We start from the raw sequence: 54,749 nt of genomic DNA on the forward strand, positions 1-54,749 counted from the left end.
CCAAATAATAAGAGAATGAATATAATAAAATAGTACGTACATCGATAAACATAGATCAATAAATAAATAAAAGAATAATAAATTAATAAATAATAATAATTGATTTGTAAAAAAAACGTGGAAGAAAATTTAAATCAACCTTTTTTTTTTTTGGAGGAAAACGGTATTTCGTTTTTGGAGGTAAATGGCTACGGATGATTTTAATACTGTATTACTAGATTTTTTTTTAATATTTTAGATTCTCAACGAAGTGATGAATGTATTAATTTTACAATGATGTATGTTTTTATTTTTATATATATATTTTTTTTGTGTCTTTGTCATTACGTTTTGGAGTAGTAATAATGCTTTGATTTTTGACTTCAGCCCCTATCTGAAAAGTAAAATGAATCTAATTGAAACTTTAGGGGGTCAAACGTTTTGGGTGAAAATCTGTAACATTTTTGTGATTTATACCTAAGTTTAAAAACTCGATACAAAGTTATCCATAACTATAAAAAAAACTCCAGTGTCAATATAGAAAACATTTTATGAGCGCATGAAATTTAATTTTGTCCGAAATGGCGAAAAATAACGATTTATAATCCTAAAACGATTTCAAATATTTGTTGTAGTTAAAAATAATAAGCCGTGGAAACATTAATCATTCACCAGTAGTTGAGAAAAATAAATTACAATTTAAATATTGGTGATAATATAATATAAGATTGACAAATCACCTCCGTTCAGAATTGTTTTTCGTATACAATAATACCTGTCATTGCATTCAAATTTCATACACATCCATTATAGTGACCTACCCTACTCCTCTACTATAAAGCAGAGCAATAGCCACTTGACCACATTTTTTTTTCATATATTAAAGTAAATTTTACTTTAAATTATTAAATATTAAAAATGTAGCTATTATTTGGAGTAGTAAGAAATCATTATTATGAAATAATATAAAGCGAATATATATTTGTAATATACGATTACTCTGTAGTGACTACTACTAATATTATAAACAATAAAATACTCAGAATGAATCGGAAATTCGGAATTTTTTTGATGATACTAATTATAAAATATAAATAATAGTAAATCATGAAATGTAACAATTAAGGTGAAATATTATAGTAATAAGTTAGTATAAAATATTAATAATAGTAAATAAAAAAATACATAATGAAATTAATAATTGATGTTAATGCTGGAAAAACTTTTCTTTGAACAGTTTCATAATAACTGCTTGCGCCTCCCCAACAACGTGTATAAGCCCCCAAGAGCGACGCGCCCTCCAGTGGGAGAACCTGTTCTTTAATCTGTAAGTAGTAAGATATACAGGCTTTTCCAACAATACAGTTGAATTTTAAAAACCATAAACCAATAATTATGTTAAAAATGTTTGAATAGCTTAGTCTTTAATAAGTTGGTAATTATAGTTAAGCGAAATAATGAAGGATGTACATAGAAAAAGTAATACATAGTGCATACTACTTTATCTCTGTAATTTCATTAAACGGACAAGCCACACTTACAAATTGTTTTATTAATGTAAAATAGTAGAAATAAATAAAAAAAAAGTGATTTATTTGACGGAAGAGACTGATTTATTTTTCAATGTCAAAACATATTATTATAATTAACAAATTATAAAATTATGTACAGTTTGGGCTATGGCATTTTTGAATTTGAGATTGATGTCGACGTCATGAATTAACAGTTCTAGAACAAAACAAAAAATATTCGGTTAATACAGTTATATAATATTATACAAATTAAAATAACAAATTAGCACAATTAGATTATAAAGATTATCGAGGCAATAAAATGAAAATAATTTTCCACTGTATAATAAAAATGTTATGACTTTTTAGAACTTAAACGTTTACAAAAATATATGTCCTTGAAATTATTGTGAATTAATTTGAAAGATTACATTAATCATTTAGTTATTTATGTATACAAATATTTGAATATATGGGTTATCTCTAGCCAATATAAAATTTACAAGTAACGTAACAATAAACTAAAACAAAAAAAATAAATATATTAATTATTATTTAATTATAATATATTATATCATTAACAATATATAATAAAAACAATACGTTATATTGTGTATACTTTTATGTTACATTTGTACGAAACATATGAAACAATAATTAATTGATTTATCGATTTTATTTATATTAGAACACGCGCACACACAATTGTTAAAAAAAAAGTTACAATGCAAATTGAAAAAATAAAAAATAAAATATTAATCAATATTCTAATAAAAATATCTTATATTATATGAAATAAATTCACCATTAACTGGCTGGTGGCTGGGGTGGCTTTGGCGACCGATTTGATGGCCTTGGCAGATTGGACTTGTCCGACGACAATGATGTTCATTGTTACTTTTTCAGCACCCATTTTTGGATTTTGATTTGTTTTCGTTGAATGAAGTGAAAACTAAAAGTATAGACAAAATATATAAATTATAAATGATTTAAATTAATTAAAACTAATGTTATTATTAAGTTAGTTTTATAATATACTCACTGAGGATTAAATTTGCACAAAAATTGTGTTATGCCTTAAAGAAGCAACATCTCTTCCTTATATACTCTGTCGGCGTATGGTCAATATAGAGCAACGTCCAGTGGCGTGATTGTCACAAGCGCGCGTAGTTGGTTTATAGCTGATAAGGATCTTGAAAACGATTTGTTTATATTCCCATCATGCGTCAAGTAATATTATGATTTAAAATTTTAACATGATATGTCTTCCATGTATTTAGTTAGATATGTAAATATGTAAATTTACTTAGTTGTTCTCACAAACAATACATTTTTAGTAAATAAATGGAAAAAATAAGAAAATACGATAATTTTTTGCATAACACATAGGGCATAAATATTTTTTTAAAAATTTTTATCGACTTTTGATTTTAAGTATAAATTATTTTCACAATATATTTTTTAGTGTCTCCTTTTTTTTTAAGACCCTGTATAGATCGAATGTAATAATGTATGTATTTTTTCGTATTTGTATACACGACAAGTGATTAAAAATGTATTCTATTTTTAACTATAATGGTAATGTCAAGTAATAAATTTAATTTTTTTTCATTTTATAGCGGTAAACATTTTTCTGATCGAACGAAATTACGTTTTATGTACCTCGAAAATCAACAATTGCAGTTATTTGAATGTTATGATCATATGCTATATAAAAAAATGTTGAATAAAAAATCTTCTTCAAATGTTTATAAACATTTTTTCCTTGTTTAAAAACTTGAAATTTTAATACAAGATCTCACATAATTTAGTCAAGATCTAACATAGTAAAACAAGTAAACAAGTAAACAATTAACATATTTAAAATGCAAAGGTATAGTTTATTTTAATATACATTCGAAGTAAAAATGTTCACAAGTATTAAGTGAACTTATGTATAAGATTGGTGTATTTTTTATTATATGTTTTTATAACAATATTTATATATGTGAACTTGAGATAAAATCGATTGATTGTGTAATACATTTTTATTGTATGATGAATTACATTTTTAGATATTATTATAAACTTAAAATTAACATCGATTTTTTTTGTATTTGTGTTAACTACATTGTTATTATTTCATTATCGTTTATCAATAATACATTTGAAATAAATATTATTGAGTGCATTGAACATACACAATTTTTGTGAAGGACAAAAAACATATACTTAAGTGTGAGACTAAATAAAATCAATGTACGTTAATATTATTATGCCTAACATTTAATGCATCACACATATAAACAAAGAGTAACTCAGAGATATATTAATAAATCTATTATGCATATCCTTATATCGTACTAACTTCATTTTGGACACCTATTACACACTTTTAATATGACAAACCATACTCACACTTACTATCAAGTAGACCTACAACCTGGTTTTATAATATTTCTAAAAAAACTTTCTTATAACATGTGTAATATATACAGAATACAATGTCTGTTCAATGACTAAAATTTAACCGATTATGTATTTATATTTATTGATAATTTATTCAATTTGAAAAGATTTTGAATAAATAAATAAGCACATACTTTGCGAGCGATTGCGAGCAGCGTAGGACTGGATCGTGGACCATAATATAATATTAAAATTAGTAGTCTAATGTATATTATACAAAATAATATTATTATTAGTGTGCTATTAGTCATTGATGGGCATCAGAGATATTTTTACAAAATTGGTGGTCCGTACAACTATAAAGATTAGGAATCGTTGCTATAAAGGAATTATAAAATAATTTTAGGAAATATTTAAACTATGTTAACTCATCTGGTCCAAAGATTGAGATAATATCGAACCTTATTATAATATGGTTAGTAATGTCTTTTATAAATATTACAAATTGGATCATGGTTTTCCATCAGCAGAGATTTCGAATCTACCAAGACTTCACCTTGAGTAAGAAACGGATTAATGGTCAAAAGAGGGCTAAATACATAAGGTAAATAAACTATGTCCTTATAGTGAGGTATATATTGGTTTGAAAAAACAGAATTTTTGTATTTTTATAGTCTAGTTTTGGTGACAACAGGGGTGATAAAAATGACGATAAATTGAATTTTGATTAGTTAATAACGGGCGTGATATATTGGTATAATATTTATTTAATGTTTAAACCTATTATGTATATACTAAAAAAAAAAATAAATTATATATAATACAATTGTGTTTTGTGTGAGTCAATAGATATTGTTACGTTAGTGCTAAACAGTGTCGACTGCATTAATTATGATTTTATTATATTTAAGTGTATTTATAATATTATTTAAATTCAATTCAATATACTGATTACCCATTTGTTGGAGTCGTATATTACTACAAAACTAATATAAATTATACAATATCGCAAGAATTAAAACAAAATAGTTGACTTAAAATTGCCCTGGTTGTAGTTTATACTACCAATACTACATAACAAAAAACTCCTGTTAAAATGATTTAATACTGATCTCACAGTCATAATTATGTAGGTCAATTTTATTTAAAAATTAAGTAAAAATTAAATGGTAATGATAAGTTTTTTAGGTATTTTATGGAAGCGTCACTGAATTCAACTAAATTAAAACTATTATTTTTAAGTGTTTGGCTACTTAAATTCATAAAAATTACTAAATATAACAAATACATGGCCACAATTTTTTGTGAGCATTAAATGTTTAATTTTTGATAGAATTTCTGAAAGTAAATTAAAAAATTATCTTGTGGTTTAAAATGTATTAAGATTTCAATTTATATAGATAAATAATGAAAATTTAATACTTAGTTCTTCATAATATGTAATTTATACTAGAACCAAAAATTCTAGAAAAAAAAATGAATTTTATTTTATTTTTTTTTATACATTTTGAAATCCGATTGGGGCACAATTTGATAGGTAAACGATAAAATATTGATTTTTATTATTTTGCTTTAATTAAAAAATATTTTCATGACGATTTCATTAAATTTCATATTTTATTTCATATATTGTTATATACAACAATGCCATTTATTAGTTATGTTTTTATTTTAAAATGTACGCTGTTTATTTCATTATGATAGACAATTTGTTATACCTAAGTAGAATACAATTAATTATAAGTACCATAAATTTTAGTTTTCTCATAATAAATAAATTCATAAATTCTAAAAAAAAATGGGGGGGAGTACGCTACTGAATTCAACATACTAATTACAATGACATATTCAATGATAAGGTACATTCCAATCCAATGGTATAGTAGATTAATTACATACTTTCTCACTTTTTTTTTAGTTAACGATAAATTATGTATTAATGTATACATTTCTTTGTAGTTTTTACAGAATAAATGGTTTAAAAATGGTTCCATTTTCTATTCTAAATAGTAGTATCGACTAATAAATTAGATTTATTTTGTATTTTAAAGTAGTTAACGATGATGATTCGTTTAATGTAACTAGACAATGAACAACCATAGATTTTTGAAATTATCACGATGCATAATAATTCTCTATATTATATTATTTTTTTAGATATTTTGTGTCTTTTTGAGTTGTACATATTTTAATTTTTATAATTTTTATATCTAAATAAAAATTTCAAATTCACTTATTAAATATCTATTTCCCTTGAACTGATTTTTGAAGTATTATATTAATTAAAAAGAAGAATTATATATTGTTGAAATTACGAGTAGCAACAAATAATTATATGATAATATAATAATATTTGACTAATTTATTAAAATTGGAATTTGGATATATTTTTTTTATCTTCAAATAAAGATAACATTTTTTTCTTCTATTAAAAAACTTAAAATTTTAATACAAGATCTCATATCAATTATTTTAATAGATATGTAAACATATTTAAAATACAAAGGTTTAATTTATTTTTATAAGTATTTTAAATTCATCGAAATTGAAACCTTGAAACCTAAAACTCTAAAAATATTTTTACATTATTTTATTTTATTTTTCTAAATTTTAGATGAAATTATCAAAGGTTTAATTAACACAACTATTACGTATATAATATTTCATTCACACAATGGTATTTTAAAATGCAATATTTACTAAAGAAATTAATTCAATAATATACTGCATATTATTAAAAGTAACATGAATTACTTTAATAACAATATCAAAAAAACATATTATTAAATACAATAAGTGATATGGATTATTGACCAAACACTGCTCAAAATCATTTTTGTATACAATGACTTTTTCATCATTAGATTCAAATTAAATACATTCATCAGAAGCAATTGCCTCCTATTTAGTATTTCTATGATCCGATCATATTTTAAATCATTAGATTTTTACATAATATTATGACGTGATATTAATCGCCTTTAAGCATTGTATCAACCAATAAGGCAATAACCAACGATGAGTGTTATCAAATAAATCTATCACGCCATTATAATACCACCCCACATTTAATTTTCGTATGTGTATAAAAAGATATCCAAATGCTCGATTCTGACATAACACATTTTTTGTGAATTTTTATACTCTGGTAAGTACCTATTAAACAACATTTTTTGTTCGTTGATGTTTTGAAATTCATAACAACATTTTTATATTATATATTAATTGTTTCATAGTTCTCACTTTCATTCTCAAAAACTAATCAACAAAACAAAAATGGGCGCTGAAAAAGTATCCATGAACATCATTGTCGTCGGACAAATCCATTCTGCCAAGGCCGTCAAGACCGTCGCCAAGGTCAGCACAGCCACCAGTCAATTGATGGTAAGTTCACAAACTAAATAAAAAATTCGATTTTTGAATAGTTACAATAAGTTTTATCATATAATTTATATTAAAATATTCCTATTTATATTATACAAGTACAAATTTGTGTACCATACAATATTGGTATATAATTAAATGTTTCTATAACAGTTTCTTATATGTAGGTATATATACAGCATGTAAATTAATTGGAAAATCAGTAACTGAAATATGAAAAATAATATAAATATTAAAGTGCAGTTTTTTTCATTGTAGGCAATATAGTACGACTAATAGCTTACATTTTACAATGGTCTAAAATAAAAAAAAGTCAAAAACCACTTAACTTTTTTATTTTAAATTCAAAAATAACTATTTAATTACTTATATAATTTTAGTTATTTTGTTTCTAAACGGAATTCTCATTAATTAATTTTTTTAGTAAAATATTTTATACTATGTACTTATATATATATATATATATATATATATATATATAAGGATTGCGTAAAACCTTATATAAACATTTTTTATGGAATTTTTAAATGCATAACAATAAGACGTTGGTTTTATAAGAAATAATAATAATTATATAATAATTGTATTGACATGTGACGTTACACCGTCGTACTATACCTAGCTGTTTGTTATCTGGTGAGGATCTTTTTACGATTAGCCTATTTTCAATTTATGTTATATTTCTAATATTTCTAATACTAAAAATAAGTTTTAATTTGTATTATTTTAATATAATTTCTAGCATATAATATGTGAAGTATAAACTACTTATTATCAATCGGCAATATACATTATTTTAAACAAAAAAACAATATTTTTATAATATTGATTATTTTGAAGCTATAATAGTGGTACCTATCGGTGGGTCTAGGATCGTAAATATAATACAATATAAAAATATTAAATATTATGCTATTTAATAATTTATTTTAATATACCTAAATAGTAATTGTTTTTTTTTTACATTAGTTGACAAATGAAAACTAATCATTAATTACATATTATTATTTGTTTTGTTTCAGAACTGTTAACTTATGTAGTTAATCCGCAACAAATTCAAAAATGTCATAGCCTAAACCAACATATGTTTTTATAATATGTATTATATCATGTAATTTAATATATATTATATGTATTGCCAAAACAAAATAAATAAGACTTTTCTGATATTTAACTTGTTTGATTCATTATTTATTATCATAAATATTAAAATCATAGTTGAATATATATTTTATTGTTATATTAAATTAAATGTTTTTATCAATTTTAAGTATAAACACTATAAATAAATTAATCATGAAATAAGAAAAAAATAAATCAAATGCACACGACTATTACAGTACAGAAAACACAAATATTGAAACTAAAAAAAATGTCGATACCCAAAACTATTTCTTATTGTGTATTAAATTGCGTAAAAACTTAATAAATTATAACAAACTGTAAAATGAACTAAAACTCAAAATAGTTAAAACTTACAAGCTATGGTTTCCCAATAAGTTAATAATGTTACATAGTCAGTGTTCGACTTGGAAAAATTAAAGTAGGGGTACTTTGTTTACTTTTAAAAAAGAGTTTTCCCATCAATTGTTAAACATAACTGAGCAGTACCCCTTAATAACTGTCTTTAAATTATAAAAAAAAGATTTATAAATAATCAATTTATTTAAAAAATAAGAAAAAATACCAGTTAATATAAAACAGGTAATTATAGTATATATCACGTTTAATAATAATAAAAAAAAAATCATGTTTCATAATATTATCATTTACACCATGTATGTTTTTTTTCTTTATCTCTTTCTTCTTTGCCCTATCAATTAAGTTTTTCAGATTAGTAATATTATTGTTAGTATAAGTAAAGCATCTTATAATATGTTGCTATATGTTTTTATCTGTTATCTATGTATTTTTTGTCTGTATAATTTTGTAAAAGCCGTCTGGCGTTGATTATAAAATAATAAAATAAATAAAAAAACATCCATTTTTAGCTACTTATTTAAATAGTTCCATAAACTAGTATTAGTTTAGTATAATGTTGATTTTTATCATCATCCTAGTGTGTACTTTTTGGATAAAAATGTTCTTCTAAACTCTTTTGCCACTTATTATCCAACATTTTACATATCTACTGGGTATAAATCTATTGGTATGTGAACATTAAAGTAGATTGTAATGATCGTATTAATTAATTACAATGATGATAATGAAAATTAAATTAAAAAATAACAATATTTTAATCGATGATAATTGATAACAAATATTAGTGGATAATTTAACTGTGGTAAACTGGTAACTAATGATATATTATATAAGTGGGTATTTTAAATTTTAGATCCGTGATTATGAAATAATCCAGCAGTATGACTTGTCAGGTTTTTTTTTTAATATGCATATATACCTACTCAGATTCACAAATTTTTTCAAAATTCAAAAAATAACTACGACCAAAAAATAATGCTTATTGTACAAATAAAAATGTGTCTATCGTATATTAATACGATTTTAAGAATAAAACAAATATTAACAGTGTATTTATATTTATATTAAAATTATTGACGAAGAGATATATGTATAGATTGTAACATTATGACGTGAATATAATTTAATGGTGTATTATTGTACCCAACAATATAATTTTTTTCGAAGAACAAAATAAATAATCATTTTTACTAAAAACTACAAATCTACCAATTGGTTTATAGTTTGAACTTTCCATAGTAATATTGTTTACTACATATTATATAGGTATAATTTTTATAATTGATATGAATCACTATTAAACATATTATACATATAAAACAATTTAGTAAATATTAACCAAATATTTTATTCAAAAGTAGTATTAAAAAAAAAAAATTAATTTACATTTAATAAAAACGATCTTGTAAACTTAATATTACTAAGTATATTTTATTTACATTGTTATTATAGTAATTTATTTTACTATAAGTAATATTTATCGAAGGTTGAATCATATTTATTAGAAAATATTTAATTTATTACATTATTATTTTTTAATTATTATAACAGTATGTATATTTATATCGTAGTATACTACAATTATAAACTTTTGAGTCAATACCAGCATACCAATTGAATAGCATCATTGTTTAAATAAGTGCAATAACTTAAAATTAATTTAAGCCTTTGTCGCTATGTGTATAAAACATAATAATTTATGTAATAGTTTAAAATTAACATAAAAATATTTTTGAAATAAGTACAAATTTTATCCAATATAAATATATATAAATGCGTTTTGAATACGTCAATTATGAGATTATTATTTTAAATTCAAGTTTAATAAGTTTAAATTATTAACTTTTTTTACACAGATATTATTTGTTTTGTATATTAAATTGGTTTCACAAAGGTTGTAATATGATATTATTAAATAAGGTAACGCAGATAAAATTTAAAAAATTTTTATGGTCTAAATTAAACCACAAATAATAATAACAAATAAATAATAAATAATATATTAAATTGTTATGTGAATATTTAAATGTTCTATAGATTTGTGGTATTTGTTTTCATGGACTTTGAAGTATTTACTGATTACTAATAATTATAATTTGTTATCGAAAATGTGCTGAAATTTTTAATTGATAGATAATGTTTCATAATGTGACAAAAAATAAATACGTTTGGGAACTACTTAATTAGTAGAAACATCTAAAATCGTTTGATAAATGAGGCACAAGGAAAAATAACTATTAGTGAGTTTATTATTAAATAATACGTATTAATTAATTGTTGAATAATTGATAATTGATGTTATCAAACGAAAGAAAATGTATCAATTAGAGATATAATATGTACACATAATATAGTTTAATAATTATTAATGGATCACTGTACTTATATAAATATAGCCAGATCAAATTAAGGTTTATGGTATGAGGTTTATAGGTAAAATAAAAAAGTCACTATTAAATATCGGAAGAGACTGTTTTATTTTATGGTGTCAACATCAAAGTGGTTGTTACATATTGTATTGTTCGGGCTATGGCATTTTTGAGTTTGAGATGTATGAACTACATAAATTAACAGCTCTGAAACAAAACAAAAGAAATTCAAATCAACTATAACGTTTATTAACTTTGTACTAGAATAATAATATCAATATAAACCATATAATTATAATTTAAATTAGATAGTAAGTGTAATAAAGTAACATAATTTCTGCGTTAAAATAATAAATAAATAAAATGAATAGAATGTAATTGTTGTATTCAACATTTTTAAATTTCGATTAAATAGAAATTCCATAAAAAACAGAATTTTTAAATAATATTATTTAAATAACTAAAATGTTTTTTTTTAAATATATATTTTTTAAAATAATTTAATCAACTTTTTTTTGTACAGAATAAATTGATAAAATAGTAATAATTGTAATTATCTTAGTTAAAAAAAAAAGTATACAATTCATTTAAATAAATATCATTAAAAAAGAGCAATAAATAAGTAAATGAATTCTTGAATTATTAATTAAAAAATAAAAATAATGAAAATATATTCTAAAACGAAAAAGTTTACCTTTTAACAATGAAATTAATAATATTGGTCACTATAATATACATAAAGATGGTATTGACAAAATATATATAAATTGAAAATTAATATATCCAATCATTTTAAATGATAAATATAGGTATCAAACTGAATTTTAAAATTATATAAAGATACTTATCATATTATTATGTATTTACCATGAGTTGGTTGGTGGCTGGTGTGGCCTTGGCGACGATTTTGACGGCCTTGGCAGATTGGACTTGTCCAACGACAACGATGTTCATTGATACTTTTTCAGCACCCATTTTTGATTTGTTGGTTGGTTTTTGAGAATTAAAGTGAAAACTGCAAGTTAAAAATATAAAATAAAATGTTATTAGTTTTAAATGAAAACAAAACTATTATTGTTATTTCGTACTCACCAAAGAATAAATCTGCACAAAAAGATGTGTTATGTCGGAATTGAGGTCTCGGACGCCTTTATATACACTCACGCCGACCTGCAGTTTAAAGTGGGGTAGCAGCGTGGCGTGATCATAGTAATATTTTGTCGATCATTTATTTGAAAATGGATGTATGATAATATACACTGTACAGATTAAAACATGAATTGTACATAGTTTTTGAGTTTCATGAAGTACGTGTAGGTAATTTAAATTTTTAAATTTCCCACACATCCTGTATATAATATATAATATAATTCCTTTTTTATACGCAGCGTTACTTAAAATGAAACATTATTAGTAAAATAAGTGTGTACACAAAATGAGATAAATACAATTTGTAAAAGTACTTATTTTCAGTGATTTTGAATCTTATAATTTCTTTTATTAAATAATTTTTATTTGTGTTAATAAAACACTTATCATTTTTAGCAAATACTATTCAATGTACAACCATGATTATGAATAAAATTATGATGCTCGTATGCTCTACATAAAATAGCCTAGTTATGTGGACTGCGGCATCGTAGAACTTGGCAATGTACCATATAATGATATAATATTAACATTAATAACGTATTTATTTAAAATAATATTATTGTATATTTTAATTGTATACCTAATAATATTTTAAATATCATATATACAGTATAGATGTGTTTTTAATCATTATTGGGCCTAAGAGATGTTTTTAGAAAATTAGTGGTCCTCACAACTAAGGTTGGGAACCGCTGGCCTAATACAATATCAATAAGTATACATTAAATCAAAACGACAAATAAAAATTATTGTGCCCTTAGTTATCGAATTTTTTTTGTACAACTTACTCTATAATTATTATAAAAAAAATAATTAAAATGATAACCAAACTTGATTTATTTAGAACTGACAAATGTTCTTTATTTATAAATAATTGAAGATTTTAGTATAAGGTTCCTCATAAGTCCTTATTATTGAAAAAAAAATATTTATTATAAATCCACGGTCATTTTGCAGGAGAGTTTGAAATTTAATTATTGGTTAAAACATTTTTTAAAAATAGCGAAAATTAACAAGTAATTCTGAAGTTAGACATTTATAAAATGTTTAATATTTACATTTAAGATTTAAAAATAGTCTAATTTTAAAATAATCCTTTTAAGTTTTTTTTAAAGGTATTAAAAGAAGAGTGGTATGTAGTACTTCCTCAAACATTTTTATGAGTGTTTAAATTTTGATAAAATTAAATATCCATTCGTTTATTAACTATTTCTTATCAAACGATTTTTGGTATTATTTAAATGTAGTCATCCATGACTTATAAATTTTTTACATAAAAAAATTTGATAATTAACAAAATTAATTTTCCCAGCCTTGAAACAACATATTTTATCATATTGCAGTTTCAAAAATTCTATTATTATCTACAATGATTATTTACATTGGATTTTGAAATACCTAATGATAGTTTGCTTTATTGAAATATGAGTACATATTCGCCATTAATTGCAGGCAATATGAGAAACATAATCATATAATAAATATTAAAATATTAATAATAGTTATCAATATTATTATTATACATAGTAAATTATCATAATGATCTGGTCACGCCACGGCCTCAATTTGAATTTTTTAGTAAAATAATTCATTTTGTAAAGTAATCTTGAAGTCAATTTATATTATATTATATTAAGATGAAATAACATTTGAAATTTGAAAATAATAATTTTATAATTTCTATGCATTTTAAAAAATATAAACACAATTCATACACTTTTTATAAATAATCGTCATCGGAATCGTCATAATATATCGACGATCACGCCACGCTGCTACCCCACTTTAAACTGCAGGTCGGCGTGAGTGTATATAAAGGCGTCCGAGACATCAAATCCGACATAACACATCTTTTTGTGCAGATTTATTCTTTGGTGAGTACGAAATAACAATAATAGTTTTATTTTCATTTAAAACTAATAACATTTTATTTTATATTTTTAACTTGTAGTTTTCACTTTAATCCTCAAAAACCAACCAACAAATCAAAAATGGGTGCTGAAAAAGTATCAATGAACATCGTTGTCGTTGGACAAGTCCAATCTGCCAAGGCCGTCAAAATCGTCGCCAAGGCCACACCAGCCACCAGCCAATTGATGGTGAGTACATTATTTTATAAGTAGGTTATTCAACTATAAAATTTGGTTAAATATCTATATTTAATGTTTAAAATTATTGAATATATTTTAAAAATACAGTTTAATAATTTTTTTTCAACTGTTTTGAATCATACGTTTCAAATTTTTTTTGGAAATATAGACACAATAATTTATATTATACACGTACGATAATAATTTATTTTAAGTCTAATAAATTTAATGACTAAAATTATTATCAAATATCTAGGTAATAATTTATTATATTTTCATAGTGTTTTTTGTTTTATAATAATTATGCAGTAGTAAATGATAAATTATTATCACGATTAATAAAATAATAATTTTAATTGGTTTGTTTATTTTTTTTTGTTTCAGAACTGTTAATTCATGTACTACACCCATCCTAAACTTAAAAATGTCATAGCCCAAACAGTACAATAATATGTAATTTATATATGTATTGACACCGTAAAATAAATCAGTCCTTTCCGATATACTAACTGTTTTGTTTAATTTTTTTAAACTTTACCTATTTCAATGCCTTTGGTATTGAATTATGATATTTTAATTATATGATGGTGCCATATATATTATATCATTATTCTTAATATACATTTCTTGTGGTATTAATATGATCATGAATACTTGAGTAACAAGTTTATTACATACTTGATATCACACGATATCATTTTTTAATATTTTTTAGTTTGTGGATTATTATAATAGTGATGCAAAAAGGTTTTATACATTCATGATAAATAGATTTGACTATGAAGTATTTCTAACCAAAATGTTTATATCACATTATTAAAATTTCGAAAATTGTATTGATTTTACATAGTATTTGGTCATTAACCACCTTGGTCTTCAAAGTCATGTTAAGACAATATTTGTTCGAGATCGATTAACTTTATCCTTCAATTAAAAAGAGTAAACATTATTGTATTATGTATTATGAGTTACATAAAGTTAGATTTTGACAGTTAGTATTCACCTATAGTGGAAAAAATATATAATATTGTTTCATAATAATATTTTTCTTTGAAAAGTTCAATTTTGGGAACATATGAAATCATTTATTTTGAAACATAAGACAGGATTAAAATATCAGAATGATCATTTTTTTTTTTTTTTTTTAATTAATATTTTTCATTACAATATTAGTATGTTAATATAATATGTACGACGACTAAATGAAAATATTTCTCATAGCAAATTTGTATGTTAATAATGATAATATAGATAAATATATAAAAACTGTAAAGTATAGTATAATATTATATTATATTTATTCTTATATCAAGTTATAAATAAACCTAACAATACTATTTTAGTAGACACAAATACTTTGTATTATCAATAATATATTACATTTTTGGAAATTATTGATATGCAAATGATTGTAATTGAAGACAAAACATCATTTTAGAGCTGTATATTTCATTCAAAACACCTATGTTATGTTAACCTAAGCAAATTCGCCAAGTGCGATATAAATGAGAAGTCAATAATCTATACATCGTAACAATAGACACAACGATTATTAATATATGATGTGACTTTTTTGTAGTCCTTAAATAGTGAGACATTTTACATGCGTATAAACATAAATTATTGATACAATAGTTCTAAACATTTATAGTTACTATAGACTAAGACATTTTTTTCAGAAGTTTCAATCAGACATATCACTGATGTTTAGTGGCTGTAAAGAGATAGATTCAACCAACATTTAAAATATATTTTGGTCAGGCTCTGTAACAGTAATAAATTTATTTAAAAGAAAAAAAAACAATAATCGTAAGTGTGTAAAGCATATAATCTAATAAGTATAGCAATATAAACGCTTACTACATAATAGAAAAGATACAATTTCTTGATTTTATATTTATTTGTATTTTTTTAAACAAATTTTCTTAAAATAATAATAATTGAAAGTGAAACTATTGGCTGTGTTAACAGATTACTAATAATACGATTAAAGGATAATATTTTTGTTTATTGTTTATTTAATTTGAACAGAATTTGAATTATTATATAAGCAAAAGGTTTGTTTAATAAAATAATTAGATGTATCAGATTAATCTGACATAATCCATATAATTCAAAACGATAGTGTTCATACAATCTTCGTAATATAAAAATCTTGATCTTTATAAAAATAATTATCGTATATATTAAACAAAAATCTAAAAAAAAATAAAATTTAGCAATCACATTAATAATACCTGACGTTTTATTCTAGGGTTTCTTTCTATTACGGATCGTTGATGTAAGACATAACTCATTCGGTTGACCTAAAAACCAAGAAGAATAATTTTAAATAAGATCAACACACAAATCAAACACAATATTTAATGTTTAAAGCTCTGATCTAATATGTGATCACTTTTTGTTATTGTTAATGTTTAAATATTTTCAAAATGATTGAATGAGATGAAAATCATATTGTTATTATGTAAGTCATACTTAGCATATATTTGATAAATGAAAATACAAGGATCGAGACAGAGGATTGATGAACTATTTACTACAAATCAGCTATCTAGTTATTTGAAAAATCAAACAATATATTTAGTTATTAATGATTACCATATCTTTTATTTCTACTTTTCCAACAAGGATTTTCACCCATAATAATGGAGTTATAATATTTACTATAACATGTACAATTAATCCAATAATGAAAAACCAATCCATTTTCATCGGGACAACCAAACGTATCATTTTTTCACGAATTTTTTCAAGTCTATACAATATCATAGATAGTTGATTATCGAAAAATACTCGCCATATAATCGATATGAATTTTCCGATCATTGTTAATTCAAAACGAATAATTATTATTAAAGACGATACTTCAGACATTTCCAAATCATTTTTTTTTACTTATAAAATAAAATTACATACATAAATTGTACAGTTGTCACATTACAATATTATATACGTTTTTATATTTAATTATACATTTCATAGACGATCATTAAATTATATGCAAACAGCTATTATATAAATATAAACAAAGATATTTTTGTCATTTATATTTGGTTCAACATATAGTAAAATTATTAGGAAGTTCACGTCTATTGACAAATTCAATTTTTAAATCTTATAATTAAATGTACCATAAAGTCGTCCGTAATTATTATAAATACATAAATAATATATCTATTATTAAATAAATTTATTTAAATAAAATTAAAAACAGTCATTATCCATTGTTTGGAATGGGTACAATATAAATAAACCTTCACAAATTAATAAATATCGCAGAAAGTGTAACATTAAATTTGTCTTAAAATTTCTTTGCCCATACTTTATGCAACCATTACCGCATATCAAAAAAACACTATTAAAATTATTTAACACTGATATCAGATTGTATTTATTTATATTTTCAAATAATGTAAAAAAAAATAACTAGTATTAAGATTAATATGCTTTTTGGTTTGTAACCGTTGCTGATATTAACTGAATTTATACTATTTTAATTGTTTTAGTGAATGGATTTTGACACGGAAATGAAAATGACCACTATGTAAACTCATTGAAATAAAAATCAAATATTGTTGAGTGGAAAATGTTCATTATAGATAGCTATTATTCTTAGAATGGTTATTTCACAAGTGGTTTCACACTATATTATAATATGTTATTATCATTATATGTTATAAGTAAAAAAAAAAAATTGTCATTCTTAGGTTACTCATCTAATATGCTATCTGCCGCGCGTTTGATGGTTTAGTATGCTATCTACCGTAAATATTGTATCTAAATGATTGACACACTTTTATTGTACATTGTTTTCAAAATATCACGTTCAGAATCACGTTTTATATGTTCGACACGACTTACAAACACACAGTATTTTTTTTTTTTGTATGAAGTCTATGATCAATAATTATTAAGAGGTATAAATATAATACAATTTTGGATTTCGATAAAAATTTAATTTTAATTGCAAAATGATTAAGTACATATAATATATCCAAGTATATTATACTATAAGATTATGGTAGATAGTATATTGGACGAGTACCAAATTCATAATATTAAATAGCCACTAATAATTTTTTGTATGCAAATTTATTTTTTAATTTTAAATATTTTAATTAAGTTTTTCATTTAATGAAAATTTTTTTACTGTTAGGTGTAATTTATTTATCTCTATTATGGCTAATTATTAAAATAATTGCAGTTATTAGCCAATATTTAATTTTACAGTCATAACAATATTGTGGTTTATTGTAATCCACGTCTGACGACCAATTTAATTTAAACTTTTGTAGGAAATTACGGAGGCCTTTAAAATATAAAATGTATGTATTAATATCTCAAGCTATTTGAATAAAATTAGTTTGAGTTATTACTCATTTGCTAAAGTTATAAAGTATAGAAAAAAAAACCCAAAAAAAAAAGTGGTTTGAAAATAAAATAGTATAAACATTGTCATAAATATGATAATCTCCACGAGGTATATTTCTATCTATATCACGTCATGCAAGACCATTGTTTGCCTACTACCCAAAGTGTATAAAAAGGCGTCTAATAAAGATCTCTATTTCAGCATAACGCAACTTTTTCGACTGATTTTTTTTTTTTATTATTTTACCAAAGAACAATAAATGCAATTTTCTTGACACTTCAATTTTGTAAAAAAATTTTTCTACTTGATGTTTTACTTAAAAATAATAATGCATATTAAGTGTAAAATTATTAATGCTGAGTTAATTATAAATATATATGTCATGCATATATTATAATTTATTTTAATTTTACTCATTCACCATACGTATTACTTAGCATGTTAAATTATATTATGAAGTATTTATAATTGATCATATTATAAATCAAAAGGTATTTTTTTAGTTAATAACAATGTTTTATATTTATGTTCTAATATACAGACTTTACCATAAGTTTTCATCCTATTACAAATTTATATGGCTCAGCAATCGTTAACCGTAGGTAAACGACCCATAATTACTAATGGAAAGATAAGATAATCACGTTTATTTTAAGATATCTAAATATGATGAGCCAATGTAAATATACGACATAAACAAAATAATTTAACCTTATAATTATTATAACCAAATATGAATAGTGTTAAAATTACAAATTAAAAAATGTCTTGATAATTTCCTTAAACAAAACAAAAAGTTGGGTAAGTGACTACCGTTCAGTTACACATTAGAAATAATTAAACTATACATATAGTATTTTTTATGTCGAAAATATTCAATATGGTAATAATTATTTTGTAACAAAAATATAAACAGAGTATTATGCATTTAATTGTAATAAATAAATTGAATACATTTAAAATGTTCGTGATTTTGATTAAATTATCAAAATTTCAATTTCAAACAATCATACAAAATAAATATGTGATTATTTTTTTATTCTTATAGGTAAAAAAACTTATGAGGAAACTTACGTTAAACTTAAAAATCTTGGATATATTAGAAAAGTAAATATTTCTATATTGTTGTAACCATTAGATTGGCCATTAGGTATATTTGTTACATCTACGATAGGATTTTTTTATTTATTGATTTTTTTATGTTGGTAAGTTTATTATCGTCACAAAGCCTGACCCAAATTTTGTTTGAAATCTAGTTGGAACTGTTAGTTTAAATTCACTAAATTTCAATAACGTGTTTGAATAAAACTTCAGAAACGACGTCCAAGTTGGGCATGAGGCTGTCACGTTGTTAATATTAGTAAATGTTAATTTTTCTATTTGCCATTGCCCCTAAAACTAAGACAATTTTAGCCGAGTATAATTTCATGTAAATTACCATTGATCATTAAACTGTATTAAATACACAAAAATTTGCAATATACATAACACATTAAACTTAAGATTCAAAATAATTATATTTATAATTTATATATATAGGTATACGAAAGTATATTATGTCACTATTTTAGTTATACAAAAAAGGCACGTCATGTATCGCTATGTGTATTTAAATATTTTAGAATTTTATTCCTACATTCAAGAATGCACATTTCTAATTGATATTGTATTCCGTATTTGTATCAATATTAACCAAAATTTGTACGAAAATACATCTTAAATGAATGTGAAGTGTTTATTGGACATTAAAATATAATTTTGTGATTTTCATAATGATTTGACAAACTTTGTCTTAATTGAATTAAATACAAACTTGAAGAAATTTGGAATATTTTATCATAACACATATACATATTTTAATTATACAACAACTAATTCAAACTAATAAAGACAATTTAAAGATATTATACAATGGAAAACAGTAGGTAGTAACTTAACTTAGAAGTGCATTTTTAGTAATAAACAATAATAATTTATGAGATATAAATATATAATTAAATTACATGTGATGTTTTTAACATAATATTTTAAACAATTCTAAACCTTCTTTAGGGATTGTAATATCATTGTATAGGTATACTTTGAAATAAAGAAACACTGACCCAGCAATAGTTAAATGAAAATACCTGTTAAATATATTCTAAAAAATAAGAGATTAAGCATAGACCTAGATCAGAATTATTTTTAAACATTATAACTAAATTAACACATTATTTAAACTGATATACAAAAGGACAAGCTACACTTAGATACAGAGCAGATATAAACAAATAAGTGATAATAATTTAAAATGATTACTATGACTATTTTTTAATTTTTAGCTATACCTATAATTATATATATATATATATATATATATATATATATATATATATATGTATACTGATTATTTATTCAATTTAAATAGAATTTGAATAAACAAGTAGGCACATACTTTGTTAGATAAAATAAGTAGTTTTTTCGAATTAATCTGACATATTCCATACAACTCAAAATTATAGTGTTGATGCAATCTTCGTAGCATAAAATACTTGATCTTAATAAAAATAAAAATATTTAAGCCGTATTTATTATTTATTTAACACATATCAAATGTATTGAACATATCGAATTCATTGACAATACCTGGCGTTTAATTCTAGGGTTTCTTTCTATCACGGATCGATGATGTAAGACAAACCTCATCCGATTAATCTGAAAACCAAAACAAAAAAAAAAATAAGATGAACTTACAAATTAAACACGATATTAAATATTTAAACTCGAATATAATGTAAAATTTATTGTTAAATGATATTATATCGATTGTTTATATAAATTGTATGTTATAATTATACATGATATGTTGTGTATGAAAATATTTTTTTAGATTAATTTTATGCATAAATACTATATACAATTACATAAGTATAAGAGTATTCGATTTTAATATAATTTAAAAACCTCATTTTCCGTGATATCTCCAATCTTGTAGAAAATTATAACATTGAATATCTTCATAGATAATATTATTAAAGCATATACAGTATAATCATCATTGATATAATTTCCAGGGAAAATTATATAACGGTACAATATGGTAATAACTTGAACAACATTTGTCCCGATAAGACCAACTATGCCCGACAAACCATATATTGATCTATTGATATCGTTTAAGCATTCTATAACTTCTAAATACAAATCTCTAAGTGTGCTTATTGTTGAATATTTTTCCAAGATTTGTTCATTTATTTTGTTCACCAACCACTTTATGTACAATATAAGTAGTATGTATTCACAAAACGAAACACACTCGCATACATTTGAGATCAACCATAGAACCTAAAAATATATTTTTTTTTGACAAGGGTAAAATAATTGTCTTAACCATACTATCTTAAAATCATAACGAATTTTGATTTAACAGAAAAAATTGTGTGCAATTTACTTTAAAAGAAGAGTGCGTTGACTTATTATCAAACAAGAGTTTATTCGTGACTTGATGCGCCAAATGTTTAAAGTATTTCAATTTGTGTACATTTTTTAAATTGAAAATTTTCTTAACACGATTAAAAACAATATAATATGTCGTAAAGCATACATGCATTATTCTTCCCTTTAAGTTTGCTAATAGTTAAATGTTAAAATATTCCAATATTTACGTTAAAAGCACGAAATCTACTTCATCTACATGGTATGTAACAATGAGACAACGCGGATAAATATGATCACAAGATAAAAAAAAGAGTGAATTTAGGTCATTTAAACTGTTTACTATAAATATTTAATCTATGTGTTGCTTAAAAATAATAAATTGTGCACACGTATTTAAGAAACTAAAATACAAAGATATAACAGGATAGAAACAACTAATAATATACTCTTGAACATCTATAAATTATTAAAATGTGTGATAAAATATTTTCAGATTATAATAGTTACCAATTGTCTTAAAATACTTTTTATATTTGTGTTATCATAGTTGCAAATAAGCCAATATATCATACGTATATTATATGTTAAGAAATATAAATTAAATCCAATTATGATAAACCAATTTATTTTTATTTTTATTTTTATCGGCCTGACCACATTCAGTTGTATCAACTTTTCGTGAATTTTTTCGAGTTTAGTTAATACCGTCGATAGTTTTTTATCGAAAAATACTCGACAGATATTAGATATGAATTTTCCAATCATCAACAATTCAAAACAACAAATTATTATTAACGACGTTAATTCCAATATTTCCGAATCACCATTTATTACCTAAAAAATAAAAGTTTATAACATGCATATTATACTATTTTGTTTTGTGCGAGCCATTCGATACTGTTACAATAATGCAAAACGGGATCAAATACATTTATAAGATTAATTATGATTTTATTATATTTGATAATAGTTACATAATTATTTAAATAAATTTAAATATATACATATTAATTACCCATATGTTGGCGTTGTAAAATGTTAGAAAGCCAACACAAATTATTAAATATCGCAAGACATACAACATCATTGTAGTCTTAAAATCTCCCTGGTTGTAATTTATACTACCAATGCCACAAATCAAAAAACACCTGTTAAAATTATTTAATACTGATCTCACAGTCATAATTATGAATGCTAGTTTTATTTACAAATTGAGTACAAAAATAAATGATTATGATTAGTGTTTTAGGAATTATATGTGATTGTTGCTGAATTAAAACTACTATTTTGTAAATGGATTTAGAAACAATAAAATTAACATATTTCTTGTGAAAAAATATTGAAGTGAAAAAGAATTATTGTTGGTAATTGATGTCTATCCTTTATATCCATTACTATTGCACTTGACATATATTAGGCTTAATCATATAATGCACATGTAATATATAAGTGCTATTATGTTTAATAATTTTAAAATGCATTTTCATAAATTCACTTGACGTGTATTCACTTTAACGAGTATTGAATGTATTTGATTTTTTTTTATTCTGTTATAAATTAAAAATACTTTATATTTCATAGGTTAAAATTTAAATAATTATTAATTATAATTATTATTAGACCGGTTTATTGAACAGTAGGTATCATCAATTCATGTGGATTACTTAAACGAACGTATTAAATTTAAATTGGGTATATGTAATTTTGATATTACTATACTTATATAAGAAAAAGTAATGTGGGATTTTGTATTTAATTTTTAAGCATTTTGACGAAGTGAATATTTCTTAATTAATATTTAAACAAAAAAATTAAATTAAATATTTTTAAAGTACTATATTTGAATGTTCACAGTATTTTTGAGTTTAAAGAGAGAATATTTCCATCAAATCAAATTTTTTTTTTTTTTTTAAAAATGGAGCGAAGAAGTATGTACTATATACATTATATTTATTTATTTATTTTTAACGTTTCCGCGATTGCGCATTTGTAGTTGATATTGTATTCCGCGTTTTCATCAATAGTGATAAAATAATAAAATGGTACAAAAAAATTTAATTTTGATTATAAACTATTAATTGTAACTATAAATATATTTTAAGTAAAATCTAAATAAAATTAATTATCGGAAATTAAAACATTATATTGTGATTATTATAATGCTCGGAAAAATTGTGTCTTAATTCAATAAAATACTACTTAATATTAAAAAAATTGAAATATCTTGTTATTTGTAATTAACATATTTTATGTGTACATGATGTTTATATTAAACTGTTTTAAATATTTTTCAATATTCTTGTATACTTAGTTATTGAAATAGAGATACATTTTCACTGCCATAATAATAGTAATATATTAATTATCATCATATAAGATAGTAACTCATATTTTTAAGATAGCTAGCACAAAATACGATATTTCTGTATTTTAAAATAAAATAATCTGTGTATTTAGGTATAATTTGTATCCTAAATAATTATTCAAGTACAAAACTATTGAATAATTTTCAAGGACCACTTTACCGCTGATATGGGTACTGGAACAGATATAAGATCAAGGTATAAATAAATGAAAAAAAAATACTATCATAATTTAAAAATATCGGAAATGACTGTTTTATTTCATGGTATCAATATCAATCTGAATTACATATCGCATTGTTTGGGTTATGGCATTTTTGTGTTTGCGATGGATGAACAACATAAATTAACAGTTCTGAAACAAAAAAATATATTATATACTAATCAAAACATTGTTAATACAGATTGTAAAATACGATATGTGCATTAAAGGTTTATAATTTAAATTTTATTTCATAATCTTACATTTTCGTAATGAAAATAATAAATAATAATAACAAAAATGAATTAATAATAAAATAATAATAATTTGAATTAAATACTCAATTAAAACGAAATTTATAATTTATTATAATTTATTTTTAAACAATTAATATATAAAAAAAGGTTTAAAATAAAGTTAAAAATTTTGTGTCTTATACATTGTTAAGTTAATTTAAAAATTGTTTGATTTAAATGCCTAATCATTAAAAAAGAATGCACTTTCATCTAACGTTTATTAAGTTAATGATGAGCATAGAAAACATTTGACGTTTATTGATTCAAAAATAATTTAAAATTGTGTAAACCACAGTAAACAGTTATTAATTAACGGTACCTAGTTGTTAAATATTGTTTTATTCTTTTTATTTATTTAATTCTAGAATATATTTAAAAGTTTAATAATAATAAAATATTGAATTAAATCAAGTATAGTTTAGATCAGGAATCAATAAAAAAAAAATCGATGAATATGGAGCAGTTATTCTAACTCTAACAAATCTATATAAAATATATATCTAAATAATTATTAATTGCATATGAACCATTCGGAGTAAACAATAAGTTAATATCAATAAATAAAAAAAAAAAAATAGCTATATTCATAGATTGCATTTAACTACAACTTAATATATACTTAACTAAGTAAAATATTAGATTTTTAAACGTAAAACGTTATATTATAATATTTTAATTATATTTCAAAGAGTATTAAATCGTATGAATCAAAATTATAAATCTATCATATTTTTAAGTCACATAATATAGATTTATTATAATATACTCACCATCAATTGGCTAGAGGCTGGGGTAGCTTTGGCGACCGATTTGATGGCCTTGGCAGATTGGACTTGTCCGACGACAACGATGTTCATGGTTACTTTTTCAGCGCCCATTTTTGATTTGTAGGTTGGTTTTTGAGGATTAAAGTGAAAACTGTGAGGAGAAAAAAATTGTTATTAATTTAATATCAATATAAACTATAATTACTTCGAACTTACCAAAGAATTTACTCGCACAAAAAGATGTGTTATACCGGAATCGACGTCTCATAAGCCTTTATATACACTCCTTTCAATCAATTGAAAGTGGGGAGTGTGGCGTGATCGTCGTAATTGTGTGGTGATTGATTTCTTACAAATCAGTAACATAGATAAAAATTGTTATGTGAATATCATAACAATTTATTTGGAAATGAGAAATTTTTTTTATGTTAGGTCATTTTTTTAGATTCTGAACAATGTGTAAATTTATTTTTTCATTTTTTTTGTGACAGTAAAAATGCTTCGATTTTCAAAAATTGAGGGTGTTTCGGTTAAAAAATAAAAAATAAAAAAAAATGGAAATTTTTGCGTTAATCTGAAAATATTTTGAGTGTTTTTGAAGAATTTATAGGCTCATGCCTATAAATGAACATATTGCCTAGGTTGCATATTTTATATGAAATAAAATAATAATAAAATTATCAAAAATCTTTAATCACAATATGTTTTTATAAAAAAAATCAGAGTTTTCTAAAATTCGTCATAATCTCAAAAACGTGTAAAAAATTTCGCAGTTATAAATTTATAAAAATGTTTTTTTGTACACTTGAAATTAAAAAATTGAATAAATGATTATTTATAATTTCTCAAATCTATATAAAAAAATAATACTACAAGAAAGCCAAATTAATTTTTAAGAACATTTGAAATTCTATTTGGTGTGATAACGGATATTTATCTGTAAAATATAATTATTTCTCCTCGAAAATTTTTAATATTTTGTTGTATTTCAAAAAGGAAAAAAAATGATAATATATCATTACTTTACATTTATATTAACTATGAATTAATGCTGTTAATTTTTATTTTTAAATTCTTAAACATTTTTTGATAAAAACTTGTACGTATATTATGTATTTTACAATACGTGAATTGACATTTTTAAAATAATATGATGATTAATTAAAATATATTATTTAATATAATTGTATCAACTTATTCACAGTTTACAGTATGCAACCCCAAAAGTTAATAAAAATAAAATTATATAGTAACAACTAAATAGGTAAGTACTAAAAATATAATGATTTAGATATATTCTGCAAAAATTCAATAAACACTAATAAAAATATCAAAAAACATATCTTAAAATATATTTATATGATAACAGACCATTTCCATTCAAAATAGTTATTCGTATACACTGATTTATAAATTAATTCAAATTAAAAACACCCATTTTAGTGACACATTCGATATTTAATGTTCAGCAGAGAAATACTACCCACTAACCTACATTTTTAACAATATAATTACAACATATGTCATATTATAATCATTAATTTGCTTAATGTACAACTTAATCATAAATCATAAAATCTTATTTTGTATAATTTATTATGCAGAATTATTTACTAAATATTTTACTGCATTTTATTGTTTAATTATTAAAATAAAAATCAAATTTTAAAAATCTTAGATACCTATTCATACTGTTTAAAGGAATAAACTAATATCGTATATTACATTTACCGTTTACTACATTTTTAAAAACGCAAATCACCATTTAGTATGAATCTTAATTTATTAATAAGATGGGTTTTTTTTTATTAATTTTGAATATCATTAAAAATAGCACAAAATAATTTGCTAAATAATTTTACAGTAAAAAGGGGAATTCACATTAAAAAAAATCGTATAGTCATAATACAAGTTTCAATAAAATAAATAATATTTAAAAATGTAATTTTTAAGTATACTTAAAAATTATTTATTATAAAATAGCTAAAACCGTTTCGAAAATAAGTAACTTTGAAATAAAGCCCATATATTTAAATAATTGCGAACCAAAAATATTCGCCTCACAACTTTAAATCGACTTTTCACAAATTAATTTTTAATAAAATCATTTGATGTTAGTATTTTTGTTTTATTCTTAGTTTAGTTAGAATATAAAAAATATCAGTAGGTAGTTAGGATTTTGAATCTGGATAATATCAAATTTACGATGTCAGTTAAATACTTTTACATGTTATTTATAAGTCGTATCAATGTAGATATTTCATATAATATTAATTATGTACAATGATTTAAAAGTATGTAAATAATAAATATTATGAATAATTATAATGCTATGTGTATTAAATTAATTTTGAGAGATAATCCAGAGTATAATTTATATTATGTACATGATGAGTATAACTACATATTTCAAGGTTTAAAAATTTTAATTTAACAATTTCTATGAAGTATGATAGATATATACAATTTTTGAAATATTATAATGATCACGCCACACCGTCGCCCCACTTTCAGTGATTATACACGGAAGTGTATAAAAGAGCAACCGAGATCCTGATCTCGGCATAACACATCTATTTGTGCAATTATATTCTTTGGTGAGTACAAAACGATAAAAATAATATTTTCTATTTATTTAAAACTAATAACATTTTATTTTTATTTTCAACTTGCAGTTTTCACTTTAATCCTCAAAAACCAACCTACAAATCAAAAATGGGCGCTGAAAAAGTAACCATGAACATCGTTGTCGTCGGAGAAGTCCAATCTGCTAAGGCCGTCAAATCAGTCGCCAAAGCCACCCCAGCCTCCAGCCAATTGATGGTGAGTACACATGTTTATTTATATGACAGTTAGATAGCCGATTTCGTACAATTTAGATTTATATATGATTGGAAATATAATCACAACAATTTATGCCAATTATAAACAATATCTAATATTTTTTTTTTTTTTTTTTGAAATTTGATGAATTTAATGACTAAAAAGTTATTGTGATTATAATTTTAATTTTTTTTTATCAAATAATTAAATTTGCAAGGGAAACGATAGTCAATTTTAATTAAATATTTATAGGTACCATTTTTTTATTGCACTTTAAAACACAATGAAAATTATTTGAAACGTTTGAATAAAAATTATCAACTATTAATTAATGTATTTATTTTCGTTTTGTTTCAGAACTGTTAATTCATGTAGCACATGCATTGCAAAATTTAAAAATGCCATAGTCCAAACAATACTTAATAATATATGTCATTTATATCAGTATTGACAAAATAAAACTTTCCGACATGCATAACTATTTTATATATTTTTTTAATTTTTACCTATTTCATTACCCAAAATACTGATCAGTGATTTTTTAATCACCAAGTTGTTTTACATACAAAAATATTATTTATATTTTAGTATTTATTATCTTTTTTGTATCATATTAAAATGTTGATATGTACTTGGATAACAATTAATAACAGATACTTCAATACCTGATAATACACTATATCATATGTTTATTTTTTTATGTATGTATATTATTATAATATCCGTTAAAGAAAGATTTTAGAATAGAATAATGACAAATCTTTAGTTATTTTGAACTTAATTAAAGCATATCTATCCAAATTGTTAATGTTATAGTATTATGGATTTAAACTATTATAGATTGGTCGTATTCAGAATAATCAGATAATTTGCTCTTCATATTGTTAAATTGTTTAGTCATTGACCTTGGTGAACTTACACTCGTCGAGTGTTTTATTAATAACAATATATCAGTTAAATAATATTAGATCGAAATCAAAAAAAAAAACATAAAAAATAGTTTAAATTGGAACATAATATTAGTTATACATAATAATATTATGCTTGATGGTTTCGTTTACGATATTCTATGGTGTATTAACATATAAAATTATTTTCTTTAACAGTAAAATTAGTCTAGATTAAATGTTTTAATTGATGAAAAAAAAATAATTAAAAACAATCCACGATTAATATTGATTAGATTAAATAATTTATATGTGTATAAAAGATAAATATAACAATACTTAATGATATATATATCTGAAAAATAATTTATGATTTATGATTAATGTAATATAATATATTCCGTATTTTTATAAGAAGTGTTATAGAATTGGGGTTTATCATTCAATTATCAAAAGGTTTTTGCGTTGATTTTTTTTACATCTGATATTTACTGTTTTTTTTTTTATATACTTGTATTTAAAATATATCTTATGAATTATCAACAATATCAACGAAAAAATTCTCTAAAAATAGCCAAAAATTTCATAAAAAAAGTCATATAATGCTGAAATTAAAATAAATAAAACAATAATGAAGTACATTTTATTTTTATTTTTAATAGGTAGGTTATAGGTACATATTATTAAATTTATGGAAATTTTATTATTCTATTGAAACAATTACAAAATCAGTTATTTTTACTTTTAGTCATCTTCGTCTTAGAGTTATTCTTATTTTTATTTATAAAATATAAAATTAAGATTATGTTAAATTGTACTGTAAATTATTAGAAGTATGTTAAATAAAGACATATTTGCATAAACTAACAATGTTTTGATATCATATTTTAAATTATTTAATGTTACTAATCGAATTTGAAAAAATTATAAATATATGCTCTAAAATAAATAAAATAACCTGAAAAAGCTAAATAAATTTATATATCATTTTTGAAATATCTGTAAGACTATAATAGAATCGAATCAAATTATGAGCTTGAAATACATATTTATAGAACAATAAAAAAAAATTATCTTGCCATTATAATCTATAGATATAATTAAAGTATTCAAGATTCGTTGACAGCAAATTTATGTATAAGTTAAGCTCAGGTAAAATTATTGAACTTTTGTTGTAAAAAATCACAATATTAATTTGAACTAAATATTATACATTTTAAAAAAAGAACAAATTAAATCAAGAAAACGAAAGTACAAATGTTTGCATATGAAACACTGAATTATGAAATGATAAGAATAATGTTTTTATTTTTTAGCAAGTAAATAAAAAGAAAAATATCTAATAAATACAAGCATATCAATATAATTTATAATACGTTTGCAACTGTTTCTATTAGATTCTAAGCTGAGCAACTGCATTTTTTGATTTTATAAGGATGTATTTTTTTTTTTTTTATGTACTCGATAGGGAATCAATAAAATTATTCAATTTTTAACTTTGAGTTATATAAATAATAATAAAAATATATATTGTGCATAAATATAAATTAGTGATATTCATAATTTTATATATTACACTATATCTTATGATGACCTGTGTATAAGTACTAAACATTAAACAAAAATTGTGAAATTTATAAAATTATTTTATTTTATAGTTTATAATCATTAATCGCTAGGTGTCAGAATAACGATAATTAATTTTAATATTAATTAATTGTTTTAAATTAATTAGAATTGATTAGAAAACTAATTTTCCGTACATTATTTATTTAATGTACACAGTGATACAATTAAAATATTTAATCTAATTAAAATATTAAATGTAATACAATCACATAAGACAGTAAAGTGATAGTGGTTTATTAATTAGCAACATAATTATTTTTAATGCCATGATTTTACTAAAAATTATTTCAATCAGCATTAACACAAATATATTAATAATATATAAATAAATCTATTATTATGAATATCCTTAAAAAAAAAATGATAAAACATCTCAACAAAGCTTATAAATTGTAAACATTTAATTTAATATATAACTTTAACTGATTTACATATTAATGACATACACTCAACAGTAACTATAAAATATAGCAGATAAAATGTCCTGGTTTTATATTTATTTATGTATTTATGAATAATTACTTAAAATAATAATAACTGAAAGTGAAATCAGTGGCTGTTAATAGACAGCTACTACAATTGAAAAAAATCTTTGTTTATTTATTTATTTAATTTAAACATAATTTGAATTATTAAATAGGCAAGTATTTTGTTTATTAAAATAAGTAGTTTTCTTAGATTTGTATTCCATACAGCTCAAAACGATAGTATTCGTGCAATCATCGTAGTATAAAAATCTTAATCTTAGAAAAATAATTATCCCATATTAATAAAAATTTAAAAAAAATCATTAAAATATTATACCTGTCATTTTATTCTAGGGTTTTTTCTATTACGGACCGTTGATGTAGGACAAAAGTCATCCGGTTAATCTAAAAACCAAAAAAATTATTTAATACTATATTTAATACATTTTTAAAGCTCTGATCTAATATATGATCAATTTTTTACTGTTGATGTTTAAATAACATCAAAAATGACTGTATAAGATGCAAATTATAGTGCTATAAAATGAGTTACATGTAATAAAACATTATGGTACCCATGGAAAAATTTACTATTAATTTATAACTATTTACATAGTAAGTATTGAACTAATATAAAAAAAATATACTAACTAACCATTCTTAATAATAATTCTATGCTAGCCAATTCAAAAGAATACCGATCATTAATATACTTTCTAGGAAATAACAAATGATTGTACGTCCATTTAATGATTTCACAAATATTTCCGACAATAAATATAACAATGACCGACAAACCATAAATTGATCTGTTTATATGGTTTAAGCATTCTACTTCTTCCAAGTACATATCTCTGAATGTACTTAAACTTGTATTTCTTTCTGAAATGTTTTCATTTATCATGTACACCATTCCCTGTATGTATAATATTAGTAGTATGTATTCATAAAATGAACCACATTCGTAAGCACTTAAACATATCCATTTAACCTAAAAATATATAATATTTGGAATGACATTACAGCTTCTTGTATAGTATAATATACTATCTATCTACTATTATCTATCTTACATACGTACTAAAAATAAATTCGCAGTATTTTTAAATTAAGTTGTTTATGAACATTTTGTTTAATACACATTTGATAAAAGAGAATTCCAGGATCAAGGCAAAGGATTAACGAAATATTAACTTCAAAACAACTATACAGTTTTTTAAAATTAAATAATAATTTAGATATTAATGATAACCATATCTATTATTTTAACATTTCTGATATTAATGTTCAACCATAATAATAGAGTTATAATACTTGATACAACATGTAAAATAAATTCCAATAATAAAAACCAATTGATCTTTATTTCTATCATTTCAACCGTATTCAAGCAAATCAATTTTTCATGAATTTTTTCAAGCTTTGACAATATTATGGATAACTGATTATCGAAAAATACACGCCAAATAATCGATACGAATTTTCCAACTATCATCAATTCATAATAACAGATAATTATTAACGACATAATTTCAAACATTTCATTATCACAAAATAAAATTGCGTAAATATATTTTAGATAGATTATAGACTTTAGATTATAATATTATTTAAGTATTATAAATTAATTTTCAACATTCTACAATCGGTCACCAATTATAATTATAATTATTATTATAATCATACAACTATATTATATATTTACCGTTGGGTAAAGTAAAATTTTATAGCAATCTTTTGAAATTGAATTAGTTATTTGTATATGTCCACTTGCATATTCTTCTAAATGATATTGTGTCACATAAATTGTGTAAAAACAATTAACACATATTGAAAATAAAGTTATTTAAAATTCAGCTATAAAAATTATTAATTTATAACAAATACTCTAAAAATAATGAATATAATATCATAATATTAATTTTATTAGATATTGATATTATAGTAATATACGAATATACATAGTCTAGAACGTATTAGGAAATTCACGTATATTTACTATTCAATTTTAAATCATAATTGAAATTAAAAACTCTTTTTAAACGTTTCCTAAAATTTGTATTATCTATCATATAAAGTTATTTAAATAAAATTAAGTATAGTCATTACCCATATATTAGTCAGGTAAAACACAGATAAACTAACGTATATTAATGTACATCACAAGAAGTAAAATATCAAATTTGTCTTAAAATGTCTTTGACCGTAATTTATACAACCAATACCGATATCAAAAAAATACTATTTGAGTTATTTAATACTGGTATCCCACTCATAATCGCTTGTATTTATTTTTATTTTTAAGTTAAGTAAAAAAATAACAAGTGTCTTAGGATTTATGGTTTAAGACCGTTGCTGATATTAACTGAATTCAAACTACTATTTTAATTGTTTAAATAGATAGATTTGCTAATATTTTGACAAGGAAATTAAAATTACCATTACCAAAAGTCATTGGAGTGGAAATCAAATATTTTTGAGTGCACAATAGTCATTTCGTATAGCTTTTACTTAGAATGGTTATTTTACAGGTAGTTTCACACTCATACCTAATCTGTATTATAATTATTTAAAATAAAAATAAAATAAAAAAATTACATTTTTAGTGCTTTTGGTTTGTAATTTGTAACCGTTGATGATTTAAACTAAATTAAAACTATTGTTTTAAATGGATCAACAAATTAATTTACATAATTTCACTTGAATATGATATTGAATATTATTATTTATTCGCAAAACAAATATTGATGTTTATTTATTTATATAATTGACACATATCCATTATACTTATTAGTTGTTTCTCAATATGTTATAATATATTATGCATAGTCCTGCTCACTAAAAAATGAGCGCAAATATTGTCGGGACCAGCGGTTCTCATTTTTGTGGTGGTTGTTTTATGGCCACAAGACACCATAATAACATGGCAATTTACGCCTATGATTTTTGTCCATAAAGCCAGACGTTTACCGGCACGATGTGCATCATTGCATTTGCGATTGGTTTGTCGTATATATAAAAAAAATATATTAAGATAGTTTGAACATTTTTATCGTTACAACATACCCAAACAATGTGATATGTATACATTCTCAAAATATCATACAAAGACAACATCAACCCCGCAGGGAAATATCATATAACAAATAAATCATGCAAAATGAACGGTGACACTCTTGACAAGTCGCAAAAAAATCCACGTTAATACGTGTGTCCTGAGAAATGTACACCTAAATACACGTACAGTTAAAATTATGCACAACAAGTACAATAAGAGCAACACATATATGTTCATAACTCTATATAAACACAAAGCGGTAATACAGACTTATTTCATTCAGATACCATATAATATAGAAGCCTCACTACGGCGCGTTTGTCTGACACCGCAGCGTTTTACTACAATCTATAAGCACAGCTAAAGACGTTTTCTGAACACCGAATCTGTACAGCAAAATATAACATTGACTGTACTAAAATTATGGTATAAAAGTTTTGATTACAAACCACGCTTAAAAAGCGTTTTTCTTTAGCTAACGTCTTATCATCGCTTCGATCTGAATACCGTTAATGGTATTATATTGACATACTCGTAATCACCTTATTTCGTGATAAATAATGCATTTTTTGTTAATTACACTGACTTAACGAGTCCACTATATCTTTTATCTTCTACTATCTAAGTCACATACTATACACATATGAGTGATAGATTTACGAAAAAAAAAAATAGAAACACTACTCAATCCATTGCCTACTCTACTGGTGCATTTGCAATATCAGATTTCCTAGTTGGTTTACTTTACCAGAGACCCAAAACTATAGTCGAGAACCATTCTTAGCTGAACTCTTAAATGTTCATGTAAAATTGGCATCTATTCTACTGACCTACGAGTAAATTACAGCGTAACTAAATCAAAAACAAACACCTTAAAAGACGGAAAATACAGATTTATTTTGTGGTGTCAACACATAATGAATTATGTACAAATTACATATAATTATTAATATGTATTGTTTGAACTATGGCACTTTTGAGTTTGGAATTTAAGGGGAACGGCACTTTGTGAATTAACAGTTCTGAAACAATATAAAACACGGTTGATCAGTTAACACAATGAAATTTAAAAGTTTGATGTATAACATTCTGTAAGCGAATATAATTTTTGTATATAAACCAAATAAATCACAAGTTTAAACTGTTTTAAACTATCAACAATTAAAATTGATAATAGGATATTATAATAGAATAACAAAAAAGAATTCTTGCGTTGTTATCGCCTTGGTCAACTATGTATAGTGTATTAAAATTATGTACAATCAATCGATTGCATTTCATATATATAATATTATATATTATACAGTTTGTATTTGTATAATATTAATCAAATTATTATCATAAAAATTATATGATGAAATCTCATAAAACTATTCAAAAATCGAAATTTTTTCTGTGTTTACCATCAATTGGCTAGTGGCTGGACTGGCCTTGGCGATGGTCTTGACAACCTTGGCAGATTGGACTTGTCCGACGACAACGATGTTCATGGATACTTTTTCAGCGCCCATTTTTGATTTGTTGGTTGTTTTTTGAGGATTTAAGTGAAAACTGCAAAACTATAATTAGTTTATTATAATATATAAATATTGCTGTGAAATTAAAAATATCTGCGAATAAAAATTGTGGTTCAATGGGTACTTACCAGAAAATAAAATTGCACAAAAAATGTGGTATGTCGGAATCGAGCATTTGGATGTCTTTTTATACATATATGAAAGGTCGCCTAAAGTGGGGCGTTATAGTGGCGTGATTTATTTATATGATACCGTTCATCTTCAGTTATTGCCTTATTGGTTGATGATACGCTAAAAGGCGATCGATAATGTATCACGTCTTAATTATGTAAAAATAATGATTTAAATGTTGGTTTATACAATCGAATTATAGAAATATTAAACAGGAAACGATTGTATTTTCGGTGAATGTGTTCAATTTAAATCCAATTATGATATATGATTGTTTACTGAAAATAATTCTGAGATGTCTATCAGTCAATATCACCAAACGTATTTCATGATTAATATTTTTGATATTATTATTTATTTAATTTATGTTACTGCTATTATGCAATAGATTGAATAAAACATACCTCCAGTAAATATTGCATTTAAAAATACCGTTATGTGTGTAAAATATTATAATATACGTAAAAGTTATATATCTCCACAAATAATGTTATTGAACCATATTTAAATAATGAATATCATTGTACAGGATTCAAATAAATAATAGTTTCATCTAGAAATAAATATTTTTTAGATTTTTAAGTTTCAGTATAAACTACTTATGAAAAACGTCGTATTAAATCGCTATGCCTAAACTATAAAAATTGAACATTCTAAATAATCTGTAAATTTTCATGGTTATGACGAATTTTGAAAAAAAATTTTCTTCAAACTCCTTAAATAGTACCTATGTATTAAATTTCCAAACTATTTAATTGGGCAAAAAAATATTATCTACACTTAAAGATAAAAATTGATAATTGAAAATTCCAATCTAGTAAAAAAAAAATTAAATTTTTTTTTATGTTTAAAAAATAATAATATGTACATTTATTGATAATTTCAAGTAATAATGATTACTGTTTTTAGTTAAAATAAATCATTAAAACTCGTTTTAAGAGAAATAGTTATTTTATAAGTAAATTTACCATTTTTGTCGACAAAAAAAATTTAAAAATTAGAAACCAAAAATATCTACAACTCAAAAAGAGAGAAAATATTGAAAAAAAAATAATAATAAATATAGAAAATGATTATACTTATAAGAATTTAGTGAAAATAATAAATTATATACGATTGTTTGTTTTCGAGTTATATAAAACGAATTGCTGATCGTTATGAAAAATGTTGACCACTTTGAAATACAAAATTAATCCAATTTGTTATCGGAAGTAGTTTTTATATTACACTGTAGATTTGGAGTGTACCTTGTCATTGAGTATGTTACTGTAATGGGTGTGTTGAGTTTATATTCAAAGATACTTCACTGTATACGAAAAATTATAGTAGAGACGGATCTGTTATCACATTAAAATATAATTAATAAAAGACATTATATTATATTGAAAATATCAAAATAATATAATATTTACAAAGTAATAAAATAATACACGCAATTTAGTGAAATTGTCTAAGAAATATTGTTTAATTAAAGTGAAATAACTAAAATCAATATAACAATATTCACTTTTTATATATCAATACAATTGTGTCCCAATTTAAATTTTAAATGTCAAAAAAAAAAATGAAATTTATATTTTTTTTTTTTTTGGTTTCAGTATAAACTACATTCTATGCGAGGAACCAAGTATTAAATTGTCAATATTTATCTATACAAATTTATCGTTTATACATTTTAAACATCAAAAAAAAAATTGCAAATTATTTTCTGAAATTTAAAATTTAAATACTAATAAAAAAATTGTGACAATATTGTATAGAGCAAATTAAAAAATCTTTATGGCTTTATTATCAACATTTGATGAATCTATTATTAAATTAAACATATTGACAAAAATTCAATGCTACTTATCATCCATATATTTTGAAGAAAAAATCAAAAATTGCAAATATCTGTAAGAATAAATTCACTTTTAGCATAGAACAATATAACAAAAATAAAAATTTAGATTAAAATTTTTTAAAAAGAAGCCTTTTGTGTTATGAGTAAAATGTTCGTGTTTTTTTTTTTTTATGTTTTCTCACTAATTACTAATAATTTATTGGATCATTGGGTGTATGAGTAACTAGCTAGATTTACATATTTGCATATCTAATTAAATACATAGAAAATATATGGTAAAATAATTGTAATTTATTATATTATCTGACACATGATGGTTAGGAACACAAATTACTTTTAAGCGCCATATCAGCAATGAACCAACAACAAGCACTTGTTGCAATCACGCCACAAGACACTGTTCTATATTAAGCAAAATATGACAGAGTATAAAAGGAAGTACTATTACTTCATTCAGACATAACACAATTTTTGTGCAAATTTAATCCTTAGTGAGTATATTATAAAACTAACTTAATAATAACATTAGTTTTAATTAATTTAAATCATTCACATTTTACATATTTTGTCTATATTTTTAGTTTTCACTTGATTCCACAAAAACAAATCCAAATCCGAAAATGGGTGCTGAAAAAGTAACAATGAACATCGTTGTTGTCGGACAAGTCCAATCTGCCAAGGCCATCAAATCGATCGCTAAATCCACCCCAGCCACCAGCCAGTTGTTGGTGAGATTATAAATTATTTAAGATATTTCGATTAGAATTTAAATTAATTTAACTTGTTTGTTTTTTTTCGAAATTTTATTTTATCATTGATTTTAACAATATTTATTTTATAAATACTTTTGTATGCACGTGGCCCGTACTCATTATATACTCATAATACTTATATAATACTCATTTAATAATTATAGATTAGATTGATAAATCAATTAATTATTGTAATTAATTAATTTTTTATTTATTTTTTGTCTTAATAATCTATATTATCTAATAGTGCTGATGCATTATTAAAAAATGTCTTATTTTTATTTAGGTAATTGCTGATAATAATAACCTTTTATGATTTCATTCTAATAACATTGGAACTAATTATTTGGTTTTAATAAGATTCTTTATTATTTTTATATTATATAGTATATAGTATTAATCGACTATTTTTTGTTTTGTTCCAGAAATGTTAATTCATGACATCCACATCAATCTCAAATTCAAAAATGCCATAGCCCAAACAGTACTTAATATTTTTATAATTCGTTGATAATTATAATGTGTATTAATATTACAAAATAAATCAGTCTCTTCCATCAATTAACTTGTTTATTATCTGTTATTTTAGGTTTCCAATATGATTTATAATTCTCAGTTGCCATTTTAATAATATAACAATGATAAAGTAGTGGACATTATTTTTTTATACTTAATACTTAATACTTGTAGTTTGATTGTGGTACATTTTTATTTGTTTCGCTTAACTACAATTTCACCAACTTATTTAAGATATATTTAAATGTTCTTAACAAATATTGGATTTTATATTTCAACTTTACTATTGGGAATTTGAAAATATCTGAAAGTTTGACATATTTCATTGTACTGAATAATCGTAAATAACAATTATTATACAATGATTTTAAATTATTTGATAAAATCGATAACATACTACTATAAAAAATGGTTGTAATATTTAACAAAAATTAAAATTTATTACAAAAAAAATAAATAAATAAATACTTAATATTTAAGTAAAAACTCATCATATTATGTTTATAACAACATATTAATTAATGCTTATTCATAAGAATACAAATATATATTTTTATTTGTTGATTTATTAGATTTACTAAGATTATCATAAACTTTAAATAATGTACAGATTCTAATTATACTTGTATACATGTAGTCCATAAGTGTATATAAATTATTTTGGTACAGCATTTTTTAAATGAACTGTCTAATTTCTGTATTAAAATATGATGAGAGCTGACATAGTAGAATATTTGCATTGTATAAAATTACTTTTCCGGATACACGTCGGTACGAGTTTGATAAAATAGTCTTCTTGTTTTATTGTTACCTATTTACCTTTGTTGTTGCTATTATTAATTTCTAATTCAGTGTCAAAATTGTAGATTGAACTAGTCGAATTATTTAATTAATCATTAATTTATTTGAAACACCTAAATTAACATTCAGGATATAAACATTATTATTTATGTATTTAGGTCGTTCAGAAATACTCTCTGTTGTCGGTAGTTAGCATTTATATTGTATTTATAAGTATTTAGCAATTACGTCTATATGTACGCTAGTTGCGCCAGTGTTACATTAGCGTAATAAATATTTGGATGTTGTATTGTTACAGAGTTTATAAAAATGTATTGATAATTATCAGGAATAGTATTTTTAATATTAAATTTAATATCTATTCAATCAAAAATCAAAAATCATTAATTTATATTTTATTTCAATAATACTAGTTTGTTATATTTTTATCAGATACTTTGATTCAAAGTTTAATTAAATATAATTATAATAAAATAACATATTTTATATTATTTATATATTAATATTTTCAAAATATAATACAATTGTATTCAGTGGTAGTAACTTATTAATTAAAAAAATATAATTGTTATTGGTGATGTGTTTTTACTAAATATTATATTTCAATAAGCAATATTATAACCAATAAATATATATACAATAATATATTATTATTAATATCCTTATAAATAAAGGCTGAAAAGTTATCAAAGCTCAGAAACATTCTTAATAAATTATTAATGGATTATCATCAAATTTAATACATACATTTAAGTGGTTTACATAATGATGAGTTACATTTAACACTTACCTACTATAATTACACTTAAAGAATATCTCTGTTTTTTTATTTTGTTTTTTTTTTTAACTTTAACAGAATCTGAATTATTAAATAAGCAAATATTTTGTTTAAGAAAATAAGTAGTTGTCTTAAATTAATTTGACATATTCCATAAAGTTCTAAACGATAGCGTTTATGCAATCTTCGTTGAATAAAAAACTTGATTTTAATAAGAATAATTATCCCATATTAATCAAAAATCGAATACAAACTACATGTATATTAATTATGCCTGGCATTTTAAATTTTAGGTTTATTTCTATCGTATTGATGTAATACAATACTCATCCGGTTAATCTAAAAAGTAAAAAAAATAATTTAAAATAAGATCAACACACTAATCAAAAACAATCTATTTATTTTAAAGCTCTAAACTAATATTTGATCACATTTTTATTGTAAATGTTTAAATTTCTTCAAAAATATTTCTATAAGATTTGTGAAATCATAGTGTTATTACATTTAAGGTAATAACATTATGGTACTCATGGAAATATTAACTATTAATTTATAGCTAATTAACATTGTAAGTATTGAATATTAGTAAAACAGTACTTAATAACAATTACTATAAAGCATGATTATTATATCTATAAACATCTCAATAAATAAATAATTGAACAATAATAATAATAAATTATAGAATTTAGAAGTAATAACTGATAATTTACTACATTTTTATTATATTCATTAATTATAACTCTCCTTATTTTTTATTTAATTTGAACAGAGTTTGAATCACTAAGTATGCAAAAGCTTTGTTTGATAAAATAAGTAGTTGTCTTGGATTAATCTGACATATTCCATATAGCTCAAAGTGATAGTATTCGTGCAATCTTCGTAGTATAAAAAATTTTATCTTAATAAAAATAAAATTATCCTATATTAGTAATTTATTTAAGATGTATTAGTTCATAGTTGAAGTAAAAACATTAGTTATACCTGACGTTTTATTCGAGGATTGTTTTCTATAATGGATCGTTTATGTAAGACAAGACTCATACGATTTATCTGAAAACCAAAAAAAAATACTTTGAAATAAAATAAAAACACTAATTTTATTTACTTATTCATATAACATTATATGTGTTTAAACAAAATGAATAATAAAAATATTTTATAATTACCTCTTTTTCTGTGGCATGACCAATTCCATATAATACCATAATATTGATAAGCCTTGTCAATATTGATATGATGGCATATAAAAACTCACCTTCGATGTAAATGTTTCTCGAAAATATTACATGATAATAAAGTGTTAATATGATTTGACAGATGTTTGACGCGATAAAACTCACTACAGCTGATAAACCGTATATAGATCTATTTATATCTTTTAAGCATTCAACAACTTCCAAATGCATATCCCTTAATATACATAAACTTGACCCTTTTTCCAGAATTTGTTTATTTATCATGTATACCATCCACTGTATGTATAATATCAGTAGTATATATTCATAAAATGCAAAGCATTGACAAAAACTTGCGGCGACCATATTGACCTGAAAATATGCAATAGTTAATAAATAAAAGTTTTTTCCCGAAAATCGTATTTTTTTATGAATGAATAATTGACAACTGTAAATAATAAACATCAAACTGTCAATATAGTAAGTTGATTAACAATGTTAGTCTTAACATTTGACAGATAAACAAGATACAATAGTTACGTCAGACTAACAACGAACAATTTACTTAATGATTTATTTCGTCTGTAACATATTAGTATCTAATTTTGTATAATATGTTTATAATTACCGGGGTTAACAATGATTGTAAGATTTGAAAATAATTTCGTTTAATAGCTACGACCAAATGTATATTGAATCCTATACAATTTAAAATAATTCCAATAATGAAAAGCCAATTCATTTTTACTTTCATTGGTCTGACCACATTTAGTTGTATCAATATTTCGTGAATCGTTTCTAGTTTAGACAAAACCACAGACAGTTTATTATCAATAAATAAGCGCCACACGTGGGAAATGACTTGTCCAATGTATATTAATTCAAAACAACTGATCAGAACTACTGACGTAGTATCTAACATCTCAGGATCGAAACGCATCGCCTATAAAACATAATTTCATATTATTATTTATGTATTATTTTATCAGATAATAATAATAATGCACATTTATATTATTGACTAAATTATTCAAATTATTAATACTACCGGTGTGATTTAATAAATTTTCATTTTCACGTGGGATTTAAAAAATAACCTAAAAGGCTTACAAAAATGTCACCTAGTAGTGAAATCGACTGGACTTAAATGAAGTGTGTTATGTCCACATTCGAGGAAGATATATTATTTCGTTATTTCCACAGTATGAAAAAAAAAAATCAAAATTGAATAAAATAATTTATAATAATTATACTAAAAAAAATATAGTATGGTATTCAACATTTAGAACAATCGGCTTATGTGTTATGTAATAACACGTCCGCTGTAATATATTACTATCAAACTATTAAAATTACAATAAAGTTATGAATAATTATTTCTTACTATTTCATTTCCATCGTAGATTGTTTTTAAACCACAAAAAATAAATGTGCACCGCAATAAATAGAATAACACTATCATCTTAAAATTTCTCTGATGGTAGTTAATACTACCTAAACCGCAAATCAAAAAAATCCGATTAAAAGCATTAAATATAGATCGCACATTCATAATTGGCCGCGTTCTTCTTATTTTGCAATATAAAATGTCGATGAATATAAAACAGTGTTTTAGAATAATTTATTTTATACGCGGCTATTTTTGATTTTTACCAAGTTAATACTATTTAGTTTTTTAACCAATAGATTCACATTAATAATTTGTGTAAAAAAAAAAAATAAGTTTCGAGTGGGAGCACATATTAGTGTTGAGTAAATATAATATCATTTTAACTCTCATACTTAGTAGTATAAACATAACTATATAAAAAAAAAAAAGACGTTATTATATAACACTTAAAACACTTGTTCAGAATTTTTGTTTATATTAATTTTATAGATTAACCATTAAAACAAAAAGTATGTACATTGTACATATCACTAAATTTATAATTTTGATATTTAATGAATATTCTTTTTTAAAAACATAAATTTAGGATAATATAATAACACAATTTCTTTTAGAAAAATGCGTATAATTTAAATGAGAGAGAAATCGTATAATATTATAAAATTTAATTTAAGTTAAAAATATAATTATATAATTATTATTATTATAACATATATTAATAACCATGATCATCGTGTAAGATTGTATAACTTATAACTTATAAGCAATATTATTTTATATCCCATGTTTTGAATAAAAAATATATCAATCAGCAATATAACTAATAAAAAAATAATATATAAATTAATGTATTCTCATTCCCATATCTTTATAAATAAATACTGAACCATCTAACGACATATTTCATACATTAATAATGATTTAACATACAATTTAATACGTACATAAATGCAACAGATTTACAAAAATATAATTTACTTAAAATAATAATAATTTAAAGTGAAATCAGTGGCTTTTAACAGTGTTAACAAACTACAAATATTATGATTAAAGAATATCTTTGTTTATTTTTTATTTAATTTAAACATAATTTGAATTAATAAGTAAGCAAATGTTTTGTTTACTAAACTAAGAAGTTTTCTTAGATTAATTTGACATATTCCATACAGCTCAAAACGATAGAATTCGTGCAATCTTCGTAATATAAAAATCTTGATCTTCATATGAATAATTATCACATATTAATAAAAATCTAAAAAAATTACATTTAGTAAACACATTAATAATACCTGACGTTTTATTCTAGGGTTTCTTTCTATCACGGACCGTTGATGTAAGACAAAACTTATTCGGTTAACCTAAAAACCAAAAATAATAATTTTAAATAAGATCAACACACAAATCAAACACAATTTTTAATATTTAAAGCTCTGATCTAATATGTGATCACTTTTTGTTAGTGTTTAAATCTTATCAATATTGACTATATAAGATAAAAATCATACTATTAATAATAGTTTTTAAATTTATATAAATAGTTATATAAAAATATTTATTGTACTCGTATTAATCATAGTATTAAAGTGCATTAGTACAAAAATATTAAAATAATACAATTCTTAACTAACGAAATTCTAATATACAATATAATATTTAAAAACCTCTTTTTCTGTTATGTGACCAACTCCGTATAATATTATAATATTGGCCGTTTTTAATAATAATCCAATAATAGCAAATGCAGAATAATAACGATCATGAAGATTATAGTCCCTGGGGAATAACATATCACTGTATATCGCTTTAATGATATCACAAATATTTCCTGTAATATATACCAAAATGACCGGTAAACCATAAATTGAAGTATTGACATCGTTTAAACATTCTATTACTTCCAAATACATATCTCTGAATGTAATAAAGCAAGATTTTCTTTCCGAAATCTTTTCATTTGCCGTGTACACCATCTACCGTATGTAGTATGTATTCATAAAATGAACTACATTCACAAACAACCAAACTTATCCAATAAACCTAAACATAAAGAATATATGAAATGTTATCACAGCCAATTGTATATTGTATCCATCTCACATAGGTACTATCATTGATTTTAGAATACAGAGATTACAGAACTTATAGACAATGTAACGTTAAGATTTGATAACTATTCATAACACGAAAACAATTATGATGGAGGTACTATGAAGCACTAATGTAGATTTGATACATCCACTAAACGTGCAATTTAATTGTAAGTTTATGGTGCAACCAGTAGTTAAGCACTATAGTGTGTTATTAAAACAAAGATGTTGGTATTCTCACATGTTAGGTGAGAAACGTGGGGTTGTATAGCTTCATGGTAGTTCCTAAAAAAATACCAACTGAAATACAATAATTTTCCCTTAATACAATTTTAATCGTTGAAAATCCTTATTATATTTTTCCTACCTCTCTATTCTATAATCAATGGTCGTACAAATCAATTATTAGAGGTATTTTAATTTAAGTTGTTTATTATTGTTTTTATATGCATCTTTTAAATTAGATAATTATAATAAGGGTAGAGGACTTGTAGCATTTGCATATTTTTTTTTGCACAGTCACAAAAATAGCAGAGTGCAAAATTATTTGGTTTCATGCTTCCACAAAGCTACTTTTGAAATTTTATTATGCATATAAATGCGTATTTATCCTATTTTTAGATGCATATTTTAAAAAATTTATCATTATATCTATATTTTTTGTCTACGTTTTTGTTTATTTATTTATACAACTAAAATAACGATGGATTTTAAATTATTTTAAGTTTTGATCATAATATTAATATGGTTGTTGACTTATCACAGACAATTGTTTTTCCTAGAAACACGTCTCGTTTTGAAGAAGTATCCAGATAAAAAAACCAATAAATAAATTAATTAAAACAATCAATTGTAACTTATAAGTTGTTAAATAAAGATGTAAATGAAATTTATTCATTAAAATAATAACAGCCTACAGACAAATTCTTATTTTTTGTTCAAAAATATACATTTTAAAATCCATATTTTGTGTATTTAAGTGCATTTTAGGTGATTTTTTAGTGCTACAAGTCCTCTGTCCTAATTATAATTAAGGCAAAATATTAATGAACAATTTGTCAATTTATATCCAGTCGGATGTAAAATTAAATAATATAATTATATTAGTAAATAATTACCATATCAGTTACTGATAAATTTGTGTTATCAATTTTTATCCATAATAATATAATTGTTATATTTGCTATAACATGTAAAGTAATTCCAATAATGAAAAACCAATTCATTTTTGTTTTCATTGGGCGTGCCACAATTCAAGCGAATCAACTTTTCGTGAATTTTTTCAATTTTTGTCAATATGATAGATAGTTTTTTATCGTAAAATATTCGCCATACAATTGCTATAAATGTTCTAATAAACATAAACTCATAACAGGTGATAATTACTAGCGACGTTACTTCGTTTACTTCCTGATCAATTATTGATAGCTATAAAATAAAACTGTGTATATACATATTACAGTTATTTTCAAATTACGGTATTACAAAAGTATTATATATTCAATTTCAACATTCCATTATCGATCTATACAGCATCAATTGTGTAAAAATAAATATGTATAAAAAGATTATTTTAAATTTAGCTATAAAAAGTTAAGAATATATAGACTAATTGAATATTACAACTTTTCCAAAATTATGAACTTTTTTTTAATGTATCATAAACTTTGTAAAAGTTTATTATATAAAACTATTTAAATAAACTGAATTCTAGTTATTACTCATTTGTTGAACCGGTATAATCCATTAAAACCAACATAAATTAATAGATATCGTAAAAAATAAAACATGCTATTCGTCTTAAAATTTCTTTGGCCGTAGTTGGTACAACCAATACCGCATATCAAAAAACCTCTATTAAAATTATTCAATAATGATTTCACACTCATAATTTATTGTATTTATTTATATTTTTGAATGAAATAAAGAAAAAAATTTTGTAAGATTTATAATTTCTGTCCGTTGCTGATATTAACAGAATGCAAACTACTAATTTAATTGATTTAATGGATTGAATTGCTTATTATATTGACAAGGAAATGAAAATAACTATTTCAAAAAGCCGTTAAGTAATAATCAAATAACATTGAGTGCACAATACTCATTATATTTAATATACTTTGAATGGTTATTTTATACGCAAATTCTGTTTTAATTATTTTTAAGATAAATAAAAATTACCACTTTTAAGTCACTGATAATTTATATACGTTGTTGATTTTAATTAAATTAAACCTATTGTTTTAAATGAATCAAATAATGAATTTACATCATTTCACTTTAACTTGAAAATGAACATTTTTTACAAAACAATTATTTATAATTGACACTCGTTAAACCCATTATACTTATTACATCCTAATTTATATTTTATCAGGTAGTTTTTGTTTGTTTATATACGTACAATCGTTTTAGATGTTTATAATTATATTTCTTTATTAATATTTAATTTATCACATTTTATAACAAATAATACATTTAACGGGTTTTACGCACTACATTAATCCCCATGATTTTAATTTTAATTTTCTAACATATAAAAATGAGTACAATTATATGTCATTAGAATAAAAAAAAGTATGATCAATTAATAGCACCAATATTTTGTTTACTTCAAAAAAAAAACTGCTAGGGCATATGACGAAATGTTTACTACAATTCTCAATAAATTTTTTGAAAAAAAACTTTGCAAAAATTTAAAAAACCACTTATTTTGTTTTTTAATACACCATAATTATGCGGATGTTTCGCGTAAATTTATGTACTAAAATTGCTATTGGTGGCACAGTCAAAATATATTATAAAATTACTGTATAATGATACCGTGATGCCCTTTAAGGTATAAAAATTAATAGTATTTGAAAATTATTTTTTTTTTATTTATAATACGGATGAATCGTGTACTAATATGTATTAGGTATTTTATTTCATTACTATTCTATTCTTTACTTTTTTTCAAAGATTCAAATTTTGGATATTTAGCCAAAAGAATAACCTGCAATAATGAATATTTGTCAATTCAGTGGACCAATATAAACGTAGTTATTTTTCGACGTCTAAAAGGTGTAAACTTTGTTTTCCATTTCTCAACGAAAACAGCAAACGTGAATAAGACAAATTTATTTATTATAAAACGATCACTTTTTTTAATATTTTATTATTTATTGATACCATTACAAAATAATTATATTACACCAGTCCTAATGTGCCACGGAGCATTACCGCTAGCATGACTTTTTGTTGGGTTTTTGACAATTTTTTTGGATTATTAATATTGTTTTTGACATTCTTGATTTTAATACTATTAATAATTGTTCTACTATGACTGTTTGTAATAGTTATAACTTTTACGGTTATATTTTACTAATCACTTATATTTACATTGGCTTTTTATATTATTATATGTTGTGAAATAAATATATAATAAATCATTTATGATGATATTACACACTCAATATGTAATATATTATACTCGTATTATAGCGAAAATGTATGACGAATTTTCAAAAATAACCAAATTACATTTTTAGTCAGTAGTTATTCAAAGTGTATGAAAGCAAACCAACAAAAATAACAATTTTTAATGAACTTTTTATATTGCGTGGAGCATCTGTATTTATCGGTAACAGACGTACTGCAAGAACAGGTATGGGTCACATACAAAAAGTCACTGAAGACATGGATTATTTTTAATTAATTTGTGTACCCGATAATATATAGATATAATTGACTAATTTAATGCGACATATACTACTGGAAAATAAAGAAAAGTCGGAGTTTTAAAATTTAGAGAAGTGAGAGTAGATATGGCAAAATACATGACTTGGTATCAGAAACAAAAAAAACACGGATCAAAAAATATAAAATTACAATATGTATGTACTAAAATGTCTAACAATGAGTTTACAATTGAAGAATTCTTAAACCACATAGGTCATTGTCTAAGAAAACATAATTTATATTAATACTTTTAACTACGTATCTATTAAAATTAATTAAAAATAATCATAAATTAAATTATTGTTATAAATGAAAATATAAAAATAATAATTTAATATGTGTATAAAATATTAATTGTGTACAAACATTTTTAAATTTTTAAAATAAATATAAATACATATTAATTATACTAGTATATAAAATAAATTGAATTTTCAGACTTTTTGTTGTTAAAATGTTGTGTACAAGCTGATAACATTGAATGTAGTTGTAATGACAAATTTAAATTTTTTTGTTATTTAAATAAATAGCTTTAGTTTAGTTGACGTATTTATAAATAAAATAAAATTCATTGTTTGTTTAAATGTATTTCAAGTCTATGTTTAATGTGTTGAATTCTGTATGTCTTAGTACAATATGCATAAAGAATAAATAATAATACTTATTTATACAACTAAAATAGATACTATGGTAGAGTAAAATTTCCTGAGTTTTATATGATAAATAAATACACAATTAAGATCGGTCCTGATCGGTCGTATCTTTTTTACAATTGAGAGCGGTTTTACCTGCTAACTTTTATGCAATGTTGCGACATTGATTAAAAACACAAAATAGTATATCTGATATGAAATTGTAATATAACATATTAATATTAACATTTGATATAGATTTTTGTCGTTTAAAAAATATACAAAAATAAATTATTTGTAAGTTTAAGATACGATTCAATTTTTTTTTTCCAAATTTCCAGTCATTTCCGGTTAATTTTGAATATCGCACGAAGTCATGATATCTTTAGTTTGTTTAAAATAAATAAGAATTAAACATAAAAAAAATACAATCGTAGTCATGACTGGCCATGTTTTTTATAATATACTTTTGGTTGATCTTATTATTGTCACAATTAGTGTTTGAGATTGCTTCAAAACAGAAATAACTACATGTCTAGGATGATGCTAGCTTAAAATTTGGATAAACGACAACGTCTCTAAAAAATCGTTCACAAACGTTTGAATATAGAATACAAAGTTTTATTTCTTTGATTTGATTCAATCGCTCAACTAAAATAATAATAATAATAATTTAAAGTGAAATCAGTGGCTTTTAACAGTGTTAACAAACTACAAATATTATGATTAAAGAATATCTTTGTTTATTTTTTATTTAATTTAAACATAATTTGAATTAATAAGTAAGCAAATGTTTTGTTTACTAAACTAAGAAGTTTTCTTAGATTAATTTGACATATTCCATACAGCTCAAAACGATAGAATTCGTGCAATCTTCGTAATATAAAAATCTTGATCTTCATATGAATAATTATCACATATTAATAAAAATCTAAAAAAATTACATTTAGTAAACACATTAATAATACCTGACGTTTTATTCTAGGGTTTCTTTCTATCACGGACCGTTGATGTAAGACAAAACTTATTCGGTTAACCTAAAAACCAAAAATAATAATTTTAAATAAGATCAACACACAAATCAAACACAATGTTTAATCTTTAAAGCTCTGATCTAATATGTGATCACTTTTTGTTATTGTTTAAATCTTAAAGTAAGAAAGTAAAAACTAAGTAAAAAACTTAAAAAATTATAAGGATAAGAAGTATTTAAAAATACAATTTTTTAATAAAAACGTTCTTTTTATAATAATTTGAAACTATGTAAAAAAATATTTTTAAAAACATTAATAATTTTTGAATATTGAGTGTTGTTTGATAAAATAATACCTATGTATAATAAAATATATAAATACCTCTTTTTCTGTTATGTGACCAACTCCGTATAATATTATAACATTAGCCGTTTTTAATAATAATTCAATAATAGCAAATGCAGAATAATAACCATCGTTTTTACTATAGTCCCTGGGGAATAACATATCACTGTAAATCGTTATAATTATATCACAAATATTTCCTGTAATATATGCTAAAATGACCGGTAAACCATAAATCGAATTATTGACATCGTTTAAACATTCAATAACTTCCAAATACATATCTCTGAATGTAATAAAGCATGATTTTCTTTCCGAAATGTTTTCATTTGCCATGTACACCATCCACCGTATGTATAATATTAGAAGTATGTATTCATAAAATGAACTGCATCCACTAACAACCAAACACATCCAAGAAAGCTAAACATAAAGAATATTTTAAATATTATCACGGCCGAGTTTGTATTCTATCTATCTTACATAGGTACTGTCATTAGTTTTAGAATACAGAGAATACAGACCATATAGACAATGCAACGTAATAATTGCTAACTAATCATAACACGAAAACAATTATGATGGAGGTACTATGAAGCAATAATATAGATTTGATACATCCACTAAATATGCAATGTAGTCGTATGTTTATAGCGCAATAGGTAGTTAAGCACTGGTGTCTTGGTAAAACAAAGGTGGTAGTATTCTCTGATGTTAGGTGGGAAACGTGGTGGTATATCAATTCAAGGTGGTTCCTAAAGAAATACAATATTTTTCACTACCACAAACCAATCTAGAAATATGATGCATTTTCTGTTAATTCCTATAACACTACCTTTCAACAACTATTATTAATAAATTCCTTATACCATTGCCTAACTGTCTATTCTATAATCAATTTTGCTACAAATCAATTATTTGTATCTTTATTTTAAGTTGTTTATACTACGGTTTAAAAATACATATTTTAAAATAGATGACGAAAATCAAGGCAAAATTTTAATGAACAATTTGTCAATTTATATCCAGTCAGATGTAAAATTAAATAATATAATTATATTAGTAAATAATTACCATATCAGTTACTGATAAATTTGTGTTATCAATTTTTATCCATAATAATATAATTGTTATATTTGCTATAACATGTAAAGTAATTCCAATAATGAAAAACCAATTCATTATTGTTTTCATTGGGCGTGCCACATTCAAGCGAATCAACTTTTCGTGAATTTTTTCAATTTTTGTCAATATGATAGATAGTTTTTTATCGTAAAATATTCGCCATACAATTGCTATAAATGTTCCAATAAACATAAACTCATAACAGGTGATAATTACTAGCGACGTTACTTCGTTTACTTCCTGATCAATTATTGATAGCTATAAAATAAAACTGTGTATATACATATTACAGTTATTTTCAAATTACGGTATTACAAAAGTATTATATATTCAATTTCAACATTCCATTATCGATCTATACAGCATCAATTGTGTAAAAATAAATATGCATAAAAAGATTATTTTAAATTTAGCTATAAAAAGTTAAGAATATATAGACTAATTGATTATTACAACTTTTCCAAAATTATGAACTTTTTTTTAATGTATCATAAAATTTGTAAAAGTTTATTATATAAAACTATTTCAATAAACTGAATTCTAGTTATTACCCATTTGTTGAATCGGTAAAATTGATGGATACCAACAGAAACTAATAGAAATCGTAAAAAATGAAACATCCCATTCGTCTTAAAATATCTTTGGCCGTAGTTAGTACAACCAATACCGAATATCAAAAAACCTTTATTCAAATTATTTAATACTGATTTAAAACTCATAATTTATTGTAATTATTTATATTTTTGAATGAAATAAAGAAAAAAAATTTGTAAGATTTATAATTTGTGTCCGTTGCTGATATTAACAGAATGCAAACTACTATTTTAATTGATTTAATGGATTGAATTGCTTATTATATTGACAAGGGAATGAAAATAACTATTTCGAAAAGTCGTTTAAGTTAAAATCAAATAACGTTGAGTGCACAATTCTCAGTATAGTTATTATACTTTGAATGTTTGTTTTTATTTATTATTTATAAGATAAATAGAAGAACTGTCACTAATAATTTATAATCATTGCTGATTTTAACTAAATTAAACCAATTCTTTTAAATGAATCTAAAAATGAATTTACATTATTTCACTTTAACTAGAAAATGAGTATTTTTTACAAAACAAATATTTTTAATTGACACTTGTTAAACACATTATATTTATGACATCATAATTTATATTATATCACGTATTACTTATAGTGAATCATAATAATAATTTATATTGAATAAATAATTAAATAACAGATTAATAACATACAGTGATGTTTCATAGTCAATTCGCAACACTTCATCATAATAGAAAGATAAATGACTTTATATTATTAATGTATGATAAAAATCATAAAATAAACTTATAATAAACTTATTAGAATCAACTTATGAATTTGCATAATTGTTTAATCACAGATTAAGTGAATTTAAACAGGTAAAGATCTAAAAAAAAATAAGACCAAATAGTAATGTAGGTACATCGGAAATAACTATTTTTTTTTTTTTTTTTTGTCAATACTTAATGAATTAGACATATATTATTGTACTGTTTGAACTATGGCATTTTTGTTTATGATGTATGTAGCACATAAGTTAACAACTCTGAAACAAAAAATAAACATGTTAATTAAAACTAATATCTATAACTATTGCATAATTTAATAGAATATAATACACTACATTAAACATCAATAGCTGTAATATAAATGTATATTCAAATAGTTTTAGTAGATATATATACTTTTAAATTAAACCTGGAAAATCATGCTGCTATGTAGTTTTGTGTTTATCTGTTTGATTAGATTAATGTAATAACGCATTGAACAAGAGCATGACCGCTAGCATGACTTTTTGTTGTATTTTTGACAATTTTTTAGATTTTTTAGATTATTTATTTTATTGTTTTTGACATTCTTGATTTTAATACCATTAATAATTGTTCAACTAGAACTGTTTGTAATAACTATAACTTTTACGATTATGTTTTACTAATCACTTATATTTACATTGGCTTTTTATATTATTATATATTGTGTAATAAAGATATAATAAGTGGTTTATGATGATATTACACACTCAATATGTAAATATTATATGTAATATATTATACTCGTATTATAGCGAAAATGTATGACGAATTTTTAAAAATAACCAAATAACATTTGATCTGCGTAGGTAATAGACAACATACGTATGCCTATAATATATTTAGGTAACCATAAATAGTTACCTCTTTAAAAGGTGTTTAAAGCTTAAATGTTAATACAATTAGATATTCAATCAAAAAATCCT

The 54,749-nt window shown here is 22.8% G+C and overlaps 3 protein-coding genes, 2 long non-coding RNA genes and 5 pseudogenes across 5 annotated transcripts; 3 read left to right on the forward strand and 7 right to left on the reverse strand.

Annotated features, from left to right (window-relative positions):
• Positions 1-1,656: 1,656 nt before the first annotated feature.
• On the reverse strand, positions 1,657-12,321 carry LOC113549775 (annotated as a pseudogene).
• A 1,696-nt stretch (positions 12,322-14,017) lies between these two features.
• On the forward strand, positions 14,018-14,865 carry LOC113551233 (annotated as a pseudogene).
• A 6,251-nt stretch (positions 14,866-21,116) lies between these two features.
• On the reverse strand, positions 21,117-23,330 carry LOC113551308. The gene is made up of 5 exons (XM_026953519.1): positions 23,163-23,330; positions 22,757-22,981; positions 21,674-22,054; positions 21,356-21,424; positions 21,117-21,266 (listed from the first exon to the last, which is right to left on the reverse strand). The coding sequence occupies exons 1-5, from the start codon at positions 23,328-23,330 to the stop codon at positions 21,117-21,119; spliced, it is 993 nt and encodes a 330-aa protein (XP_026809320.1).
• Positions 23,331-24,785: 1,455 nt separating this feature from the next.
• LOC113551385 lies at positions 24,786-26,043 on the reverse strand (annotated as a pseudogene).
• A 2,307-nt stretch (positions 26,044-28,350) lies between these two features.
• On the forward strand, positions 28,351-29,079 carry LOC113549781. Its single transcript, XR_003404959.1, has 3 exons — positions 28,351-28,372; positions 28,451-28,598; positions 28,956-29,079. It is a non-coding gene; the product is annotated as an uncharacterized LOC113549781 (long non-coding RNA).
• A 2,635-nt stretch (positions 29,080-31,714) lies between these two features.
• Positions 31,715-33,121, reverse strand: LOC113551467 (annotated as a pseudogene).
• A 5,441-nt stretch (positions 33,122-38,562) lies between these two features.
• LOC113549783 lies at positions 38,563-39,405 on the forward strand. The gene is made up of 3 exons (XR_003404961.1): positions 38,563-38,661; positions 38,752-38,898; positions 39,348-39,405. It is a non-coding gene; the product is annotated as an uncharacterized LOC113549783 (long non-coding RNA).
• A 2,360-nt stretch (positions 39,406-41,765) lies between these two features.
• On the reverse strand, positions 41,766-42,848 carry LOC113549784. Its single transcript, XM_026951243.1, has 4 exons — positions 42,824-42,848; positions 42,187-42,567; positions 42,002-42,070; positions 41,766-41,918 (listed from the first exon to the last, which is right to left on the reverse strand). Exons 2-4 carry the CDS (start codon positions 42,559-42,561, stop codon positions 41,766-41,768), a joined length of 597 nt encoding a protein of 198 aa, XP_026807044.1. The 5' UTR covers positions 42,562-42,567; positions 42,824-42,848.
• Positions 42,849-44,649: 1,801 nt separating this feature from the next.
• Positions 44,650-47,946, reverse strand: LOC113551546 (annotated as a pseudogene).
• A 2,821-nt stretch (positions 47,947-50,767) lies between these two features.
• LOC113549785 lies at positions 50,768-53,187 on the reverse strand. The gene is made up of 5 exons (XM_026951244.1): positions 53,020-53,187; positions 52,418-52,726; positions 51,380-51,766; positions 50,993-51,061; positions 50,768-50,920 (listed from the first exon to the last, which is right to left on the reverse strand). The coding sequence occupies exons 1-5, from the start codon at positions 53,185-53,187 to the stop codon at positions 50,768-50,770; spliced, it is 1,086 nt and encodes a 361-aa protein (XP_026807045.1).
• Between the last annotated feature and the right edge of the window lie 1,562 nt (positions 53,188-54,749).

This window comes from Rhopalosiphum maidis, chromosome 1 (assembly GCF_003676215.2).
Source record: "Rhopalosiphum maidis isolate BTI-1 chromosome 1, ASM367621v3, whole genome shotgun sequence".
In the NCBI taxonomy this organism is placed as follows: domain Eukaryota; kingdom Metazoa; phylum Arthropoda; class Insecta; order Hemiptera; family Aphididae; genus Rhopalosiphum; species Rhopalosiphum maidis.

What these genes read in the sequence shown, in the direction of transcription:
- LOC113551308 (XM_026953519.1), bottom strand. Translation starts at nt 23,330, where the DNA reads ATGACTGTGAGATCAGTATTAAATAATTTTAACAGGTGTTTTTTGATT. An exon ending in AAATAAATTGGTTTATCATA is followed by an intron (nt 22,055 to 22,756) that starts ATTGGATTTAAT and finishes ATATATTTTTAG; the next exon opens with GTTCTATGGTTGATCTCAAA. An exon ending in GAGATATCACGGAAAATGAG is followed by an intron (nt 21,425 to 21,673) that starts GTTTTTAAATTA and finishes TTTGGTTTTCAG; the next exon opens with ATTAATCGGATGAGGTTTGT.
- LOC113549784 (XM_026951243.1), bottom strand. Translation starts at nt 42,561, where the DNA reads ATGGTCGCCGCAAGTTTTTGTCAATGCTTTGCATTTTATGAATATATA. An exon ending in GTCATGCCACAGAAAAAGAG is followed by an intron (nt 42,071 to 42,186) that starts GTAATTATAAAA and finishes TTTGGTTTTCAG; the next exon opens with ATAAATCGTATGAGTCTTGT. An exon ending in ATCCTCGAATAAAACGTCAG is followed by an intron (nt 41,919 to 42,001) that starts GTATAACTAATG and finishes ATTTTTATTAAG; the next exon opens with ATAAAATTTTTTATACTACG.
- LOC113549785 (XM_026951244.1), bottom strand. Translation starts at nt 53,187, where the DNA reads ATGAGTTTTAAATCAGTATTAAATAATTTGAATAAAGGTTTTTTGATA. An exon ending in TTTACCGATTCAACAAATGG is followed by an intron (nt 52,727 to 53,019) that starts GTAATAACTAGA and finishes TTTATTTTATAG; the next exon opens with CTATCAATAATTGATCAGGA. An exon ending in ATTTATCAGTAACTGATATG is followed by an intron (nt 51,767 to 52,417) that starts GTAATTATTTAC and finishes CTTTATGTTTAG; the next exon opens with CTTTCTTGGATGTGTTTGGT.